Source organism: Oryx dammah, unplaced genomic scaffold (assembly GCF_014754425.2).
Source record: "Oryx dammah isolate SB20612 unplaced genomic scaffold, SCBI_Odam_1.1 HiC_scaffold_4, whole genome shotgun sequence".
NCBI lineage: Eukaryota > Metazoa > Chordata > Mammalia > Artiodactyla > Bovidae > Oryx > Oryx dammah.
Genome location: NW_024070188.1, coordinates 62,083,677 through 62,155,765, shown reverse-complemented (window position 1 = coordinate 62,155,765; position 72,089 = coordinate 62,083,677). Strand labels below are relative to the sequence as shown.

The 72,089-nt window shown below is 40.4% G+C and overlaps 1 protein-coding gene across 1 annotated transcript; it reads left to right on the top strand.

Moving 5' to 3' along the window:
• Positions 1-32,000: 32,000 nt before the first annotated feature.
• On the top strand, positions 32,001-66,692 carry IL20RA (interleukin 20 receptor subunit alpha). Its single transcript, XM_040239316.1, has 7 exons — positions 32,001-32,189; positions 51,559-51,694; positions 56,900-57,078; positions 58,424-58,599; positions 59,171-59,315; positions 63,484-63,623; positions 65,802-66,692. The coding sequence occupies exons 1-7, from the start codon at positions 32,081-32,083 to the stop codon at positions 66,591-66,593; spliced, it is 1,677 nt and encodes a 558-aa protein (XP_040095250.1). The 5' UTR covers positions 32,001-32,080; the 3' UTR covers positions 66,594-66,692.
• The last annotated feature ends 5,397 nt before the right edge of the window (positions 66,693-72,089 follow it).

The window sequence follows — 72,089 nt, the reverse complement described above, 5'->3', positions numbered from 1 at the left end:
AGATGGCTGGATGGCATCACTGACTTGATAGACATGAGTCTGAGTGAACTCCGGGAGTTAGTGATGAACAGGGAGGCCTGGCATGCTGCAATTCATGGGGCTGCAAAGAGTCAGACACAACTGAGCGACTGAACTGAACTGAACTGAACATTTGTTGTAAAGCTGGTTTGGTGTACTGAATTTGCTTAACTTTTGCTTGTCGGAAAAGCTTTTCATTTATCCATCAATTTTGAATGAGATCCTTGCCAGGTATAGTAATCTTGGTTGTAGATTTTTCCCTTTCAGTACTTTAAATATATCCTGCCATTCCCTTCTGGCCTGCAGAGTCTCTGCTGAAAGATCAGCTATTAAGTGTATGGGGTTTCCCTTATATGTTACTTGTTGCTTCTCCCTTGCTTTTGTTAATATTCTCTCTTTGTGTTTAGTCTTTGTTAGTTTGATTAGCATGTGTCTTGGTGTGTTTCTCCTTGGGTTTATCCTGTATGGGCTCTTTGTGCCTCTTGGACTTGATTGACTATTTCTTTTTCCGTGTTGGGGGAATTTTCAACTATAATCTCTTCAAAATTTTTCTCATACCCTTTCTTTTTCTCTTCTTCTTCTGGTACCCCTATAATCCAAATGATGGTGCATGTGATATTGTCCCAGAGGTCTCTAAGACTGTCCTTAGTTCTTTTCATTCTTTTCACTTTATTCTGCTCTTCAGAAGTTATTTCCACCATTTTATCTTTCAGCTCACTGATTTGTTCTTCTGCTTCATATAATCTGATATTGATTCCTTCTAGAGTATTTTTAATTTCAGTAATTGTGTTGTTTGTCTCTGTATGTTTATTCTTTAATTCTTCTAGGTCTTTGTTGATTGATTCTTGCATTTTCTCCATTTTGTTTTCAAGGTTTTTGATCATCTTTACTATCATTATTCTGAATTCTTTTTCAGGTAGTTTGCCTATTTCCTCTTCACTTATTTGAGTTTCTGTGTTTCTAGTTTGTTCCTTCATTTGTGTAGTATTTCTCTGCCTTTTCATTAATTTTTTAATGTATTGTGTTTGAGGTCTCGTTTTCCCAGGCTTCAAGAAAAGTTGAATTCTTTCCTTGAATAAGGTTGAATTCTTTCTTCCTTTTGGTTTCTGCTCTCCTAAGGTTGGTCCAGTGGTTTGTGTCAGCTTCATATAGGGTGAAATTTGTGCTGAGTTTTTATTTTGTTTGCTTGCTTGTTTGCACAGGGTGCTACTGATGGTTGGATGATGCCAGGTCTTGTATTCAAGTGGCTTCCTTTGTGTGAGTTCTCACTATTTGATACTCCCTAGGGTTAGTTCTGTGGTAGTCTAGGGTCTTGGAGTCAGAGATCCCACTCCAAAGGCTCAGGGCTTGATCTCTGGTCAGGAATGAAGATTCCACAAGTGATTTGTTATGGCATTAAGTGAGACTAAAACAAATATCCAAAAACGAGAAACCAAAGATGAACCCCAAACAAATGGCTGTTACAAAATCAGGCAAATAATAATTAAAATAATGGCATACACACACACACATATATATATGTACACTCATGAGCAAAGTCAAAACAGTCCAACAAAAATAAAGTACAGTAGACTGACGTGGAAGTCACACAAAGGAAGTCAAAAATTATATCTACCAGTTAAGAACAAAGCTAACTAAAGCACACACACACACAAAAAAACAAAACTAAAGCAAGGTGCAAAGTGGGGAATAAAGCAATGAAAACAAAACTAACAAATATATTGACAGGAAAGGAAAAAAGAAAGAACAGATATGCAAAGTTAAATATAGATAGATGAAGTTAAATATTGGTAGATGAAGAAGATGTATATACATTTAAGATTAACTGCAAGGGGAAAAGAACAGTAGGAAAGGCAAACAAAGGAACAAATATAGAAAAAATATAATAGGTTTTAAAAAATTAAAATTATAAAAAAGAGAAAAGAAAAAAACAGAATTAAAAAAAAAAAAGGAAAACTCCACAGAACTGCAAAAGCCCAATGTAGAGGCAGAGGTTTATAACAACAATAAAAAATGTGACTGAGAGAAAAGCTCACTTAATTGAATTTCTTGGTGTCAATAAAATTGACAACTACAACAGGGTGGTGGGAGGAGGAAAGAAAAAAATAAAATCCAAAAGAATCTACAGAACAAGTCAAAAACTAAGAATAATAAATATTTTTCTTGAGTCACTGCTCTCAGAGTCCTTTCCCTCGCTGGGAGTCACAGTCCACCTCACCTCCCTAGGATGCCCTCAAGCACTGTGCTAACCTCTGGACCTGCTGTGGAGGCAGCTCAGATTCTTATCTGGTCCTACTCCTGTGTGTTCTTGCCTCCAATCTCCACAGCTATCAGAATTAGTACGTTTTCTTTTGTGGGAGCTCTCAGTGGCCTTTTATATATTCCATAGACACAGAGTCTGCCTAGTTGATTGTGTGGATTTAATCTGCAGCTTGTACAGCTGGTGGGAAAGTTTTGGGTCTTCTTCCTTAGCCACACTGCCCCTGGGTTTCAATTGTGGTTTTATTTCCACCTCTGCATGTGGGTCGTCCACTGGGGTTTGCTCCTGAGGCTGCCCTGGAGGACTTGGGTTTGCCCCTGTGAGGGCCAGGTGTGGAGGTGGTGCAGCTGCTTGGGTCACAGGGGTTCTGGCAGCACCAGGTACTCAGGGGGTTGTCGGCTAGGGCAGCAGGAAATAAAGTGCTCTAGAAGGGTATGGCAACCAGTATTGGCCAATACACTCCAGTATTCTTGCCTGGAGAACCCCCCCTCCCTGACAGAGAAGCCTGGCAGGCCACAAGTCTACAGGGTCGCAAAGAGTTGGACACGACCAAAGTGACCCTGCATGCATGAGGCAAGAATTTTTTTGCCTGTGGCAGCTCTGCCCCACTGAGAGTTGAGCATGAACGTGGCACGGCTGCTTGGCTTGCAGGGACCATGGTGGTGCCAAGTGTGCCGGGACACAGACTGCCCCCTGCAGGAGTTATGGCCTTATCAGTGTCTTTTCTCAGGCCTCTTGTAGCTGGTGATCAGAAGGCCTCTTCGGCCAGTCTTTCTCTGTAGCTCTGCCCGTTCAGGCACTTAGAGGCTCCCTGGCCTGGGGTCCTTCTCTGTTGTTCAGTGCATCAGGCACATAGAGGGGCCCCCCTGGCTGGGGTCCTACTCTTAGTTCGGCACATCAGTCACTTAAAGGAGCCCCCTGGTTGGGGTCCTACTCTGTAGTTCATTGCATCAGGCATTTGATGGGCCAGCCTCTCTATTGTTCAGCTGCTGATGCTGGCATGTGGGGAGAGAGAGACTAAGGTGATGATTCCATCCCCTACATGTGGCTCAGCAATATTGCCTTGCTTCCATAGCTGCCTGGCTTTCCTCCACCAGCATTTCCCAGCATGATCTCCTCCTTCACATCCTCTCAATCTGTCTCTCTGCAGTCAACAGCAACCCTCACCCTCGGATTGCTCCCTAAACTCCAGCTTCCAACCATTGTGCCTTCCAGGGGACCAGCGTTCCTGTCCGGGGTATGTATGGCTGTGGCAAGGACTGTATGAGTCTCATTCCATTTAGGCTGCCACAGATCAGCTGTTTTGCTCTCAACCTTAAAGGTTTCAACTCTGATTCAGACACTTGTCCCGATGTGGGGATCGGACCCCTGCTTCAGTTCCCCCACCCACCGAGGGCAGGTCCAGTCCTACTAACACTCCTGTTTTTCCCCCTACTTCCTTCATCACACAGAGTTTTGCATGGTTCTATACTTTCTTTTCCACTGATCAGGTACTCCTGTCCACTGTCAGCTGGTGTTCTGCATGCACTTCTGTGTCTGAAGGTGTATTTCTGATATATCTGTGGAGAGAGATGTACTTCATGTCCACCTACTCCTCTGCCATCTTGTTCTTGACCTCCCCCCCTTTTTTTTTAATTTCAAATAAACACAGTTCCACCCATCTGAAATATGTTTCTACTTTATCTGTTAAGTAAAGTGTTTTACTCTATGGCCAATAACTTAAAGGATGATTTTTCAATAAAAAAGATAGATTAAACAATCTAATTCCAGACAAGAGCAAATTTCTTTTTCAGATGCTGCAGGAACAAAAAGCACAACTGTACTTTTTACTTCTATCAAGTAATCAGGAAATGGAATTGGGCATTGAGTTCTATAGCATGTGTTAGAATCCCAAAGAGACACCACAAGGTCCCACTGAACGCAGGAGCTAGAGTAATTGAGAAAACTGATATTGAAACAAACAGGAAGAGATCCTCATAGACCAATTCAGAGCGGTCGATATGTTTTTACAGAGTTATGAAATCATGCAGCATTCAGTTAGATTTCACTTTTATTCATCTCCAGTGAAGCCATATCCTAAACCAGAAAACTCATTTCTAGCAAAAGAAGGATGGAAATGCTACAAACTATTGATGTTTACATCAAATGGGTGAAACTTGAAAATCGGCTCTGGTAGACTGAAAAAATGAAATAAAAATTATTCTAACTCTACATGGATGTGTGCCCTTGGTTGCTTCAGTCATTTCCAACTCTTTGTGACCCCATGGACTGTAGACCTCCAGACTCCTCTGTCCAAGGGATTCTCCATGCTCTCTTCCAGGGGATCTTCCCAACCCAGGGATCAAACCTGCATCTCCTGCATTGCAGGCAGATTCTTTACACACTGAACCACCTGGGAAGCTCTACATAATTGACTCTAAAGTACCTAGGAACAGATTGGTATTGTCAAATTTCACATATATATGTAAAGTACACTGGTGTTCATTTTCACCATTCTGTTGTGAAATTAAATAATATTGTAGTAACTGTCAATTCTCAATTATTTTGCCCATGTGAATTAGCCATTTTGTGAATTGTCATAGGAATACTTTAATCCCAGAGTCATTTTATTCTCTAATTTTTTATATGTGATGAAACAGTTTCCTCACCATTCATTGTTATCCTTAAGAGAATAAATTAATTTAGAAAGTAATTCTGAGCCTGTTTCCCAAACTTCATTCCAAGCAATAGTTACAAGATGTTCTATAAAAAAAGAGGTTCCTAATCAAATAAAGTTGAATATATATTGCTTATGATCCCTATCTTGGTGATTCATAATGTGCTTTAGATTTTAAAATTTCTGAGAAGTCTGGCAGTAAAGAACCTTTTCTGACCATGGATAATTTTGTGTATTGTGTGGCTTTTTTCCATGTAACATTTGTTAACAGTCCATGGAATAAGTATTCACAGACACATTTTGGGAAAAGTTCTATAAATAAAACAAGCGGGAGATAAACTAACTGATAATAAATTCTATAGCTATACTTCAAAGCCAAACTTTATAGAGTAACAGAATTACACATAACTCTGGGCCCTGAGGTTTGTTCAACTCATTCTCTACTTTTTCAGACCCTTTCTGAGCACCACGATTCTCTTCTCCAGTTCTCCCTGCAGCCCACCCTGGTCACCTGTCACCATTGTTTTAAGGACAAAACTTTTCGAAGTTCTTTGGGCTTCCATAAAAATCAGTCCTCTGTCTTTAGTTGGAAGTTAGCTGCACTTGAAAAATTACATGCACCTAAGCAGGCAATATAGGAATATGTCTAAGATAACTAGAATAAAAATCTAAAAAGTGATTTTTTAAATGTCATTTTGGGTAGCAGGGGATATAATGGTTTTTGACTAAGCAAAAGCATTAGAACTATAACTATTCTCCTGTAAAACTGAATTCACTCAAGATACCAAAAGGCCATTGTTGAAACTGGTCAAGAAGCAGAAAGGAGAGTAGAAAAGATTTGACCTGTTGAGTTGCCAAATGCTTCTTGCTGATAGCAAAACAGCAATGGAGATAATCTCACTTCAGAAAACACTGTGAATGGTATGATTCTTATCTAGACTTATTGTGGTCCTTTTGCAATATATACAAATATCGAATCATTTACATTACTCACCTGAAACTACAATGTTCTGTGTCAGTTGTATTTCAATTGAAAAAAGAAAGAAAAATACTAATAAAAAGTTGTACTTCTATATTTTCCCCCACAGCATCCAGGAATTTTTAGACATAGGACTTACGAAGAGAGCAATCCCCAGGTTCATGGAGAAATTATGTTTAATATTTATCTCATTCACCAGAATGGGCTCTTCCTGAGGGAAAGTGCAATGTCTATCGCTCATCTGTGTGTCCTCAGACCAGGGCAGTGCCAGCACTTAGAATGAAGCAATAAAATACGTGTGAAGTTGGGAGAGGAGGCAAGGAGGGAGGGAGGGGAGAAGAGGAGGGAGGAGGAAAGAGAGAAAGGAAGGAGGGATCTTTCTGAGGCTCAGCTATTTTCCCAGAGTGACTATGGATGCCTTGTCTTCTAGTGGCCCCATAGGTTTATTTAGGATGTAATGTGGTCATGAAATAGAAGATAATTAGGAGATCATTAACCCACATAGGCATTATATAGTGACACTATTTCTGTGTGTACTGTATTCTAATCAGTCTTTATAACTGTACACTCATATTTTCAGAGAAGGAAAAATATACACTTCTTATATGCAACGGACTCCTTCTGGATTTTATACCTGGATAGAGTCACATGGTCATATGAGGTTATATGAAGAGAGAAATGAGATGAGCAATGTTGAAATTTGGTATTTTTGTGTTGTTCATAGGCAACTAAGAAATTAATAGTTGACATATGATTATTACAGAAACCTCATTATGGTCTTAATAATCACGATATTCTTAAGGTCATACAAGCTCTTTACTGGACCACCCTGGGTGTTTCCTGTCAGTTAGCATTCAGCTAACAAGGTGATTTAAAAATTAATATTTGATGATCAGGGAAGAAGGAAAAATAAAGGGAATCTGGTCACTTTCCCTCTCTTTCATTCAAACCGTAACTAGGTGACCCAACAGAGCTACAGTGTATTTTTCCTGTGATTTAGGTAAATCTACAAACTGAAATTGAGGAGACTACCTGACAGGATACCAGGCAGCAAGCATTTAAGTACCATTAACTTACAGGCTTGCTGCGCGAGATCACTGATTTACTCTCACAGAACCACAGAGCACGGAAACTATAACTGTTTTCCTGCTCCGATCAATTTGAAGCAAGAAAAATCACAAATTAACATACTTTTATTATTATGCTGGGCAGAGTATAAAAAAATAGTGCTGCTTCAACAAAACAGAAAAGGACTCAGGTATTGTCATATTTCTTTCCTGAGCTAGATTTGAACAGGGCCATTCCATCTGATTGTAATTCCTGTAGGTAAGCAGATGGTCAGGCAACACACCAAGAATTATAATAATCTATGTGGGATGTTCCTAAGACATGAGTTAATGCTTTCAAACCCATAAAGCTTGGAATTTTATGGAGATGAACCACATTATCGACCCACATGCAAGCATGTGCTCATCAAAACTGCCTCAACTGAATCAACAGCTCAGCTCATTTGCACCTCCTGACCTTCTGGAATTGACCTGTGAGATGCATCCTCAGAGCAATTTCTTCCTTTTAAGGACTGACATTAGATATATAAAACTATGCATAAGTTGCTGTGATAGCATGCATTTTTACGATGTTTAGATTTGTGTTACATCTGTAAGTTGCCATGATAGCATGTATTTTCGTGATGTTCAGATTTCTTAATCTAAAACAAACATGGGAAATAAGGTAAACTGAACTGCCAAAACCAAGAAGTTTTGATTATAATCCATTGCCTCCTTAAGGGAGCTTCCCTGATGGCTCAGCCGGTAAAGTATTTGCCTGCAATTGATGAAACACAGCAGGTGCAGGTTCCATCCCTGGGTTGGGAAGATCCCCTGGAGGGGGAAAATGTCAACCCACTCCAGTATTCTTGCCCGAAAAATCCCATGGACAGAGGAGCCTGGCAGGCTATAGTCCAAAGGGTCACAAAGAGTCAGACTGAGCAATTAAGCACGCATGCCTCCCTGAGATGCTAGGGGACACTACCAGAGATGACTAGGAAAGAGATAGCATGGGGAGTAAATGGGAAAATTCACAATACGATTGCCCTTCATTAGCCACAGTTTCTGAATCCACAGAATTCAACCAACTGCTGATTAAAAATATTTGGGAAAAAATTCCAGAAATTCCAAAAAGCAATACTTGAATTTGCCAGACTGGCAACACTTTGCATAGCATGTATATTGTATTAGGTATCATAGTAATCTAGAAATGACTTAAAGTATTCAGAAGGTGTGCATAGCTCACATGTAAATACTGTGCCATTTTATATAAGGGAATTGAGCATCATGACCTGTTTGTTTATTTTTGGCCACACCTTGAGGCATGCAGGATCTTAGTTCCCTGACCAAAGATCAGACTCGAGCCGCTGCAGTGGAAGCCCAGATTCTTAACCAATGGACTGCCAGGGAAGTCCCTTGAGCATCATGGTTTTGATGTCCAGGAGGGTCCTGACCAATCCCCTCATGGATACTGAGGTTGACTGTAGTAAACTGATCCCTATGGATTATACAAAATTAATTGAGAGTCAGCTTTGGAGCAGTGAAAACAAGGCCTAGTCTGGAATCCAAAATGCTCGGTGTGAGTCATGACTCAGACACTTACAAGTCAACAGCATTAAACAGTTATTTAACCTCTCTCTGCCTCAGTTTCCTTATCACTAAAACAGGGATAACAATACCTACCACACAGCACAGTTGTGAAATAACCTGTGTTAAGTGCCTGGAACACAGCGCACAGCCAATGAATGTCTTCCGTGTTTCTTTCTTCTTATATTTTTCTCTTTTTAGTAATAATATTTTTATTTTTAAATTATTTATGGCTTTCAGTGCACTTCTACACAGCTTTTCTTAATCCATCTCACAGCAATGTATGATATAAGCATTAATTTTGTTTCACATATGAGAAAACAAGCTCATTCTAGAATGCAGGTTATTTTACTTCCAGTCCTAGGCTAATCACTCTAGAATGAATATTGGGATAGCTGAAATCATATGAGGAAAAAGGTCAAAACAGTGAGCAGATTCTAAGACCAAAATATAATAATCTAAGGATTTTAGAGATTATTCGACAAATAGACAAAAAAATATCATCGCTACCTAGGTGACATTTATTTCATGTTTTATTAATATGGTTTGGTCTACAGGAGGCTAGAAATAAATAATACCTAATTAAGAATTATAAAGACTTCCTGGTGGCCCAGTGGTTAAAATTTTGCCTGTCCACACAGGGGACACAGGTTCGATTCCTGGTCCAGGAAGATTCCACATGCCTTGGAGCAACTAAGCCTGTGCATCACAACTATTGAAACTTACACACTCTAGAGCCAGCAAGTCATGACTCCTGAGCCTGTGTCCTGAAACTACTGAAGCCAAGCACCTAGTGCTGGGAGTCTGCAACCAGAGAGGCCACCACAGCAAGAAGTCTGTGCACCGCAATGAAGAGTAGCCCCCACTTGCTGCTACCAGGGAAAGACCACATGCAGTGACAAAGACCCAGCACAGCCAAAAATAAACAAATACATTTTTTTTTAAATTATAGAACACATAATATAGGATTAAGGAGGTTTTTGGAGAGCTATGAAATGATTCATTTAAAAAATCTATTCTTGTTTGCAGAAACCTACAGATAGTATACACATATAAACTTATAAGACAGTTATTAAGTTCTTGTTTTTCAAAGTTAATGTAAAATAGTTTAGCAACTTAAAAAATAGTAAAGTAATTCATAGTAGGAACACTACCTTGGAAATATTTTGGGGGAGGCTTGTCTAGTTTTCATTTTATTACTGCAATTAATACACACATGATCACATGTTTTTCAGTCACTAAGTCGTGTGCAATTCTTCGTGACCCCATGGACTATAGCACACCAGGCTTCTCTGTCCTCCACTGTCTCCTGGAGTTTGCTCAAATTCTTGTTCATTTAGTTGGTAATGTTATTCAACCATGCCATCCTCTGTCATCCCCCTCTCCTCCTGTCTCCAATCTTTCCCAGTATCAGGGTCTTTTCTAATGAGTTGGCTCTTTGCATCAGGTGGCCAAAGTATTGAGCTTCAGCTTAAGTCCTTCCAATGAATATTCAGGGTTAATTTCCTTTTGGATTGACTGCTTTAATCTCTTTGATGTCAAGGGACGCTTAAGAGCCTTCTTCAAACCACAGTTCGAAGGCATCGATTCTTTAGCACTCAGCCTTCTTCATGGTCCAACTCTCACATCTGTACATGACTACTGGAAAAACCATAGCTTTGACTATATGGACCTTTGTTGGCAAAGTGATGTTTCTGCTTTTTAATACACTGTCTAGGTTTGTCATAGCTTTCCTTCCAAAGAGCAAGAGTCTTTTAATTTCATAACTGCAGTTACTGTTCACAGTGATTTACTTACAAGACCCAGCAGTCTCTTCCTTCGATTAGGACACTCCTCTCAGTTCCAAGGCCCCTCACCAGATTGGCTGAAGCCCCTGTTGTAACTACTACATCACAGTTTAACCTCACTGCACCAACAGTGTTTCCCTAGCTCCCTGACCAGTATTGATCCCTGAAGCTCTTACCAATTAAACACTGCCCATAAATCTCTATTTCAGAGCTGTTTCCAGGGGACCCAACCAAAGACAGTTGGTTACAGAAATGATCCTAGGAATCAGACCCTAACTTGGGATTTGGGAGATAAGTTGTCTGCTGGCCAGCTGTTAATGAGGACCCCACAAAGGGTGGTACATGGAGCACTGATACTGAAAAGTAGCACATCGTGGAAGTCAACTGGGGTGAACTGAACGGGATAACGTGAAAGACAGTACACAGGCTTAGGCAGCTGAGAGGTTCCATGGACAGCATCGCTATTGTGTGCACATGCTAAGTTATTTCAGTCGTGTTCAACTCTTTGCAACGCTATGGACTGTAACAGGCCAAGTTCCTCTGTCCATGGGATTCTCCAGGCAAAAATACTGGAATGGGTTGCCATGCCCTCCTTTAGGGGATCTTTCCAACCCAGGGATCGAACTCACATCTCCTGAAGCTCCTGCACTGCAGGCAATTTTTTTTTTTTTTTTTTTAATCACTGAGCCTTCTGGGGAAGCCCATTATCAGGACTATGGAACAGGGAAAACCTGATTAATCCAGGGAGGGGACTGACTTCACTGCAGAAGTGACTGAGTTCAAGTAGGCTTTCAAAGGCTGTTGGATGATCCATGGGGATGTAGGGGCTTTCACTAGAACCTTGTTTACTCAGTGAGCTATCAAACCACCTTCTCAGTGATGAGAAGGAAGATGCACCTCCACTCGTTTGGTTGATGTCTGTAGAAACAGGTGATTTCCTTTCGGATGAAGATTTTAATCTCCGTTTGAACACTAGAATGTGGGCTCCACTATAACAGGGACTTTCCTTGTGTCACTGCTGTGCCTCCAGCTCCTAAAACAGTGCTCAGTACTTAGAAGGTGGCACTCAATAAATATGGGTTGAATAGTTGAATACATGCTTCAGAGGAAATACTCCTAATTGGAGTTCCTATATTCATACCATGACATGAATGATAAATGTGAGCATAGGCTCAAAGGGAGTGGGAGAGAAGCAATGAGTAAAGAGCCCATAGCAACTCACCTACTTTATTCTACTTGTATGGGTCAGTAAGTATGGGAGGCAAACAAGTAATGCCTGTGGAATGAAAATCTGATTGGGACTGACTAAAGATGTACTTCTGAATCAAACCATAACCTTGTGCTGTTAAGTATTTTCAGAGTGAGAGCAATTGTCTTGTTTTGACATAAACTGGTTGTGTGTGCATGCTCAGTTGCTTCAATCGTGTCCAACTCTTTGGGACCCCCTGAACCATAGGCCACCAGGCTCCTCTGTCCATGGGAGCTTCCCCACCCGGGGATAAAACCTGCATCTCCTGCATTGCAAAGAGATTCTTTACTGCTGAGCCACCAGGGAAGCACCAAACTAGTCACTAAGCCTTGTTTTTAATTTCTCAATTTTTTCAAATGGAACAATATTGGTGCTATCTTTGACTGGAATGTAAACCAGCTATGAAACCCAAATGCCTTCCAGTCCTTGCTTTCAGACCTGGGCCCCTAGAGGAGTCCTGACTCTTGACTGAAACATAAATGGCAGATGTGGTCCTTCTCCCAAGCACTGTATTGAGGCTGAGACTACAGCTGAGAGGAGCACTTGAGATCACTCATCTCTTCTAAACCTTTCTGTGCTGCTCAGAACCGAAAATCAATTTTATGTAGGAGCAGTAAGTGATCCCATATTGAGGAGGCCTGTACAGGTGAGTCCGCGCCCTCGGCGGCTGCTGCTGCTAAGTCGCTTCAGTCGTGTCCGACTCTGTGCGATCCCATACACGGCAGCCCACCAAGCTCCCCCGTCCCTGGGATTCTCCAGGCAAGAACACTGGAGTGGGTTGCCATTTCCTTCTCCAATGCATGAAAGTGAAAAGTGAAAGTGAAGTCGCTCAGTCGTGCTCGACTCTTCGCGACCCCATGGACTGCAGCCCACCAGGCTCCTCCGTCCATGGGATTTTCCAGGCAAGGGTACTGGAGTGGGGTACCATTGCGCCCTCTGTCAGGGTCATAAACCAGGACACTGCATGTTCATACACAAAGACCAGCGGGACACCCAGACTCAAGCGCGTGGGAAACAGCGACATCCAGTGGCTGGCCGGCTGCATATCCGATGGGCGGTGCACACTGAGTGCGAAAGATGGGTTCTCCAGAGGCTGACTCTGCTTTTGTCTTTCCAAGCCTCCCAACCCTCTGAGATTCCAAGAAGGTTATGATTTCAGACCAATCAGGTTCTAACCAATAATATTTATCCTCCCACATATTCTAGGGTTTTTTACTTTCAGAATCAGCACTCATCTCTCCCTAGAGTTGCAATGTCTTAAACTGCATCATAAAAATGAATAAATGCAGAACCCTTGAGAAAATGTAAAATTCTAAGATTACATTTTCTTCTTTGTTTTGAACATAAATAAGCTTTGTCATTCATTCAACAAATTTTTTTTATGAACCTACTAGGTGCCGAGCCATGAGTACAAGAGGAATCCTTTCCCTCTTGGGGAAGACAGACAGTAATGTACACAAACATATACACACACACGTATGGAGATCCCATAATGTCTGGTCGTGGTAAATGCTAAAAAGAAAAATGAAACAAGATAAGCACATAGATTTTGACAGGAGAATTGCTTCTATTTTTGCACTGTGGTCATACAAGATCTCTCTGAGGACATTTTAGCTGAAACATGAATTAAAGGGTCAGATTATGTATATACCAATGGAACTACAGTCCAAACAGAGAAAAAGGCAAATAATAACAAGGAGCCATTGTGTGAAACCTATACACAGAGAAAATTTAAAATGGTGTCAGTGTTGATAAAAATAATTATATATGAAAGCAATTTTAATTCTATTTTTAAAGATGAAAACCCTCTGAGCCTAAGCTCAACTTTTGTATTTTACACAGGAGAGTACAACAGTTAATTACAGTAATCCTAATTCAAAGCCAATTCAGACCCAAAGTAAAACACTGTCATATAATAACAAATGCCACTATTGAAAATCATTATTTCAAGGTAGAGGCAAAGAGTCAGGAAAGTGGAGAGTCACATGCCTCATTCTCCTACTGAAAGTGAGTTTAACAGGCACAATATAACTCAGACCTCCCAGGGCTCCCAGCGCCAGCTAAGGGTGTTTTACACACGCACACACATACACACACACACACATAGAGTGGAGCAAGCTTTTTATGTTCATTATAGTATTTCACAAAGTATGATAAAAATACTTTGGGAAAGATACTTTTTTCTTTTTATTTCCTCTTTTTGAGGTATAATTTACACTTACCTGGACTTCCCTGGTGGCTCAGCTGGTAAAGAATCCTCCTGCAAGGCAGGAGACCTGGGTTTGATCCCTGGGTTGGGAAGATCCCCTGGAGAAGGGAACGGCTACCCACTCCGGTATTTTGGCCTGGAGAATTCCATGGACTGTATATTTCATGGGTTGCAAAGAGTCAGATACAACTGAGAGAATTTCACTTCACTTACACTTATCTTAAAGGGTACAGCTTGCTTAATTTTTACACATTTGAGTTTTTTTTTACATTTGTAAAACTTTAACCACCACTGAGATCAAGATATAAAACATTCTCAGCTCCTCAGATGTCTTTGTCCCCTTCTAGCTTACCCCCAAAAGGTAACCAGGATTTTTATTCCTCTCATTATATACTTATTTAGTCAGTTGTTTTAACTTCTTAAATCACATAGCATGTGCTCTTTTTGCATCCAGATTCTTCTGTTCAACAATCACCTGTGAGGTTCATTAATGGGGCTGCATGTAGCTGTAATCCATTTTTAAAATCACCGTTGTCTAATATTCCATTGTATGGATATGGTACAGTTTATATGTTCTATTGTTAACAAACTTTTGGATTATTTCTTGTTTTGTGGGGTTAGTATGAACAAATCTAACGTTATTGTACATGTATTTGGGTGAAAACAAGCATTCAGTTTTGCTGAGTTTCTATCTACGATTAAAATCACTGATTCAGAAACTGGGCCAGCTACCTAATTTGCAAGGCTCAATGCAAAATGAAAACGCAAAGCCTCTTATTCAAAAAGTAGAGAAACATGCTATTAAAGATACTACAATGTAAAGTTTTTTCCTTTTTCCCAAGTCTCTCTCAACTTGTCATGGTGTTCTTTTGTTTGCTACTTAGTAAGTAAAAAAATTAAAATGCTTACATTTTGACATATATTTTACTATTTACCTTTATATTAGGCAGTGGCTCTTTTAAGTGCAAATATTAAAGCATTTAAGCTGCAGACAGGATCACCAAAATGGCACAATTCATTTTTCATAGCTTGTACATGCAGACACATCTCATTCTTAACAGAACAGTGAATGTGCTTCCTGGAACTAAGGTAAATATTTTTGCTTTGCTTCTTGGTACATGCCCAACACTTTCTACCCTTGGTTTACTGTTGAGAAAGCAGGATCAAAAGGAAAAAGAACTATAGGTTGCCCTATCTTTCCTTTCCTTCCATGTAATCATTGCATCATTGCTAGCATATGCATTTGTCTAATGCAAGGAAATAACATGAGTAGGTAAGACTATGATCGAATTCTTTGTTTTTGTGTTTCTTAAAATAGCATTGTGTTCTTTCTTTTCAATGCAAGATCTGGTTCTAGCAGACCTGGGGCTTCTCGGGGCTGTCAGCATCCCCCACTTATCTTGTATTCCTTTGAGCTTCATTAAACTCCCAGGCACTGGGGTTCCACAAGAATACTGTGGTCATAGGTGATTGCTCTCCACAACAGGGGTACCAAGGAACAGCACAGACGCACAAACTATACTTCCCTCCCTGCTCAGGGCTGTACCCAGCACCAGAGGTCCCCAACCTTCTTGGCATCAGGGATTGATTCCTGAAAGACAATTTTTCTACACACTGGGGGTGGGGGATGATTTGAGGATGATCCGCAGAAGGAGCTCGCAACCAAGATCCCTCGCAAGCTCAGTTCACAATGGGGTTCGAGCTCCTAGCAGAATCTAATGCCTTTCCCTGATGGCCTGTGCTGTTGAGAAGTCTATTATTTATTTTGATATCTTCTTTTGGCTTCTCTGATAGCTCAGTTGGTAAAGAATCTGTCTGCAGTGCGGGAGACACCAGTTGGATTCCTGGATCGGGAAGATCTGCTGGAGACGGGATAGGTTCCCCACCCCAGTATTCTTGGGCTTCCCTTGTGGCTCAGGTGGTAAAGAACCTGCCTGCAATACGGGAGACCTGGGTTTGATCCCTGGGTTTGGAAGATCCCCTGGAGAAGGGAAAGGCTACACACTCTAGTTTTCTGGCCTAGAAAATTCCATGGACAGTCCATGGGGTCACAAAGAGTCCGACATGACTGAGACTTTCACTTTCACTCTTGTGAAGAAGCTGTTAAAACTTTTGCCCACTTTACAGTGGATTGTCTGTCTTTTTCACAGCCATATGCAGGTGCTCTTCATGTTTTCTGCATTCTTTTGATGTATGTATTTACTGCTAGTATCTTCTGCCCTGTACTTACCGTTTCATTCTCTTAACGGTGTTGTTTTTTTTTTCATAAGTCACAATATCTTTGTGTAAGTTGTTCAGTTTTGTTCTTCTTCAAGATTATCTTGACAATTCTAGGCCCTTTGAAATAAAAACTCTGAAATGACCTCTGTGCTAATCTGCTGCTGCTGCTGCTAAGTCACTTCAGTCGTGTCCGACTGTGTGACCCCATAGACGGCAGCCCACTAGGCTCCTCTGTCCATGGGATTCTCCAGGCAAGAACACTGAAGTGGGTTGCCATTTTCTTCTCCAATGCATGAAAGTGAAAAGTGAAAGTGAAGTCGCTCAGTTGTGCTGACTCTAGCATTTTCAAAAGTCTTCAGATTTAAATTCCTTAAATTACCCAGCAGAGGGTACTATACTACAACCAAGAAAAGCCAGTCTAAATCTGGATTTGGAGGAAAGAGGTTTATTAATGTTGTGCTTTTGTCTTTCCATATCAGAAAAGAAGAATCTTTAGTTTCGTTTTGCATAGTCTGGCTAATTAGTATGCCTAGCAGATGCAACTACCAGCTGAATTATTATACCAACAGTTGTTGCATTGAGAACGTTTTTGATGATCATGAATGAAAGGTCATTCAACATTTGCAAGGATTTTCATCTTCCTTATTACCACCATTCTTTATGACTGAAGTAACTTTTGCGGCTTTTTATAAACTCTTCCAGAAGTCATTGTTTCTGTTAAGAGTATGGTTTCCATTTTTCAACCTCAAAATAGAAAAGGACCAAAAAAATTATTATAAATCCTTTAGTTAAAAGTGTTCTTTGAGACAAATATATGGTATCACAATAAGTAGAGTCTAAAATATGACACAAATGAATTTATTTACAAAATGAAAACAGACTCACAGACATAGAAAACAAACTTACGGTTACAAAAGGAGAAAGAGGATGGGGGAGGGATAAATTAGGAGATTGGGATTAGTAGATACAAACTATTATATATAAAATAGATAAATAAGCTCCTACTATCTATATAGCACAGGAAACTGTCTTGTAATAAACTATGATGGAAAAGAATATGAAAAAGAATATATATCCCCTTTGTCATTTATCAAATGTCTATAAATGCTGGACTCTATACCTTGTTTTACTAAGCTTCACTTTATTGTTCTTTGAAAATATTGCATTTTTACAGATTGAAGCTGTGTGGCAACCTTGTTTTGAGCAAGCCATTTTTTTCAACACCATTTGCTCACTTCTTGTCTCTGTGTCAAATTTTGGTAATTCTAGCAATATCAGACTGATTCATCATTATTATATTTGTTATGGTGATCTGTGATCAGTGATATTTGATATTATCACTGTAATTGTTTTGGGGAGCCATGAGTTGCACCCATATAAAATTTAATCAATAAACATCTGTATTCTGACTGCTCCACCAATCACTGTTCTACTGAGGGTAAAATACGACCAAACAGGATTGTATGCAACAGAGAAATCATTCGTGAAAGGAAAAGTCAATCAATGCAGCAAACTTTACTGTAGTCTTGTTTTAAGAAATTGTCACAGCCACCTTCAACAACCACCACCCTAATCAGTCATCAGCCATCAAGACTGAGAAAAGACCCTCCACCAGCAAAATGATTATGACTCACTGAAGACTCAGATGATGGTTAGCATTTTTCAGCAATTAAGTATTTTTTTAAAGGTTTGTACATAGCTTCCCTCATGGCCAGATGGTAAAGAATTTGCCTGTAACATAGGAGGTTACAGTCCCTGGGTTGGGACGATCCCCTGGAAAAGGGCATGGTTACCTAATCCAGTATTCTTACCTGGAAAATTCCATGGACAAGGGAGCCTGGTGGGCTCTAGAGAGCTCAGGCTTCAGTAGCTGTGCCACTTGCCCGCTTAGTTGCTTCCCATCATGTGGGATCTTGCCAGATAAGGGATCAAATTTGTACCTCCTACATTAGCAGGTGGATTCTTTACCATTGCGCCACCAGAGAAGCCCCTAAACAGGTTAATTATTTTGCTTTTTTAATGTGGTATTGGTGAAAAAATTGACAAATATCAGTGAGAAGAATAGAGATTCAGAAATAGTCCGATACATATATGATCAATAGACTTCCAGGAAAATGGCTAAAGCAGTTCAGTGTGCACCAAAAATCTTTTTAGCAAATCTGTTTTTAGCAAAACAGAACATCTTATGGGGAAAAGAATTAATCTCTACTTTTTCCTCATATTAAGCACAAAAAAATAACTTACAATGTATTTAATTACAAAATCTTTGTTCAAATACACAAAATTTTCTTAGGTAGAACATCAAAACACAATGATAAAGAGAAAGAAAATGAAAAACTAAGCTAACAAAATTTGAAACTTTTGCTCTTGCAGACATCATTTTAAAAATTAAAAAGTTTCATGAACTGGAAGAAAATATTTGCCATAAATATGCCTGACAAAAAGCTTATATCCAGAATACATAAAAAACTCCTACAATTTCATAATAAGATATAACCCAAATGTCCATCAACAGGAGGATGGATAAGTCAGATAAAGTATTCATACTATGGAATGTCAGGGAAACAATGCTCCATGAATATTTTTACATTTCTGGACATTTTGTCTTCAAACAAAATTGGTACACCATAGAACATTTCTTCTCCAGACTCACAGTGCTCCTCACATTACAAGGGTGTTAGACCTGGAGCCATATGTTCCCATTCAAAGGATAATAAAACTTATCTCCCCCAGAGCCAAATGATTGCAGGCCAGGGTAGGGACTTTCCCCTTTTACCTTCCTGAGACAATTTGTTTGCTTTCCCAAGTGTTTGTTCACATTGGGAAGGTAAGGGTTTTTTCCCCTTTTTCAGAAAGGTAGGCAGCAGTTAGTGAAAGTGAAGTCATTAAGCCATGTATAATCTATTTGAACTTCCAGACTAATAATCTAGGACTTCCTATCCTCTTTCTCATGCATAGGATATCTACCTGGCTCTCATCACACCACCTCAGAAGAGAGTGAAGAATAGAGCATGGAAAACGGATGCAGTTATGCCATCTGTGGTCCTTCCCTGGTGGCTCAGTAGTAAAAAATTCTGCCTGCCAATGTAGGAGATGCACAGGGTTTGATCCCTGTGTCGGGAAGATCCCCTGGAGAAGGAAACGGCAATCCACTCTAGTATTCTTGCCTGAGAAATCACAAGGACAGAGGAGCCTGGCGGGCTACAGTCCATGGGGTCGACAGAGTTGGACAGGACTTAGCAACTAAATGACAAACAACAGTAATAGTAATTCCGATCTCTGCCCTAGAAACTCTTTGCTTTTGGCACAGAAATGAACAAATGCAGATATTAAAAGCTTATCATGGAACACTTCCTAGCAATGAAAAAAGGATTAAAATTACTGATATATGTTATAACATGAATGAACCTCAAAGACATTATGTGGAACAACATAAGTTACTTAAGTTACAGAAGTTGAAAATTAGGTCTGTCTTATCCAGCAATTACACTTCTGGGTATGTATTTGGCAGAAATATGTGCACCCAAGCAAGAGACACATACAAGAATGTTCAAAACAGTACTATTGCTAATAGTCCTAAACCAGAAACAATGTAAATGCCATCAAAAATAGAATGAATAAATCAATCATAACATCAGTTCAGCTCAGTTCAGTCACTCAGTCATGTCCAACTCTTTGTGACCCCATGAATGCAAAAATAAAAAGTACATACTATCTGGTTCCATTAATAGGAAGGGCAAGAAGAGTAGAAACTAGTCAAATGTTGGGACTTCCCTGGCAGTCCAGTGGTTAAGAATCTGCCTGTCAATGTAAGGGACAAGGGTTCAATCCCTGGTCAGGGAATTAAGATCCCATGTACATCAAGGCAACTAAGCCCATGCACCTCTCTCCAGAGCCTGTACTCCACAATGAAGATCTTGCGTGCCACAACCAAGACCCAACGCATCCAACCAAATAATTTTTTTAAACCTAATAAAATAGTAATGGAAGTCACAATAGTGACTATATTAGAGAGATGTGAAAGGAGCATGTGGGAATTTTCTTTGTACTTGGTAACATAGTTGTGTATCCATGAAAAATTTAAGTGAATTTTTTGTACCTTATTTTACATATACTGCTGCTAAGTCACATCAGTCGTGTCCGACTCTGTGCGACCCCATAGACGGTGGCACACCAAGCTCCCATCCCTGAGATTCTCCAGGCAAGAATAATGGAGTGGGTTGCCATTTCCTTCTCCAGTGCACAAAAGTGAAAAGTGAAAGTGAAGTCGCTCAGTCGTGTCCGACTCTTCGCAACCCCATGGACTGTAGCCTACCAGGCTCTTCCGTCCATGGGATTTCCCAGGCAAGAGTATTGGAGTGGGTTGTCATTGCCTTCTATATTATGACTTAATTTAAAAAGGTTTTTTTTTTTTTTTTTTAAGTCTCCACCAGTTGTTTTTTGGGAGTTGGGAAGTGATTCTAAAATTTATTTAGAAATCCAAACGGGATAAAGAATAGCCAGGGTACTTGAATAAGAACAAAGTAGAAGGACTTGCTTTACTAGCAAAAAGATAATAAAACTAGTGTGGAATTAGCACAGTAATAGACAAATAGACTAACAGAACAAGAGTATGGTCTATAAACAAACCCATTCGTGGACGACAGTTTATGAAGAATTCTAAGAAAAGGATGATTTTTTAGTAAATAGTGCTGGGTCAGCTTGACTTTTAAACAATTAAACTTGAATCCTTACTTCACATCATATATAAAAATTCCAGGTGGATCATAATTTGAAATGTGAAAAATTAAACAAAAAATGATATCAGGAGATAACTTAGAAGAATATTGTCATGACCTTGGATAACAGGTTTTAAAGAGAACAGAACAAAAACAAACCATAAAAGAACGAACTGGTAAATTAGATTTGATTACATTTAAGAATTTATTTTGTTACTTTCAAGAGTGAAAAGGCAAGCCACAAGAGGGAACATATTTGCAACATATATAACAGAAAGAGGTGTCATACTTAGAAGATGTAACAAATTCCTTCAAAACAATTAAAAATGAAAATAAAAGACACAATTTAACAGAAAAAAAAAATTGAAAAGAACTTAAGCAGATCCGTGACACAAAAACTAGTATGTATTATCCAAGTGGCTAATAAACTTGCCAAAAAGTTCTTAACATCATTAATCATCAGAAAAATGGAAATGAAAACCATAATCACATAACTCTACATATGTTATAAAATGCCAAAAATTATGAAGCCTGAAAATATCAAATATTAGAAAGAATGTGGAAAAGGAACTCTCATTATCCTGATAGGGGTGTGAATTGTGTACATTCTTCAACTACTTCAGAAATCAATTTTGGTAGTAAGTTACTTAAGTTACAGAAGTTGAAATTAGGTCTGTCTTATCCAGGAATTACACTTCTGGGTATGTATTTGGCAGAAATATGTGCACCCAAGCAAGAGACACATACAAGAATGTTCAAAACAGTACTATTGCTAATAGTCCTGAGCCAGAAACAATGTAAATGACATCAAAAATAGAATGAATAAATCAATCATGACATCAGTTCAGCTCAGTTCAGTCACTCAGTCGTGTCCAACTCTTTGCGACCCCATGAATCGCAGCATGCCGGGCCTCCCCTGTCCATCACCAACTCCCAGAGTTCACTCAAACTCAGGTCCATCGAGTCAGTGATGCCATCCAGCTATCTCATTCTCTGTCGTCCCTTTCTCCTCCTGCCCCCAATCCCTCCCAGCATCAGGGTCTTTTCCAATGAGTCAACTCTTCACATGAGGTGGCTAAAGTATTGGAGTTTCAGCTTCAGCATCAGTCCCAGGACTGATCTCCTTTAGAATGGACTGGTTGGATCTCCTTGAAGTCCAAAGGGCTCTCAAGAGTCTTCTCCAACACCACAGTTCAAAAGCATCAATTCTTCGGCGCTCAGCTTTCTTCACAGTCCAACTCTCACATCCATACATGACCACTGGAAAAACCATAGCCTTGACTACACGGACCTTTGTTGGCAAAGAAATATCTCTACTTTTCAATATACTATCATGGTATAGGCATCCAATAAAAAACTTCTCAGCATGACAGTACAGCTAAGGCAGTAACACAGATAACTCTCATAGCCTAGTGTTGAGTGAGAGAAGACACAATACACCCTGTGTGATTTGGGGAAGAAAAGAAAGGTTAGGAGAGGGGTTTCTATCAGGTTAGAACTGTTCCATTTCCTGAATTGAATGATGCTTACCAATGCTTTTACTTTGCAATTCACTGAGCTATAACATAGGACTGGCAAAGATCAGTTTTCATTCCCAATCCCAAAGAATGCCAATGCCAAAGAATGTTCAAACTACTGCACAACTGCACTCATCTCACACACTAGAGAAGTAATGCTCAAAATTTTCCAAGCAAGGCTTCAAGAACATGAACCATGAAATTCCAGATGTTCAAGCTGGTTTTAGATAAGGCAGAGGAATAAGAGATCAAATTGCCAATATCTGTTGGATCATAGAAAAAGCAGGAGAGTTCCAGAAAAACATCTGCTTTATTGACTATGCCAGGGCCTTTGACTGTGTGGATCACAACAAACTGTAGAAAACTCTTAAAGAGAAGAGAATACCAGATCACCTTACCTGCCTCCTGAGAAATCTGTATGCAGATCAAGAAGCAACAATTAGAACTGGACATGGAACAACAGTCTTGTTCCAAATTGGGAAAGGGGTATGTCTAGGCTGTATATTGTCACCCTACTTATTTAACTTTTATGCAGAATACATCATGTGAAATGCTGGGCTGGATGAAGCACAAGCCGGAATCAAGATTTCAAGGAGAAATATCAATAACCTCAGATATGCAGATGACACCACCCTTATGGCAGAAAGTGAAGAAGAACTACAGAGCCTGCTGATGAAGGTGAAAGAGGAGAGTGAAAAGTTGGCTTAAGAAAATGGCAATAGGAACATATATATCAATAACTACTTTAAGTGTAAATGGACTAAATGTTCCAACCAAAAGACACAGACTCGCTGAATGGATACAAAACCAAGACACATATACACGCTGTCTACAACAAACCCACTTCAGACCTAAAGACACATATAGACTGAAAGGGAGAGGATGGAAAAATATATTCCATGCAAATGGGAAGCAAAAGAAAGCTGGAGTAGCGATCCTCATATCAGACAAAATAGACCTTAAAATAAAGAAGATTACAAGCGATAAGGAAGGACACTACATAATGATCAAGGGATCATCCAAGAGGAAGACATAACAATTGTAACTATCTATGCACCCAATATAGAAGCACCTCAATACATAAGACAAACACTAACACACATAAAAGGAAAGATTGACAGTAACACAATAATAGTAGAAGACTTTAACGTCCCACTCACACCAATGAACAGATCACCAAAACAGAAAATTAATAAGGAAACACAAGTCTTACATGATACATTAGATGAGATGGATCTCATTGATATCTTCAGGGCATTCCATCCAAATGCAGAAGAACACACCTTCTTCTCAAGTGCACATGGAACATTCTCCAGGATAGACCACATCTGGGGTCACTAATTAAACCTCAGTAAATTTAAGAAAATTGAAATCATATCAAGCATCTTCTCCAACCACAATTCTATGAGACTAGATATCAATTACAAGAAAAAAAAACTGTAAAAAACACAAGCACCTGGAGATTAAAAAACACACTTCTAGATAATCAACAGGTTACTAAAGAAATCAAAAGGGAAATCAAAAAATTTCTAGAAACAAATGACAATGAAAACATGACATATAAAGATTAATAAAACTGAAAGCTGGTTCTTTGAGAAGATAAACAAAATTGACAAACTTTTAGCCAGACTCATCAAGAAAAAAAGAGAGAAGAATCAACTCAACAAAGTTAGAAATGAAAAAAAAGAGGTTACAACAGACAATGCAGAAGTACAAAGGATTATAAGAGACTATTACAAACAACTACATGGCAATAAAATGGATAACCTGGAAGAAGTGGACAGATTCTTAGAAAAGTTCAATCTTCCAAGACTGAATGAGGAAGAAATAGAAATTATGAACAACCCAATTACAAGCACTGAAGTTGAAGCTGTGCTCAAAAAATCTCCCAAAAAACAAAAGCCCAGGACCATGTGGCTTCACAGGAGAATTCTATAAAACATTCAGAGAACTAATGCCTATCCTTCTAAAACTCTTTCAAAAAATTGCAGAGGAAGGAACATTGCCAAACTCATTCTATGAGGCCACCATCACCCTGATACCAAAACAAGACAAAGACAACACACAAAAAAAGAAAACTACAGGCCAAAATCACCAATGAACATAGATGCAAAAACTCTCATCAAAATTTTAGCAAACAGAATTCAGCAACACATCAGAAAGCTCATACACCATGATTAAGTTGGGTTTATTCCAGAGTTGCAAGGATTCTTCAATATACAAAAACCAATCAATGTGGTACGCCATATTAACAAATTGAAAGATAAAAAACAAACAATAATCTCAATAAATACAGAAAAATCCTTTGACAAAATTCAGCACCCATTTATGATTAAAACTCTTCAAAAAATGGGCATAGAAGGAACCTACCTCAACATAGTAAAGGCCATATATGATCAGCCCACAGCAAACATTATTCTCAATAGTGAAAAACTGAAAGCACTCCCCCTAAGTTCAAGAACAAGACAAGGGTGTCCACTTTCACCACTATTATTCAACTTAGTTCTGGAAGTCCTAGCTACAGCAACCAGAGAAGAAAGTGAAATAAAAGGAATCCACATTGGAAAAGAAGAAGTAAAGCTCTCACTGCTTGCAGATGACATGATAGTGTACATGGAAAATCCTAAAGATAGTATCAGAAAATTACTAGAGCTAATTAGTGAATTTAGCAAAGTTTCAGGATACAAAATCAATACACAGAAATCACTTGCACATCTATCTACTAGCAATGAAAAATCAGAAAGAGAAATTAAGGAATCAATCCCATTCACCACTGCAACAAAAAGCATTAAATATCCAGGAATAAACTTACCTAAGGAGACAAAAGAACTGTATACCAAAAATTATAAGACATTGATGAAAGAAATCAAAGATGACATAAACAGATGGGAGATATATTCCATGTTCCTGAGTAGGAAGAATCAATATTGTGAAAATGACTGTACTGCCAAATGCAATCTACAGATTCAATGTGATCCCTATCAAATTACCAATGGCATTTTTCACAGAACTAGAACAAAAAATTTCACAATTCATATGGAAACACAAAAGACCCCAAATAGCCAAAGCAGTCTTGAGAAAGAAGAATGGAACTGGAGGAATCAACCTTCCTGACTTCAGATTATCCTACAAAGCTCCAGTCATCAAGACAGTATGGTGCTGGCACAAAAACAGAAATATAGACCAATGGAACAAGATAGAAAGCCCAGAAATAAACCCATACACCTATGGATACCTTATTTTTGACAAATGAGGCAAGAATATACACTGGGGTAAAGACAGCCTCTTCAATAAATTGTGCTGGGAAAACTGGACAGCAACACATAAAAGAATGAAATTAGAACACTTCCTAATACCATACACAAAGATAAACTCAAAATGGATTAAAGGCCTAAATGTAAGACCAGAAACTATAAAACTGTTAGAGGAAAACAGAGGCAGAAAATTCAATGACATAAATCAAAGCAAGATCCTCTATGACCCACCTCCTGGAGTAATGGAATAAAAAACAAAAGTGGAGCCTGATTAAACTTAAAAGCTTTTGCACAGCAAAGGAAACTATAAGCAAGGTGAAAAGACAACCCTCTGAATGGGAGAAAATAATGGCCAATGAAACAACTGACAAAGGATTCATTTCTGAAATATATAGGCAGCTCATACAACTCAAGACCAGAAAAACAAACAACTCAATCAAAAAGTGGGAAATAGACCTAAACAGACATTTCTCCAAAGAAGACATACAGATGGCTAACAAACACATGAAAAGATACCCAACATTGCTCATTATTAGAGAAATGCAAATCAAAACTACAATGGAATATCACCTCACACTGGTCAGAATAAGGTGAAGGTGAAGTCGCTCAGTCGTGTCTGACTCTTTGGGACCCCATGGACTGTAACCTACTAGGCTTCTCCATCCATGGGATTCTCCAGGCAAGAATACTGGAGTGGATTGCCATTTCCTTCTCCAGGGGATCTTCCTGACCCAGGGATCGGACCCAGGGATCGAACCCGGGTTTCCTGCATTGGGGACAGACGCTTTAACCTCTGAGCCACCAGGGAATTCTTGGTCAGAATAGCCACCATCAAAAAATCTATGAACAATAAATGCTGGAGAGGATGTGGAGAAAAGGGAATGCTCTTGCGCTGTTGGTGGGAATGTAAACTGATACAGCCACTGTGGAAGACAGTATGGAGATTCCTTAGAAAACTAGGAATAAAACCACCATATGGCCCAGCGAGCCCACTCCTAGGCAACCCTGAGGAAACCAAAGTTGAAAGAGACACATGTATCCCATTGTTCATTGCAGCATTATTTACAATAGCTAGAACATGGAAGTAACCTTGATGTCCATTGACAGATGAATGGATAAAGAAGTTGTGGTACATATACACAATGGAATATTACTTAGCCATAAAAAGGAATGCATCTGAGTCAGTTCTAATGAGGTGGATGAACCTAGAGCCTATTATACAGAGTAAAGTAAGTCAGAAAGAGAAAGATAAATATTATGTTCTAATGCATATATACAGAATCTAGAAAAATGGTGCTGAAGAGTTTATTTGCAGGACAGCAATGGAGAAACAGAAATAGAGAACAGACTTATGAACATGCAGAGAGAGGAGGAGAGGGTAAGATGCATGGAGAGAGTGACATGGAAACTTACATTACCATGTGTAGAAAAGAAAGCCAATGGGAATTTTCTGTGTGTCTCAGGAAACTCAAACAAGGGCTCTGTATCAACCTAGAATGGTGGGAGGGAGATGGGAGGGAGGTTTAAAAGGGACAGTATATATGTATACCTATGGGTGATTCATGTTGGTGTTTGACAGAAAACAACAAAATTCTGTAAAGTAATTATCCTTCAATTAAAAAATAAATAAATTCACAATATATATATATAAAGGAAAAAAAAGTTGGCTTAAAACTCAATATTGAAAAAACCATGATCATGGCATCCGGTCCCACCCCTTCAAGGCAAATAGATGGAGAAACAATGGAAACACTGACAGGCTTTATTTTGGGGGGCTCCAAAATTACTGCAGATGGTGACTGCAGTCATGAAATTAAAAGACACTTGCTCCTTGGAAGAAAAGTTGTGACCAACCTAGACAGTATATTAAAAGGCAGAGACATTACATTACCGACAGAGGTCCGTCTAGTCAAAGCTATGGTTTTTCCAGTAGTCATGCATGGATATGAGAGTTGGACTATAAAAAAAGCTGAGCGCTGAAGAATTGATGTTTTGAACTGTGGTGCCGGAGAAGACTCTTGAGAGTCCCTTAGACTGCCAGGAGATCAAACCAGTCAATCCTAAAGGAAACCAGTCCTGAATATTCATTGGAAGGACTGATGCTGAAGCTGAAACTCCAATACTCTGGCCATCTGATGCAAAGAACTGACTCCTTGGAAAAGGCCCTGATACTGGGAAAGATTGAAGGCAAGAGGAGAAAGGGATGACAGAGGATAAGATGGTTGGATGACATCACCGACTCAATGGACACGAGTTTGAGTAAGCTCCAGGAGTTGGTGATGGATAAGGAAACATGGCATGCTGCAGTCCATGGGGTCGCAAAGAGTCAGACATGACTGAGCAACTGAATTGAACTGAACTGAGCTGTAACAACTACATTTGTGCATTTTTCTGTATGCATATTAGACTTCACAATTGCAAAACATTTTTAAAAGCATGTACCACTTCTCAAAGGGGCTTCCCCAGTGGCTCAGCAGTAAAGAACCCACAAGGAACACAGGAGACACAGGAGACATGGGTTCAATCCCTGGGTCGGGAAGATCCCCTGGAGGTGGAAATGGCAACCCACTTCAGTATTCTTGCCTGGAGAATCCCATGGACAGAGAGGCCTGGAAGGCTACAGTCTATGGGGTTACAAGAGTCAGACATGACTTAGCGAATGAACACACAGGACACAATACCACTTCCCAAAATAAAAACTGAAGAGTTGAGGGAAGATTTGATAAGATTCCATAGGATTTGAAATATTAGATATAACTTGGATTTAAGCAAACAGCATATCAAAAATTACTAGTGGCCCCATATTGCCACAGAGTAGTTCATTCAATGAAGAGAGCATGGCAGAGTAGCCTAAAAGGACTGTAGAAATCCTCTAAATACTGGATGCTTATTATTTCCCCAGAACTCTCCTTTTCTGCCACCACTCCCAACCCTTTTCAGAGAACTTTATCTTGTCACCCCTCATGTTCTAATTGCCACCTGTCCCCCTAATATTCAGGTGTACTCCTGGAGCAGTAACCTTATTACATCCTGATCCTGCCCTGTTCATGCTTGGGTGTCCAGGAATGGCATCTCTTCCCACTCACAGGGTAGTTTATGCTAAGGAAATCAACTCACGATGCATTTTCAAAAATTAATAAGAATACGTCTTACTATGTGCATTATTTCACAGTTCACCCCTCATATGTATGTGATTCATTTTGTTACGTATTAATATAAGAGGCATACAAGGAAGTCATTAAAATACAGCCTTTGGAATTGCATTAACCAGGATTCAGATCCTTGTCCTGTCTCTTTAAGTAAACCATCTGTACAAGCCTGTTTGCTCCTTTTGTAACTTGGGATAACATAACTGACTCATAGAATTGTTTTAAGGACTAAAGAAAGCAGCAAATATAGAAATTTTAGTTGGTACCTGGCTGACAATAAGAACACAGTAACTTCAGGTGATGATGATGATATTATCCCTGGAAACTGTTTAGGAGTTAAACGGGAATAGGGAAAATTTATACTACCTGTTTGTGGTATTAATGTCTGGGCTGGGATGGGAAGGATTGGTTTATGACCTTTCTGAACAGAAAGCCCCGAAACTCATACATCAGGTTTCACAGAACTAAGATCTCAGTGTGATAAGTCATGGCAAAAAGAATTGTAATGTTTGAGGAGAAGAAAAATGTTGATCTGAATGTGTTGAGTCATTTCAAAAATCTGTGGAAGGATATACTAGAATTTATTTCAACCTGAGAGGCTTAGACTGGGAGGGACTCAGACTGTTACTGAAGTTCACAATAGTGAGAAGATGGTAGAATTTAAAGGTACTAAGGAAACGCCCTAAGGTGAATTCCAGGTCACAGCTAAAAGCAAAAGTCATGTCTGTCCTCTTTAATGCATGGGCAACAACTGAAGGCCTAGCAGTTTCTCAGGTCACACTCATCCTGCAAAAGCCATAGGCAACCTGAGGACAGAAATGTGAGTGTGTTCACAGGTATGAGACCATCAAATTCTGGCTTACTGTCTGATCAGTGCACGGGAGAAGCTGAGGAGGAAGGGAGAGAGGGAGGAAGGCAAGGGCACAGAGATGGTTGGCTCCCAAACAAGGGGCACCCACTTATGAGTGGAAAGGACTACAGGTCTCAGGTACGTTCCCCATTCCTGCTTCCTAGAAGGAGGAAACAATAAACTGTTCCTGCTCAAGTTAAGAAGTGTTAGGGGACTATAGATCACAGGGAACTATACTCTATATTCTGTGATAAACCATAACGGGAAAGAATATGAAAAACAATATATATGTATAACTGAATCACTTTGCTGACAGCAGAAATTAACACAACATTGTAAATCAGCTATATATCAATTTTTTTAAAAAGGGAGGGGTTGCGAGACAGGGAGGGAAGGTTATGTATATTTGCCTCAGCCCTTTTAGGGACATGAACAATTCACATTGGAACCAAAACACACACGAGTCTTAAGGTTTAGATACCAAAAACGATCAACTCAAAATACTTCTGTGGCAAATATACATCATGTTTAACCCACCAGAATTAAAGTAATAATGTTGGTGCAAGACTAATTTTTAATGGAAATATAGTTGATTTACAATATTGTGTTAATTTCAGATAGAGAAAAAAATGGCTCAGTTATATGTACACATAGTTTTAGATTATTTTCCATATAGGTTACTACAAGATATTGAATATAGTTCCCTGTGCTCTACAATAAGTCTTTGCTGTTTATCTGTTTTATGTACAGTAGTTTGTATTTGTCAATCTCATTCTCATTTATCCATCCCTCATTCCCTTTCCCCTTTGGTAACCATGTTAGTTTTTATGTCTGTAAGTCTGTTTCTGTTTTGTATATATATTCATTTGTATTATATTTTAACTCTACATATAAGTGATAGCACATATTTGTCTTTGTCTCACTTACTTAGTAAATATTCTCTAAGCTCATCCATGTTGTTGCAAATGGCAATATTTCATTCTTTGCTATGGCTGAGTGACCCTTTAGAATGTGTGTGTGTGTTTTTTTAATTAATTAATTAATTTATTTTTTATTTTACTTTACAATTCTGTATTGGTTTTGCCATACATTGACATGAATCCACCACGGGTGTACATGTGTTGTATTTAAAATCCAGAAAGGGACTTAACTGCTTTAGTGAAAGAAGTGAAAGTCATTCACTTGTGTCTGACTCTATATACAGTCCATGGAATTCTCCAGGCCAGAATACTGGAGTGGGCAGCCTTTCCCTTCTTCAGGGTATTTTCCCAACCCAGGGATCGAACCCAGGTCTCCCGCACTGCCGGCAGATTCTTTACCAGCTGAGCCACAAGGGAAGCCCTTTAAAATCCTATGGAATCTTGTCTCATCAAATCTTCCTCCAACTCTTCAGTTTTTGTTTTGAGAAGTGGTATTGTGTGCACTCCACTCCAGTACTCTTGCCTGGAGAATCCTATGGACGGAGGAGCCTGGTGGGCTGCAGTCCATGGGGTAGCGAAGAGGCGGGCACGACTGAGCGACTTCACTTTCACTTTCCACTTTCTTGCACTGGTGAAGGAAATGGCAACCCACTCCAGTGTTCTTGCCTGGAGAATCCCAGGGACGGCGGAGCCTGGTGGGCTGCCGTCTATGGGGTCGCACCGAGTCGGACACGACTGAAGCGACTTAGCAGCAGCAGCACTGTGCGTTACGTGTTTAGTCCTTAAGTCATGTGGGTCTCTTTTGAAACCGACTGTAGCCCACCAGGCTCCTCTGTCCATGGGGATCTCTAGGCAAGAATACTGGAGTGGGTTGCCATGCCTCCTTCCAGGGGACCTTCTGACCCAGGGATCAAACCCGCGTTTCTAGTTTCCTGCATTGGCAGGTGGGTTCTTTTATCACTAATGCTACCTGGGAAGCCCACTGATAACATAAAGCCCTTTTAAAAATGTTGTCCTTCCTAAACTCTTACCAAATCAGTGAGTCCAGTCAGGAAAACAGAAAACACACTGTTTACTTTAACAGAAAGAATTCGATACGAGGAACTGTTTAAACAATAGGGAGGGAATTTTTCCCTGCTGTAGTGACCTCCTTGGACTTTCCCAGTGGCACAGCGGTAACGAACCTGCCTGCAGGGCGAGAGGTGGGTTCCATCCCTCGGTGGGGAAGATCCCGTGGAGAAGGAAATCGCAACCCCGCCAGTATTCTTGACTGGAAAATTCCACGGACAGAGGAGCCTGGTGGGCTACAGTCCATGGAGTTGCAAAAGAGAACGACACGACTTAGAGACGAAACAGTAACAAGTGACCTATTATTTGGGGAGGCGGAAAGTCACGGATTCTCGGAGCGGCGAGCCCGTCGGGCTTGGAGGAGAAGTCGGACACTCCCCCTGGCGCTGGCACCCAGCCCCGGCTCCGGCGGGACGCGGGTGGGGCTCCGCCGCAGCTCCGCCTCCCCGGGCACCCAGCCGATTGGAGCGCTGCGCGCAGCCTGAGCCCAGGCCCAGGGTGCGGAGGGGAGACGGCGCTCCCAGCGCCCGCGGCCCGAGGGGGCGTCCCACGCTGACGGCTACCTGCAAAGATGTGAGCCAGCCCCGGCGCCCATGTGCGCCCCCGGACCCTCAGCGAGGGTGGCGGCCAGAGGAGCCCCGGCACCCGGCCTCCTGGCCCTGCTGTTCCTGCTGCTGGTGGCCGCGCCGACGGGATGGGCAGGTAGGAGTATCGCACCCGGGGCCGGCCGACCGGCCAGCTCCGACTGATTTCGTCCAGCCCGCCTCGGATTTTGCTTTCAGGCGCACGGAGCAGGAGGAGCGCCGGTCCGCGCGGGGAGCCAGGGAGCCCGGGGAAGAAACGCCGCTGCCTCGCGCGCGCTGAGAACTTACTCACACTTGTTGCGAGGGTGGCGGCTGACGGTGGAGGCAGGTTGACGGTAGTCGCTCCGAGTGGACCCGCAGGTGGTAACTTGCGGTCGGCGAGAGTGCCCTTGCACATTGCACTTGCCACCACCTCTCTACCCCACCTCCCCCCCGCCGCAGGCTGTCGCCACCCCCGCCGCGGCCCCACGGACCAGCTGCCCTTCTACAGGGAGCATCCCAGGGAAGGAGGCGATGCCTGAGCCTTAAAAATCCAAACGGGGAAGAGTTGGGCTCGCAGGGGACGGGAGCTAGAAAGGGGCAACGTTTCTAAAGTAAGATCCCTTTCCTGGGCAAGTCATTTTTTCCCCCACTTTGCAGTTTTGACCACGTACATCTAAGTGCCCTTTGATTTTTCGGAGGTAACAAAACTTTGAACTGATCTGTGATACAGGTTTTTTTGGGTTTGTTTTTAAGCTTTAACTCTACCAGCTGCAAGCCAGTAAATCGGAATGATTCATTAACTGATTTCTGTTTTCCTTCTGCATTTCTGGTGTACGAGAAAAAGAATGTTTTTAAAGCAAGGTACCTAGGATCCTCTCTTTTTAAAAAATTTCAAGCAACAGAGCTTGAAATGCTGTGTTTTGTGCAGATTTGGTCCAGGCCTCTATGTTTTTAACCCAGAACTGAATAATGACTATGAATGCAGGAAGTTGTCCATGAAACTGTGGTGTCCTTAGTAATCAAAGAACAAGTTGCAAAAGTTCAATATAATTACAAAGGTAAGAAAAGTGTGCATATAGATCTTGGAGAGATTTTTGGACAACAGACATTATGCACAAAAAAGCTTCTCTTTCTCTTCTAAATCCTGAAGTTACCAGAAATGGTCATTCTTTTCTCTTGTGATAAATATTCCTAGGTAAGCTGAATGGGAAGAGACTGCTCCTGACTTAGCCAGATACTGAGCTTCAGCTAACTGACAGGAATTTAGTTGTTTCTATTTCTAATCAAAGAAATAAAGCTTGCTCCTTGATTGGATTGGGAGGCTGACATTAGAAAGTAATAATATTCTTGGCTTCGAAGCAAAATTAGGGGAAAAAACAAAGAAACTCTCTCCTGACCCAGGTACTTTCTTGGCTCATCTTAAAACATTTCTGTCTTCTTCTGGGCCTCCAGGCACACTGAGAGCTGATGGGAGAATCAGGTGAGAAGGTACATGTGTTTATGTGGATAGAGAGCTATCCTGTCTTGTTGGTTCCAGCACCATATCTGTTGAGCCCTGTGAACTTTCTAAGAATTATATGACATTGCCACATTCCAGTAGTAAATGCTTTAATATTTCAAAAATTTTGGCACAAAAATTTGAAGTCATGCAACTCTGAGATTGGATCGGGCTGTACTACAATACCAAACCTCCAAAGAGAAAGAAAAAAAATTTCAATGTGGCATCAGCATTTTAGGAAAGTTCTTGGTATCTCATTTCAGGTAAACTTTTAAAGGAATTCGGAATATCTGTACCATACCCACAAGGCAGGAGGGACGCAAACTTGACTCTATCAACTCTCCAGGGACAGAAGTTTCACTAGGAAGTTCATCATTAGGTTTGGCAGTCTGGTTCTGTTGGCCTAATCCCATGTCTTATTCGTCACTGCAGATAAAGAATCCTGGTCAGCATAATATTAATGAGCATTTAAAGCCAGTAACAAAGAGTGGGAGGAGATGACTTGCCAAAGTCAGGTATCTCCTCTCCTCAAATCCTTCAGAAACTTCCACTGCTGATAGAATCATTCTAAATTCTCCTGTGTGGTCTTATGTGACCCCCTCCTGGCAGTCTCTTCAGCCTCACTCACACCACTTAATTCCTACTATTGTGGAATTTTTCCAGTTCCTAGAGCAAACCAAACTGTTTTGCGTCACAGGGACTTCATACTTGCAGTTCCTTGTGCTGGAATGTTCCAGCCTACTCTGTCTCTGGCTAACTCCTGTTCAGACTTGACATCTCACCTCCGGTGTGCTTCCTTCAAGAAGGCTTCCCAAAATCCCCAAAGAGGGGGAAAAAAATAGAGTTTATTGTGTCTCTGAACAAAGGAGCCAGCTCTAGGTTTGGAGCTTTCGAATATGGTCTAAATATTAAAGTATCTCTGCTTGTTAGAACAAATATGCTATATTTAACACAGCAAGGGTATTTGTTGAAGTGTTTCTTCTTTGATATAAACACAGCAGTATCAGGTATTTTATTTCATGGAGAAGTTATTTTAAGATATTTTTCACACACACAAATGATTCCAGTGAACTAATTAAATTTTTTTCATTGCTTTCTTCTTTTTAGCTTTTAATTTTGAGCTAATATGAGACTTACAGAAAAGCTCTAGAAATAGTTGAGCTCTCATTAACCCCCTCACCCTGTTTTTCTTAATTTTAAGATCTTATATAACCATACAGTGTTCAAAACCGTGAAATTAACATTGATATAACACTGTTCAGGCTTCCGAGGTGGCTCAGTGGTAGAGAATCCGCCTGCCAATGCAAGAGACTTGGGTTCGATCCCTGGGCTAGGAAGATCCCCTGTTGAAGGAAATGGCAACCCACTCCAGTATTCTTGTCTAGGAAATCCCATGAACAGAGGGAGCCTTATGGGCTACAGGTCATAGCATCCCAAAGAGTTAGAAACAATTTAGCAACTAAACAACAACAATGTAACACTATTCACTAAACTACAGACTTTGTTTCAGTTTCACCCTTTTTTTCCAGATAGCGCTGCTTTTGTGTTCCAGGATCCCTATTATTTAGTTGCTGTGTCTCCTTCCTCTCCTCCAAACTGTGACAGTTCCTCCACCTCTGTTTGCTTTCATGTCCTTGACACTTTAGGAGTCCTGTCACCTTTCCCTCAGACTTGTCCCTCAGTATGGGTTCATTTGAGATGCTGGATCATGGAAAAAGCAAGAGAGTTCCAGAAAAACATCTATTTCTGCTTTATTGACTATGCCAAAGCCTTTGACTGTGTGGATCACAATAAACTGTGGAAAATTCTGAAAGAGATGGGAATACCAGATCCCCTGACCTGCCTCTTGAGAAATCTGTATGCAGGTCAGGAGGCAACAGTTAGAACTGGACATGGAACAACAGACTGGTTCCAAATAGGAAAAGGAGTACGTCAAGGCTGTATGTTGTCACCCTGCTTATTTAACTTCTATGCAGAGTACATCATGAGAAACACTGGACTGGAAGAAACACAAGCTGGAATCAAGATTGCCGGGAGAAATATCAATAACCTCAGATATGTACATGACACCACCCTTACGGCAGAAAGTGAAGAGGAACTAAAAAGCCTCTTGATGAAAGTGAAAGAGGAGAGTGAAAAAGTTGGTTTAAAGCTCAACATTCAGAAAACAAACATCATGGCATCTGGTCCCATCACTTCATGGGAAATAGATGGGGAAACAGTAGAAACAGTGTCAGACTTTATTTTGGGGGGCTCCAAAATCACTGCAGATGGTGACTGCAGCCATAAAATTAAAAGGCGCTTACTCCTTGGAAGAAAAGTCACGACCAACCTAGATAGTATGTTCAAAAGCAGAGACATTACTTTGCCAACTAAGGTCCGTCTAGTCAAGGCTATGGTTTTTCCTGTGGTCATGTATGGATGTGAGAGTTGGACTGTGAAGAAGGCTGAGTGCCGAAGAATTGATGCTTTTGAACTGTGGTGTTGGAGAAGACTCTTGCAAGTCCCTTGGACTGCAAGGAGATCCAGCCAGTCCATTCTGAAGGAGATCAACCCTGGGATTTCTTTGGAAGGAATGATGCTAAAGCTGAAGCTCCAGTACTTTGGCCACCTCATGCAAAGAGTTGACTCATTGGAAAAGACTCTGATGCTGGGAGAGATTGGGGGCAGGAGGAGAAGGGGACGACAGAGGATGAGATGGCTGGATGGCATCACTGACTCGATGGCCGTGAGTCTGAGTGAACTCCAGGAGTTGGTGATGGACAGGGAGGCCTGGCGTGCTGCAATTCATGGGGTTGCAAAGAGTCGGACACGACTGAGCGACTGAACTGAACTGAACTGAATTAGAGTGAGATTATTCCTTTTGGGCAATAATACCACAGAAATGACATTATCTTTACCAGCCCATCCTATCAAAGGGTTTATGATATCAATACGTCTTCTTCCTGATGATGTTAACCTTAATTATTTGGTTTAGGTGGTGTCTGTAGGGTTTTTTACTGTAGAGTTCCTATTTTCACTTTCTGATTAATAAATATCTAGTGGGAAGATATTCTGAGATGGAGCAAGTATCTTGTTTCTCCTCAAATTTACACCCACTAATTTTAATATTCGTCAGTGGATACTGGATGCAATAACTGTTATGCGTAATGGTGATTTTTAAATTTCACTCTTTCCTTCTCAATTTATTGAGTTGGAATTCTAATGCAGGGAAGAGCCTTTGCTTCTACTTCATGTATTTCTTTATTTAGTTTCTTACATATATTAATATGGATTCATAAAGGTTTACTTTATTGAGTTATAATCAAATACTATTATTATTTAGTATTAATTTTATTGCTCAAATTTTTCCAGCTTTGGCCATCAAAAGCTCTTTTAGTTTGGTTCCTGCATGCTTTCAACAGGCCCCGTTCTTTCCTGAGCATTTCATTACTTTGTAGCATCACAGAATATTTCAAATTCATCCTGTATTTTCCCTTCCCCGGGTCTGAATGGGCTTCCCACGTGGTGCTAGTGGTAAAGAACCCACCTGCCAGTGCAGAAGACATAAGAGACACTGGTTTGGTCCCTGGGTCGGGAAGATTCTCCTGATGGAGGGCATAGCAATCCACTCCAGTATTCTTGCCTGGAGAAGCCCATGGACAGAGAAGCCTGGTGGGCTACCTTCCCTAGCGTCACACAGAGTCAGACACGACTGAAGTGACTTAGCACGCAGGCATGAAAGGCTGAATCAGCCACTTCCCTAAGGAGCTCTAGTTCCTTCTCCCGGAGAATAAGATCTAGAAACCAAAATCTCGTTGGCAGGTGTGCTCATTGCTACTAGAATGTTGTTTCTAGGCCCTCTTTAAAAAAAAAAAAAAAGCTGACTGGCGATATTAAAATTAAATATTTCTTCTGCTTTATTTTCAGAATTCTTTTTGATACAGAAAACTAGGCTTGAAAAGACCTTAAAATCCCATCCAACTGCTTCTCTTGTGAATCTCTTCTGCAGCATAACTTCCAAGGCATTACCTCTCTGCTGTTGAAGCACCTCCCATCGTAGGAAACTCACTGCCTGACACCCAAGTCACTATGTCCTGTCGTTGCAGACTTCCAGCTACTGGGATGTTCTTCTGTGTAATGAGCTGAGATTGTGGTCTCTTTCCTCTTTTCCCATTGTCTCTCTCAGAGTTGGTCCTCACTCTGAGTGGATCAAGTTGTACAGAACAAGCTGCTCAGCTTATTGACTGCAACCATCACATTCCCTCTGTCTTCTTTCATCTCAGCTAACCACCTCCCCAGTTACATCATGCCAAGTCCCTCTCTCTTCTGGTCTTTTCTGTAGGTGTGTGTTCCGGATTGTCCATAAGCTCTCAGGTTGATCGTGATGAGATGGCTCATCTGCCACATTTTCAATACTACCCCTGGCATGTTGGTCCTTAAGTGATTTAGCATCAGGTTCTTGGTGAACACAGGTCTCTAATGCCTAAAAGTTACCCTCCCTTTTTATCTTCATTGTCTTCTCCTATGAGACACAGACCTTGACCCCTCATTTAAACTCAGAATTTCATACAAACATAATTTCATTTTGCAGAGGCAGTTTTCTTTCTCTTCACTTCTTAGATTATAGAGAATGGAAATATGGCATAATGTTTTGGCTAGAGCTGGTGAAATCTGTGATGATGGACTTGATGATGGAATGCAATTAATGAGACTTTTCTGGAAAGGAAATTTTTACTGATTACAAATATTATCTATTCAAAATCAGTTCTATTTTTCAATGCAGTGCTCACTGCATTGCATGTGGAGATGCCAAAATGACTTCCACTCAACTTTTCCAATCACTTTATGTGTGGCTTCATCAAATGCCAGCTCTACCTCCAGGCACAGAGAATGGCATACCTCTCTTCTACAGGTTTGTCAGGAAGTTTTCCTTATACTTCTTGAGTCTGAGCATGTATGCCTTTTATCCAGCCTCCTGAAATTTCCATTTTATACAATTACACTTGTATTTTGGTAGTATGAGATATTTTGGCAAGTGTATCCTCTTAGTTAAAGCTTCTATTTACATTCCTTCCCCCATTTAAATTTCCTCCTTTTCAATGTTGCAGATTTTTTTTTTCTCCTACATCAATCCCTTCCTCTGAACTTTCAGGTAACTTGGCAGCCCTTAAAGCATTCATTGTTCTCATAAATAAACATTATGTTCATTTTTGAGGACAGATGTGAGCAACAGACGCCGACTATATTACTTTTCTAGGGCTGCCATAACACAATACCTCAGACTGGGTGGCTTAGATCAGTATAAATTCACTATCTCACAGCTCTGGAAGCTAGAACTGAAAACGGTAGAAGAGCGTCGGTTCCACGCCTGTCTCCTAGCATCTGGTGGTTGCTGGCAATCCTTGGCACTCCTTAGCTGTTGACCACCACTCCAGTCCTCTGCCTTCCCACAGTGCTCCTTTTGTCTCTTCACATAATCTTCCCTCTGTGCATGTCTCTCTTTGCATCCAAATTTTCCATTTTTATAAGGATACCAGTCATGTTGGATTGAAGCCCACCCTAATGAGGTACTGGAGGTTGGGATTGCAACATACTCCTTTCAACATACATTTATAACACCAACCATACCCTCAAGGGGCTTCCCAGGTGGCTCAGTGGTAAAGAATTCGCCTGCAATGCAGGAGACCCGGGTTCAATCTCTGGGTGAGGAAGATCCCCTGGAGGAGGAAATGCCAACCCACTCCAGTATTCATGCCTGGAAAATTCCATGGGCAGAGTAGCCTGGCAGGCTACAGTCCATGGGGTTTGCAAAGAGTTGGACATGACTGAGCAACTGAGCAGGTACACACCATACCCTCAAAGACTTGGAGGTTAGTGAGCAGGACCCATGAGCTTGGCTCCTGAAGTGAAGAAAAGCTGCTTTTTCAATCCTATGTAGTTCTCCTCAACATATTTATTAATCTATGTCCACTGCCAAAGGGAAACTTTTGCAGAGGTCTCACACCTGAAAGCCTCCCTTGAGAATGTAAAGGGCATAGATGAGTCTTCTCTTATGCTTTTTGTAGCATGAACATAAGAGAGAGCCACCGTTTTGTAATATATGCAAACACGGAATCATAATGATATATGACTGAAACTAATATGTTTATGTCAATTATATCTTAATTTTTAAAAAAGAGAAATGTCAGTGGATGTGTATTAAGATGATTGAGTTAAAATTTCTTCAGCAGAGGGGTTCACTCTCTTCCAACCCCTACCTCCTGCCTCCATTTCTCTGTGGGGGCACTTTCCTGCAAAATCTTGCTCCAACATGGACCATTTTCATGCTTAAGGCTACTCATATGATTCCAAGTCAGCCTCCCTCTTCCATTTTACATTAAAACGTATATGTTTAAAAGGTTCTCTAAATTATCTACTAAATGCTTTATGTTGTTATTTTTTAAGTTGGCTAATGGTTGGTTTAGTACAAAATAGAACAGCATATGTACCTTGGGAGTAAATAACTTAGGGGAATGAGGTATTTGAGCTGATCAGATGTAATGAAAAAGAATCAGCTTCTTACCCCCACACATTCATTTTGAGTTTTCATAAGTTAAAATATAACTTGATGCAATGTGATTTTTAAATAACCTTCTTTTGAGTACTTTTCATTTATTCATGCACTTACTCAGAGTCATTCATTCATACATTTCAGGAACTGTTCTAAGTATTGAATTGAGCAAGAAAGCAAGAAGGTTTTCTTTGAAGAGCTTTTAATCTCAGATGATTACAGTATAAATGCCAAAACTGAAGAAACAAAGCTTCTTTAGAAGCACAGAATAAGGGAACTGCTCTAATTTAGGAGTCAAGCAGAGCTTTCTATGAAAAGGGAAACTGAAACTTATGAAAATTGCCAATATACTCGTATTTTTCATTTAAAATACTAGCAAGAAAATAAAGTTAAATCCTGCTCTGAGCATATTCTATCTGTAAATGACCACGTAGTTAATATTCCTTTTCCACACTTATATTTCTTTCTTATAAAGCTACTAATCAACAAACAAAACCCAACAACAAATAGCAAAATCCTACGAAAAGGAGGGATTTTTTTTTTTTTTTTTTGAGGGTGGTATTGCCAAATGGATAGAGTAAGGAGCTTTGCAGCTTACGGACAGCCTGACCTCAAGGTCCTTGACAGCCTCACCAGGTCATTGTGGACTGCGGCTCTACTCAGTGCTGAGTCCATCTGCAAACAGTTATCAAAAGGCACTCATTTTCTAAGAAGGCTGGTATCCTAGGTGCTATTTCCTACTTCCTGAATCAACACAGTCCTTTGAAGGCTCTGTTATCTTTAATAGCAAGAGCCAGGGAATGTCTGCAATGATCCATTCTCTGCACTGATCCTGGAGAAAGTCCAGTGTTGCCAGTACCTTATCCTGACCAGTGTTTTTTTTAACATCTTTGTGGCAGGATAACTACCCCTAAGAGGTGATCTTCAGAGGGACCTGTGTTGCACATGGACCCCCTGTCCATTGTGTTACATTTAGTTACACAACTTCATCAAGGCATAATCCAACCTGAAGAGGTGTAAATCGAGTCCAGGTCACTGTCAAAAACATCAAAGCATTGACTTGTCATTACAGAGAAGAGTTAGCCCACTGAAAAAGAATGCATCTTTCTGACTGTATTTATAATGGCTGCTATACACTTCTGTCTTCATCTTATTTGATTAGACACCTTGAGATCACACTCTCAACCTCATTTGCCTCAAAATCCCAATCAACAATGAGCAGAAGTAAATACTATTAATTACTTCCAAATCTCCACTAAGTAATTATTTTTAAGGCTTATTTTTGTTTGTTTGTTTTTCTTACTTTTTTCTATTTTTCTCTGTCTTCTCACATTTTTATCTTGTTCATTTTCTCTCTGAATATGTGAAGTGATAGGGATATCAGTGGAAAATCTGTATTACCTATGTGAGGATAAAAAGAACTACTGGATTTGGAAATGATGTGAAAGATAAAGTGGATGATATATGTTGATATTTAATAAAAATCTGTTGATTGAACTTGGAGCTCCCAATAGTTGTTCTTTCCAATACCTTAGTGGCTCCAAATGGTTTCTCTCTGTTCTTTCTTGTCATGTATTTATTTTTAATTTTTTGCTTGCGCTGGGTCTCTGTTGTTTCATGCGGGCTTTCTCTAGTTGCAAAGAGTGGGGACTACTCTTTGTTGTGGTGAGTAGGCCTCTCACTGCGGTGGCTTCTCTTACTGGGGAGCGGAGGCTCTAGGCATACAGGCTTCAGGAGTTGCAGCACTCAGGCTCAGTAGTTACGTTGGGCAGCTTAGTTGCTCTGCCTTATGTGGAATCTTCCTGGACCAGGGATTGAACCCATATCCCCTGCATTGGCAGATGGATTCTTATCCACTGTTCCACTAGGGAAGTCTGTCTCTGTTCTTTCTTCTGTCTTTTCCTTTCTGAGGCAAGTTATTAAGTTGTAGAGACTACAACACACATGTGAATATTCTTTCCCACAGTTACTGTGATAGTCACTTTGGATAGACACTTTGGCAATCACAAAATGTGGAGAAAATCAAACCCTTGCCCTCAAAAAGCCAGTTTCTGAAAGGGAAGGGAAAGCATTCACACAAGAAATGACATAAGCCAGTGGGACTGATTCTCTAACAATGGGACCAACATATGCAAATTGATAATGCCATCTTCAAAACAGGCATTTTAGGAAGCTATGCACAAAAATCTGACAGTATTTTTCCTAAACTCCTTTTTTCAGAGTTCTGGATGGAACCTGCACACGTTGGTCAGAATAACCCATTAAGTGGCAAACCTCATCTTGAAGGTGTGGTTTAATTTTCAAAATCTTTCAGAGCCACTTCCAAGCAACTTGTATAACCAAGCTAAGAAATGCTATGTTGGGCAAAAACAAGGTGTGCCTATTTTTTTTTAAATGAGATGGAATTTTTGCATATTTATAACCTCCCTCTGAAGACAGTTGTAGGTAAAAAGATCTGTGTTCCAAATGCCAGAGCTGAGCAATGCCAGGAATAATTATAAACTGTCCCAAGGAAACTGCTTGGAAGATGTGCACTCTTTTTGATGGATAAACGCCAATATATTATTTTTAGAAGTAGTCTCAATCTTAAAGTCCTATTTACTCTCATGTACCAACAGCAATATTCCAGAACATGTTTAAGCACATAGATTTACTTATTGAGGTGTGGCTGTAAAGAAATAACATGTTTTTCATGTATGACTTATGTATCACTCATCCATATAAACATTCACATACTTGGCAGGGAAAGCGTGTATTGATGGATTATGTCCAGATGCAGAAAATACTTGCTCTGTAAGAGCAGGGCCTTCTGTGTGTTTCTGTCTTCCAGTGCACCTTAGTAACTGGTAGTTTCTATTTCTAGTAGGTGCCTGGTAATGAGGTTGAATGAATGATATGACTAAGTATACTTCCATGAGAAAAAGATTCAGGGAAGCAGAAATACTCAGGTTTTCCTCATTGAATTTCTTATATATCTCCTTAGAAGCAATTTTCAGTTCAGTTCAGTTCAGTTGCTCAGTCATGTCCGACTCTTTGCGACCCCATGAATTGCAGCAATCCAGGCCTCCCTGTCCATCACCAACTCCTGGAGTTCACTCAGATTCACATCCATTGAGTCAGTGATGCCATCCAGCCATCTCATCCTCTGTTGTCCCCTTCTCCTCCTGCCCCTAGTCCCTCCCAGCATCAAAGTCTTTTCCAGTGAGTCAACTCTTTGCATGAGGTGGCCAAAGTACTGGAGCTTCAGCTTTAGCATCGTTCCTTCCAAAGAAATCCCAGGTTTGATCTCCTTCAGGATGGACTGGTTGGATCTCCTTGCAGTCCAAGGGACTCTCAAGAGTCTTCTCCAACACCACAGTTCAAAAGCATCAATTCTTCGGCGCTCAGCCTTCTTCACAGTCCAACTCTCACATCCATACATGACCACAGGAAAAACCATAGCCTTGACTAGACGGACCTTAGTCAGCAAAGTAATGTCTCTGCTTTTGAATATGCTATCTAGGTTGGTCATAACTTAACTTCCAAGGAGTAAGTGTCTTTTAATTTCATGGTTGCAGTCACCATCTACAGTGATTTTGGAGCCCCCCAAAATAAAGTCTGACACTGTTTCCACTGTTTCCTCATCTACTTTCTATGAAGTGATGGGACCAGATGCCATGATCTTCATTTTCTGAATGTTGAGCTTTAAGCCAACTTTTTCACTCTCCTCTTCCACTTTCATCAAGAGGCTTTTGAGTTCCTCTTCACTTGCCATAAGGGTGGTGTCATCTGCATATCTGAGGTTATTGATATTTCTCCCGGCAATCTTGATTCCAGCTTGTGATTCTTCCAGTCCAGCGTTTCTCATGATGTACTCTGCATAGAAGTTAAACAAGCAGGGTGACAATATACAGCCTTGACGTACTCCTTTTCCTATTTGGAACCAGTCTGTTGTTCCATGTCCATTTCTAGCTGTTGCTTCCTGACCTGCATACAGAATTCTCAAGAGGCAGGTCAGGTGGTCTGGTATTCCCATCTCTTGAAGAATTTTCCTTCAGTAACATGGAAACTTTGTAATGGTTGTGCAATCTCTTCTTTCCACAACACTGTTCTTTGGAGCATTCCCTAAAGGCAGCAAGTGAGTATCCTAGCAGAGAGATCTCTGTTGTCCTAAGAACACTTGGACTCAAGCACCCTCCGAATGGTTGAATAACCACAGGCAAGTTGGTCAGCCTCTCTGGGCCTTTATTCAGCTGTGAAACGGGAATAGTAACCATGGAGGACAACGTTGTTGTTGTTTAGTCACTAAGTCGTGTCCAGCTCTTTGCGACCCCATGGACTGTAGCCCACCAGGCTCCTCTGTCCATGGAATTCTCCAGGCAAGAATACTGGAGTGGATTGCCATTTCCTCCTTCCATGGATCTTCCTGACTCAGGGATAGAACCTGTGTCTCCTGCATTGGCAGGTGGGTTCTTTACCATGGCGCCACCAGGGAAGCCCATGAAGGACAAGGCTGAGCTAATAATTACTGAGTTCTTTCTTTGTACCAGGCACTATTTTAGGAACCTTACTCAATTAAACAAGCCTATGAGGCAGATAATAATATTGTTTCATTTTACAAATGAGGAAATTGAGTGCAGAGGCTAAGTAACTTACTTCAGGGCACATAGCTTAGGTAAGCAGAGAGCAGGGAGCAGGTGTCAGTGTGGCTCTAGAACTCTTGTTTTCATGACTTCTCTCCGACCTACTCACATAAACAATTATTAGAAGCCAATGAGATAGAGCAGGTGGCTGTGCCCCATGTAACAACGAGCAGTCCTATTATAGATAAAGCAGAGGCCGTACTCAAGTAGAACAGCAAATGCGCTAAGCAGTAATAGGGAAATAGTAGCAGAATTGGTAGAGAAAGATAATCAAGTTCAGAAGAACTAATGTTAACTCCAAACTGTACTCTCTCCTTCATAGAAGACAGTTAAGTATATTTTCTCAGGTAAATAGTTCCTGCATCACGCTTGAAATGTTGGTTGGATGATTCACTTCTTTTTATCTTTTATTTTACTTTACAATACTGTATTGGTTTTGCCATACAATGACATGAATCCACCATGGTGTACATGAGTTCCCAGTCCTGAACCCTCCTCCCACCTCCCACCCCATACCACCTCTCTGGGTCATCCCAGTGCACCAGCCCCAAGCATCCTGTATCCTGTATCAAACCTAGACTGGCGATTCGTTTCTTACATGATAGTATACATGTTTCAATGTCATTCTCCCAAATCATCCCACCCTCTCCCTCTCCCACAGAGTCCAAAAGTCCATTTTATACATCTGTGTCTCTTTTGCTGTCTTGCATACAGGGTTATCATTACCATCTTTCTAAATTCCATATATATGTGTTAGTATCCTGTATTGGTGTTTTTCTTTCTGGCTTACTTCACTCTGTATAATCGGCTCCAGTTTCATCCACCTCATTAGAACGGATTCAAATGTATTCTTTTTAATGGCTGAGTAATACTCCATTGTGTATATGTACCACAGCTTTCTTATCCATTCGTCCTTCCCCAGCCACTGCAATTATATTTCAAGCGCTCTTAAAAAGTGAATTGTGTCAGCACTGTTTATAATAGATGATTCACTTTTTAAGAGCACTTGAAATATAATTAGAGTGGCTGGGGAAGGAGGAAAGAAGAGTTAATATTTTTCAGGAGAAATAATTTAAAACTTATGACCAAAGAAAATATGCCTTTCCTTTTAGCATGATGAAGTTAGAAGAATACTTCATCTGCTGGAAGGCAGAGACACTGCTTAGCTCTCCTTTGGTGGAGGTTGGGATGAGATATTTACAGCTTTGCTTCCTGAAATTGATTAATCGCCCTCTGATGCCCTTTTGTACATCAACTCTTCTTAACCCCATTTCCCACAACAGAAAACTCAGTCAGGTGATTTTTTTTCTCTTCTTTTGGTCTTACAAGGTAGTAAAGTATTTTCCTGTTTTGAAAGACGTTTATAATATGTGGCAACCACTTGCCATGAGCTGCTCTTCCTTCATTAAAAATATGTTGAGTATCCCTTGTGTACAGTGCAAGTTTCCCAGGGTTATTTCAAGCTTTAATGGTTTGGTAGTTCAGACTGTATCACCCTCATTCAGATGCTCATGTGAGGGTCCTGCTCTGTCTTCATGACGTATGTGAGCCAAGAAGTCCCTGGTTCATTCAGTTCAAAACTATTTGCCAGGCACTGGGAATACAAAGGCTCTTGTAAGACATGGTGCCCTGTGTCAAACAGCTCAGAGCCTGGTGATTGCTTCACTGCTTCAGCTGCAGAAAGACAGATGGGGCTGGAGACTTTCTCAGGGCAGAGCTGGGCAGGGCTTCCTCAATGCTGAGGTTCCCAAGTTAATGAGCCTGCAAAATTTGAATGGCCCCAAGGGGAAGTCCCCAGAAGCGGTCACATTTGACTGTTCAGCCTCTTACAGTCTGGTAGTTTTCCTCAGGAGTGCATGAACATATTGTCCATAAAGGGTAAGTCAGAAAGTCTCAGCCCCAGAAGACAGAGGTTTGGGTAACCATGAGACCAGTTACCCTCAATGAGTTCACACTGAAAACTTCACCATTTTTTACTGGTGTTCATTGAGTACTAATTTATGTATTGATTTTTCCCACAGTGTAATGAAATAGAAATACCTTTTACTGTCAGGCATATGATTAAAACTGCAACATATTTAGACAGTGACCTTAGTATTATCTTTGAGGCCATTAGGAAAATGTCATTCTATTTCATTACACTTACAGAAAGGTAACTATAAGATAACTCTTGAAACTAATGCAGCAGCCACACTTTGTAAAACTCCACTGATGAACTTGTCAAAGACTTACCCATTTCAAATGCCATTTATCTATTCTGTTTCTACTAAAGGACCCAAGAGGAGACAAAGGACCTTTTCTTTATGGTGCTATAACATAGATGAAGCTGGGCTAGAAGGCTTTCCCAAAGGCCAAGATATAATGAGAGGAAAATAAACACAAAGAGGGAACACAAGTCTAAATGACATGACTTACAAGCTAGAGCTAACTCATCATTACTCGGAACTTCGTTACTCCTTGCTGACCTCTCACAGCTTTGTTAGGGTAGAAGCCATCTTTTCTGTTGCTGTTGTTCATTGATCCATTCACACTCCATTTATAGTCTGTATTCCCTGTGTTGTACAGTATATCCTTGTAGCTTATCTTATACATAATAGTTTGTGCTTCTTAATTCTCTTCCCCTGAATTGCCCTTCCTCCCTCCCCACTGATAACCTCTAGTTTGCAGAAGCCACCTTAATTACCCATAATCCAAGGGGACCCCTCCTCAAGTCTCCCTCCCATTGCCCAATATTCACACCCCCATCAGGAAAGCTCAAAGGGAGCCCAAAATTCTGGTCCCTTTCTGAGGTCTCCTGAATTTCACTTTCTCTTGAAAGAAATGCCTCCTACCCAGTGACTGTCATCAGAAATGCCCAATCCCTTTTAGGGTATACTATGCATACTTTCCACAATATCACAACACAATCATGTCACTAAAATAGCACAGGCCAATATTCGTTGAATGGAGGAGGCACACAAGGGAAAATAAGGCGTCTTCTAGTTCCAAAAGATATTTAGGGAGAGAGTACCAAAATTATAAAGGGTATAAAACAGCTAAGCAAGTTAGGGGTTTGCAGGTAATTTGGTGTGACCAGTGAACATAGTGCATTTGGCTGAATACCATAAGGAGAGGCCAGACCAGACTGTGGAGACACCAAACCAAAGTTGTGGTGGTACAGCACTCGCAGAAATAAAATTATGTGTGCCAATCCAAAAACTTTGTGATTTGGGATATTAAATAAAAGGACTCTCAGAAGATCAGATCTGTACTCACAGGCCATAAATCTATGTGAACAAAAGTGCTTTTGTAACTCACAGATCAGCACATGACTCCTGATATCAATGTAGGTATGACATATTTTCACTTGGATGTTGATTAAATTATCTTATCAGTACTGGCAGGTTAAGGAAATGACTTATCTCAGTTGGAACATTTATTCAGGAGTGTTTTCTTTATGTTTTTCCAAACTGGAAACAAATAGTACCTACGACTTTGTAAAGATGAAAACACCACAAGGTAGTACTAGTTATCGATTGTGCTTTTTTTTTAATGTGCTATTTCTCCCCCTCAGAAACATGTACTAATTCTATTTTCTATCATTCTTTAGCATCATCAAAAAAGGCAAATATTCCTTAATAAATCCTCATCTGTTGATGTAGCTTACACAACAGGCATTGAAAATAGAGCTCCCAGCTGGTGCCACCCCACTTTCTATATCCACAGCCAGCATCTTGGTGCCAGCTCAGCCATCCTCACTGGGGTTGCTGCAGTTGTGGTCTCACCCGTCTCTCCAGGTCTATTCTTGCCCTCATTCAGTCTTTTCTCCTCTCAATAGTGAAGTAATCCATTTGAGATACGAATAGACTCTTGACTTCCACTGCCTAAAAGGCATCAGTGCTTTTCTGCTCTATTTCAATTATATCCCAACTTCCTTCCCAGGGTTTACAAAGATGGGGGTGACGGTGGGGGGAATCTAGCCCCTTTGAATTTCTTCAATCACAATGTGGCCAGTAGCCTTCACTTTTTCCAGCCACACTGACATTTTGACTGTTCCAAGACCATGGTCTTTTTGGATTGGCATTTCCCCACCTCTGGAGTCTGCCTGGAACACTGCCCTCCTACCTTTCAGCTGACTCGTAAGCCCCTATCTAAGTAGGTTCTGTGACCCACAACTCCAACCTTATTCTCTTCCATAGCTGGGTCACCACGTGCTTGTTTGATTTTTGACTTGTCAATGGTGTCTCTCTTCCCACTAGTCTGGGATCTCCACAAGGGCAGGAACATACTTGCTTATTCATCATTATGTATCCACATGGTGGCAGCTGTATTAGTTTCCTGGAGCTGCCATAACAAACTACCATAAACTGAATGGCTTAAAATAACAGAAATGTATTCTCTCACAGTTCTGAAAGCTAGAGGTATGAAACCAAGGGGCTGGCAGTGCCATGACCCCTCTAAAGCTTCTGACGGAAGCTCCTTCTTTACTTTGGCTAGCTTCTGGTAGTAGCCAGGCTTCTTGACTTACAGATGTATCACTCCAATCTTCCATCTTCAAGTGGTTTATCCCTATGTCTTCAGATTTTTTTTTTGTTGTTGTTGTTATTTTAGGGCTGTCCCTGAGGTAATGCTTTGATTTATTGACTAGAGGATATCCAAAACTGATATATTTTTTGCCTAGGAAATCTATAAGATAATGTCAATACAAATGAATCTAAAGGACAAAAGCTAAGGATATTCTTCCCCCAGAAATAATGTACCAAACAGCAACATCCATTTTAAAATATATTTCTGTTAAAGATGTTTACTGCTCTGAATCCTTATTAGTACATTTAATGGATTGGCTAAAAAGTTCATGATAAGATGTTGTGGAAGACACCAAATGAACTAAAGGCTAACTCAATATAATGTGTTTAACAGAGCATTTATCTTTTTTAAAAAATTCAAAAAATTGTTGCTGTAACCCTCACTTGTAATTAAAAGTCTAAGAAGTTTTCATTCTTCTCATTGGTTTTTAAAATTTTTTCATAAAGATGAAATGAAACTACTAAATAGAACATTTTTCAAGATTTTGACCGCAGTAGTCCTTTATGACATCACTGGATATGAAGGGAGCCATTTTTTTCCTTCCTCCATTTAACTTGTGTGTTTTTTTTAAGTGATTGATTTCTCTTCATTTCTCTAAGTTTTAGACTCTTTGTTGTATTAGATACTAGTGCTGGGTAACAAGCTACCTCAAAACTTAGCAGCTTAAAGCAACAAATATTAACTCTCAGTTTCTGTGGGTCAGGAGTCCAGTAATGGCTTATCTGGTGGTTCTGTCTGAGGGTCTTTCACAAGAGTATAGTCAAGAGTATATATGAGAGTATAGATGACTGAAGCTGCAGTCATCTGAAAGTTTTACTGGGACTGGAGGATCCACTTCTAAGCTCACTAATGTGCCTTTTGGCAAGAAACTTCATTCAATTCTTCAGCATATCTCGGAGGCCTGTTACTTGCCACAAGGTCCTCTGTGGAGAACTGTTCACAAAAAGACAACTGACCTTTCCTAGAGTAAATAATCCAAAAGAGAGAAAGCAAGGTGGCAGCCACAGTATCTTTTATAGTCTAATAAGAAGTGATGTACTCTCACTTCTGTCATACTCTTTTGGTCACATAGACCAACCCAGCTGCAGTGTGAGAGGGGAGTATGCAGGCTGTGAATGCCAGGAGGAGGGGATTACTGAAGGTCATCTTGGAGACTGGCCACCAAAATTGTGGCAATACATACAATTTATCCTAATGTAAACTTGCAAAGAGGTTCACAACATTTATAATGAAATATGTTTTATTTTCAAAAAATAGAATGGTATGATGAGACAATTGTTTAATGTTTTGATATTGTGGTCACATTATTAATTCTCTTTATTTAACCTATTATTCCTTTTATTTAAACTATTAAAATATTTATTTTTTAATCATTTCTCTACAGAGGATTTCTAGAAATTAATCCTTTAGGATACAGAGTTTGTAACATTTTGATAATTGATATAGCATTTTAAGCTTCCCTGCTGGCTCAGTCAGTAAAGAATCTGCCTGCTATGCAGGAGACCTGGGTTTGATCCTTGGTTCAGGAAGTTCCCCCTGGAAAAGGAAACGGTAACACACTCCAGTATTCTTGCCTGGGAAATCCCTTGGACAGAGGAGCCTGGCAGGCTACAGTCCATGAGGTCACAAAGAGACACAACCAAGCAACTAAATCACCACATAGCATTTCTAGAGGATCACTTAAACAGTTACAAAACACTAATCAAAATTTCTGTTGAATCATTGAGCATTAATGATTGACAACACATTTCAGGGGGTAATTTATTTCAGAAAAGCCAGGTGGTTTAAAACAAGCATTTTATTATTTCTCACAGTTCTGATGATTAACTAGGGCTCAGCTGGATGGTTCTTCTGCTGGCCTCTCTCAAAGCCTCTCATGCAGCTTTAGTCTGAGGCGAATGGGGCTACAGTGTCCACAGTGGCTTCATTCTGGCCCCTTGGCTGGAAAGCTGGGCTCAGCTGGGACGCTAGGACAGCTGGACATCTCCCTTGTCATATGGCCTCGCGACATGGTTTGTCCAGCGGAGTAGCCCACTTTTTACATGGCAGTTCAGGGCTTTCAAATGAGCAAAAGTGAAAGCTCCCAGGCCTTGTTAAGGCTCAGCCTCAGAATCACTTCTGTTGGTTAAAGAGGGTCATGAAGTCAGGTCGAGCTGGAAGGAAGTTCACACAGCATGAGTCCTAGAAGGCACTGCTTCTTGGGGGCTATATCTAGAGACCAGCCACCACAGGTTCGGTCTTCCTTTCTCTCCACTAAACCCTCAATTCCCTTCTACTCCTTTTTCAGTTCCCTGTGTCTCTGGTGATCTGCATAAACCTACAAATGTCACCTTCATATCCATAAACATGAAGAATATCCTGCAGTGGAACCCCCCAGAAGGCTTACAAGGCATGGAAGTTAGTTATACTGTGCAATATTTCATGTAAGTTGATTCTTTTCCTTTGTTTTATTTATAAAAGCAACACTTAGACCCCTATGCAAAGATTAACAAACCATCTATTACATTAAATGAGTGTTTGAAGAAAAAGAGAGATTTTAGATATTTCCTGTTAAATTATCTTATTATGTTTTGTTGATTAAATTAGACAATAATGTCTTCATGTAAACAGAATGTTGGGTGCTTAGGCAAGAGGAAATATTTAAATGGAGAAAAGAAGTTGATCAAAATGTTATTTTGTGGCTGAGCAAACAAGGAGATCCATCACCTCTGAAACATGTAAACTTATTAGAATTACAGGATATTTTTAAGTGAAACTGAGTACAGAATTCTATACAACTCATGGTTTTTATTAAAGATAGTAATGAATGGACATTTCCACTTTTCACCTCTCCCTCAAAACTCATGACAAACAAGAAAAAATGCAAAATGATGAGCGAATGTGGGGTAGATTGTCACTCCCATACCCATTCACCTAGTATTTAAAGAACTGCTCCCTTCAAAGAGTAATTGTCCCAGAGAATCCAGCAACCTATCCCTAATTACTGAAAGGGAGAAAGAAAAAAAAATGAACATAAGTTAAAAGTTCCTGAAAGGTTTCTTGTGGAAATAGAAAGAAAATTCAGACAAGTAATTGTCTGTAGTCTGAGTTCATAAACAACGTGATCTCTAATGGTAAATGTCAAAGAAGAGATTAACAGTCAAAGAGAAGATTCTAAGACTCCAAGAGGAAAAACTTTTTTTAAAAAGCAAGATGGCAGAACTTAGGAAGAAGATAGAAAATAAAAATGTTTTATGGAGATGAAAAATCTATTATAGCTGATAGCAATAATTGAACAGGTAATAATGACTGTCTGGAATTGCATATTGTAAATGCATGCTCTGCCTAGGAAAATTTAATAAAAATAATAGGAAGACATCCTGGTGAAGTTACTGAACTTTGAAAAAATGACATGATTTATAACCATCATAGTAAAAGCAATGATTTCTATCTGCAACACTCAGCTGATGGCAGTGATACATCTTCTGAGGGAAATATAGTTGTGACCTAAGACTCCCACCAAGTTCAACAAATGTATTTTCAAGCAGATGGAACTTGGGATATCACTCCGCTGAGACTTTCTTGCAGAGGGTTGGGAGGGGAAACACTAACTAAATAGGATCTCCAACTGAAGGAGATAAAAAAGAACCTAAAGAACCTTAATAATGACAAGATTATGGCAAAAAAGATGAGTAGCATGCACTGAAACCATCTAAATGTAGAACTAAGACTAAATAGCAATGAGAAATGTGGTTACAGAACTTTCTTTGAATGTTTAAACTTAATAATATAGCAAATCATAAGGTGGGGAAAGACTGTATTTGTACTGACTTTTATAGCACCAAGGTTTTATATGTGATCCAAAATGAAAATGTTATCATTTGAATAACTAAACTCTCAATATCTTTCATATATGATTTTCTTAATCATATATCTTATTAAAAGATATTAAGAACTTTTGAACTGCAGTGATTTATTTCAGTTTAATTTCTTTCTCATTAAAGTTCAAATCAAATTAAATTTACTATTTTTATTAAAATCATAAGTATGGCATAATCGAGTTTTTGTCTATGTATTCTTCTGGGTACATATAAGCACAGTGAGATGTACAGAATCACATGTACCAAATGTTTCAGGGTAATGGGCTTCAGGGTAATTTATTTATTCTCCATTATACTATTTTGATTGTGTGAGTTTAAAAAATGTACCATATTTACAAAAAAAAAAAAACCATTTAATGTCATTTTTGTCTTTGAAAAAAAATATTCTGACCATTAAAGGCAGTAGAAGACTTTGGCTGCTATTCACAGTGACCTCATTTATCTATCTAGAACCTCATGCTCATTGCCAGTGTTTCTCAGGAACCAGTATTTTAGGGAAGAGGCATCGCTGTCAAGAGAAATGGCTCATGAGCGTGCCCTTGCCTCCTCTTCCAATAGGTGGAGCAGGGAGCTTGCTCTGTTCTTCATGTGTCTGTGTGATTCAGAGAAGGATTTTTTAAAAAAGAGAGTCATCATTGCTCTGAGAGCAGAAAATTTAGATTATTTGCATTTCAAAAAAGAATATTTGAAAATAAACTTTCCATTTTGGAGTTCTTACAACCCCTGTGCCTGTGAATGGTGGGCAGGAATACAGGGCACTGTATGTCACCAACAGACTCCACACTCGGTTCCGAAGGCAAACAATCTTGGGTTCACAGCCAGGCTGTGGACCTGGCTGGTTATAGATTATACATTTTTACTTTTGAGTGAAGCTTGTTTCCAAGTAAAAAATGAAATTTTAGCAAAAGTTTAAATTATATCTATGTGAGGAATTTAAGGCAGAAAATACAGTATAGCATTAAAAGCACAAGTTTTAGCATCAGAGAAAGCGGTTCAAATCCCAGCTATGCCTGTTCCTAGTCAGACTAACTTGAGCAGCTCCATTAACATCACCGAGCCTCAATTTCCTCATCTGTAAAATGGGATGAATATAATGATACCCACCTCCAAGGGTCATTATGACAATTAAATGAGATAAAGCTTTCAAATCCTAAGCATGCATCCATGCTTAACGGCACTTGATACATGTTTCCTGCTGTTACCAGAAAGCAGTCAGAGACCACCTAGAGCCCCACATGACTTTTGGGCATGGATAAACATCATTGCTGTAGCATTTATTGTGGGATTCATGTCTATCAGCTTGTCAGACTTACAAAGCATTTTATCCAGAACTTGGTCAAGAGTATTTCTCCTTCATCAACATCTACCATGGGATGCTGCACCAGCCTTGGCAGAGTCAGGAAGTTTGAGGAGAAAGGGTCAAATAGGCGATGGCAGTATTTTTCTAGCCACTAGTCAAGACCTGTTGGTGAGCCATGAAATCAATTTCGAGGGACATAACTAGCACTGCAAGGTTTAGGATGGTGTGGAGGGGATTAGAGTAAGAAAACACCTGAGTGCCTGGCATGCAGGAAAGTTGTATTTAGTATACGAGATATATGTATGAACTGTATCGCAGTGTGAGATGTGTTTCTTTCTGTGGCTCACCATCACAGAAGGTGACAAAAGTGTGAAAGCCCCTTGGCATGGTGATTACTTGAATTGTAGAAATTGGTCAACAAACTCTATTTCTTTTTTTTTTAAGATTGTTTTTATGTGAACCGTTTTTGAAGTCTTTATTGAATTTTTTACAATATTGTTTCTGTCTTCTGTTTTGGCTTTTTGGCCAAAGCATGTGGGATCTTAGTTCCCCAACCAGGGATCAAACCCACACCCTTTGCACTGGAAAGCAGTCTTAACCACTGGACCGCCAGGGATGTCCCCAGATCTAACTACACTTCTAGTGTTTTCTGGTAACTATGCTGCTGCTGCTGCTGCTAAGTCACTTCAGTCATGTCTGACTCTGTGCGACCCCATAGACGGCAGCCCACCAGGCTCCCCCATCCCTTGGATTCTCCAGGCAAGAACACTGGAGTGGGTTGCCATTTCCTTCTCCAATGCACGAAAGTGAAAAGTGAAAGTGAAGTTGCTCAGTCGTGTCTGACTCTTAGTGACCCCATGGACTGCAGCCTACCAGGCTCCTCCGCCCATGGGATTTTCCAGGCAAGAGTGCTGGAGTGGGGTGCCATTGCCTTCTCCTCTGGTAACTGTGGTGCTTAGGAAGCAGGAGATGTTTACTTTCAGGACTCTGTTGCCATATTCTGAAAAGGGAAGATACCCTTAAGCTTTGGCAACACTTGATAAAGTTGGCAATTCCTCCTCCTCAACACGTAGTCTTCCCTTGACTTTTGTGATGTCTGTTTTTCTTTCTCCTTCTCCCTCTTTAGCTGCTATTTCTGAGGGTACTTTGTATCTCACCTTTAAATGCTGATGCTCTTGAAACTTTATCCTAGGCTTTGCTTTGTCTCCATGGATAATTTCATTCATGCCTGTGCCTTCAATGAGCAGCTTTATGTCACTGATTTCAAAATCACGCACACCTTTCTGCTGAGCTCCAGTTCCTTCCGGGCACCTGCATTCAGATACCTTTTACACATATCTGAAGCTCAACATGTCAAAAACTGAACTCATCTTTCCTTCCTCCCCATCCCCCACTCCCTATTTCTCAAACCCACTCTTCTTCCGCATTCTTGATCTGGATAAATGTTACCACCATTCTACCCACCTATCCTGGACAGAAAGAGCTGTAATGCTTTACACCTTCTTTTCCATCATCTCTTATGTGCACTCAATCACCAAGTCTTGTCTCCTAATATTTCTTACTTTGGTCCTGTCATTCATTCCACTGTCTCCACCTACATCTTCCACCTGGACCACTGCAGCATTCTCTTCAACTGTTCCCCAGTCTGACATTCATGACCCACTACGTTCTGTCTGCTACCACCAGAGTTAATAGCCCGACACACCTAATAGCCCAACATGCCTGCTTTAATCCTTTCAGTAGCCTCACATGCAACCCTGTCTCTTACACTTGGCTCATCCCATGTCTCTTAAACTCTCAATACCTCAGCCTCTCCCACATGAAAAATGCTAGAAATACCCCCCTCCCTACTTGCTGTGAGTGTTATATTTTTAATAAAGGAGAGGAAAAATGTGTATAAACAACCTAGTCTGTATCATCATTATCACTATGATCATCGAAAATGCAGATTTGGAGATGAACTCCAACCTAGTGAATTTTCCCTAGAACCCTTGAAGGCAAGTATATTTTTAAATTTTATGAAAATGTCAAGAAGAATTTCTAAGACAAAAACAGTAATTTTTCTTAAAACACCCTATCCAAAACAAACAAATAAAAAATATCCATCAGACTGACCTTGGTATGCCTGTGGGCTATAAACGTACATAGAAAAATTGATCACACATCTGTACTATTTATACTGTATCCCAAGAATAATAATAAAATACATGCTTTCAAATGTACTATCCACATTATAATTCACAGAAAGGAAAGATGATTACAGAAACTCTGACTCATGCTCCTGACAGCTAATGAAAAAAATTGCTAGCAGCAAAAGTCGATTCTTTTTTATCTCAATGACAGGCACTTTTGTTGTTTTGAAGAGAAGGTCTTAAGTTCCATTCAGTTTTATATAATGACTGTTTTTCTTTCCTATTGTAAAGCATGGAGAGCACCTTATTGTTGATTCACAGTTTTCTTCTCAGCAGATATGGGCAAAAGAAATGGCTGAATAAATCTGAATGCAGAAATATCAGTAGGACCTACTGTGACCTCTCTGCTGAAACTTCTGACTATGAACATCAATATTATGCTAAAGTTAAGGCCATGTGGGGAACAAATTGTTCCAAATGGGCAGAAACTGGACGATTCTATCCTTTCTTAGAAAGTAAGTAGCTCAGTTGTGTATTAAATAAGTACCAAGTTCATCTGACCTCATGTAACAATGTCTGCCTCATAGATAGCCTTGTCCAAATCCCAGTGCTCTGCTTGGCTCTCTTCTGCACTCTGTCCATTAGGTGGTGTGACCAGCCCAGTACTGGGTACTTCACCTTACTGTATCTCAGAGCCTCATCTTTAGAAAAAAAGGTTTGACCAAGTGTCTCTCACATTGCTCCCCGATCCAGAATTGACACTAGAGGCCAAACTGTCAAATTTTGATTTTGTTTTATTGCTCAGTTGGGACTGTATAATTTCAGGAACAACTGACAGATTTATCTTAATGCTGTGGTTTTATAAACTATTTGACATATGCCCACAGGTTGACTAAAGATTGTTTCCAGGAGGGAGGCTCAAGAGGGAGGGATGTATGTGTACCTATGGCTGATTCACGCTGTTGTACAGCAGAAACTAACACAACATTGTAAAGCAATTATCCTCCAGTTAAAAATAAGTTAAAAAAAGGACTGTTCTGATCCCCAAACTAAGTCTCTGCTTGTTATAAACTCGGTAGCGCGATGACATAATATCTAGGTGTAACTCGAATGAGGGCAACATCTTCCTAGTATTTGCTTTTTAAATTTTTCCATCCTCAATCTAAGACTGATTCAGCCATAGAGGACCCACTCAGAGCTGCCAGGATGACATTTACAAGCACTCCCTGAGTTCTGGAGCTGGCACCTTTCCCTTGCTGCCCTTCTAGATCAGAAGTCAGCAAACCAGAGCCTCAGACTAAATACAGCACCCCACTCCTTTCTATTTTTCTACAGGACAAGAATGGTGTTTACATTTATATAAATAATAGTTGCAACAGAGATCACGTGGCCTGCAAAGCCTAAAATACAGCCTGTACCTTTGTGATAAAAGCTTCCTAATCTCTGTTCTAGATCATTCTCCCAAGGTTACATCCCCAAAGGTCTTTAGCAGTGCTTCATTTCTCTACTGCTGATTTTTACAAACACATCAAATCTGATTACTGTTATTTATCACCAACTTGTCAGGTCATAGTAGTATTGCAAACACTTTTAATTGTATTTACTATCCTCTAGTACTGTTTATCCAAGTAACTAGGAACTACATGTGACTAAGTAAATCAGCTGTTTTAACATTGTATCAGAGTCTGTGACTTGATTATTTCAAAATTTGGTATAACTTGAGTCTAGGTGAGCATTCTGAGGCACTTCAAAGAAGAAGATGGGGTTTAGAGCTTTGATCCCAGTAGAATTATACTGTAGCTTCATTCAAGGTGTTTTCTACATCTGAACATGATAATTCCCTCTCCCTTCCCCTTTAAGCACAAATTGGCCCACCAGAGGTTGCTCTGACTACTGATGAGAAATCCATTTCTATTGTTCTGACGGCTCCAAAGAAGTGGAAGAAAAATCCAGAAGAAAGCTCTATTTCCATGCAACAAATATACTCTAATCTGAAGTATAATGTGTCCATATATAATACTAAATCCAATAGAACGGTAAGCCTGAAATGGAATGGGGGCCTATAATCTGTGTCACTCTCTGAAGCTAAGGCTGGAACATGCAGCCCTGATTCTAAAATTGGCAGCGTGTGAATCTGGAAAGGAGTGTTACTCAAAAGTGATGCCTTGCAGGATACAGTTGAAGGTGGTGCATAGAAATTTAAAGAGCTACCTTCAGATTTTCCTTACAGAAAGTATCTGCTATGATGTTGTTGCTATCATGTAGAGCAATTGTCCACCTCACTTTGATGGAGAGTTTCTGCTTGCTTAACATCTGCCAGTCACTCTCCGAGAAAGAAAAAAATATTAGCAAGAACACAGGACAAAGTTGAATAAGAAATCCCTCCTATGTCATTATTTAGAATTGTTCCCACAATTTGTTCAGTTCCTGACCATGCCCTGCTGAGCTGAAGGGAAAAGTTACGTTAAAGCTGTTGCTAAAAAGAAAACTCATAGTGATAGCGAAGGACTTAATGGTACCTCCATCTTCTATTTCTTTCTGTCGTTATTTGTCTACGGGTTGCTGGAAATCTTTGGCTCTAACTGTGTTTGTAATTCCCTATCCTAGTGGTCCCAGTGTGTGACAAACCACACCCTGGTGTTCAGCTGGCTGGAGCCGGACACTCTGTACTGTGTACTTGTGGAGTCCTTTGTCCCAGGCCCTCCTCGCATCACTCACCCTTCTGAGAGGCAGTGTGTCAGTACTCTAGAAGGTAAGCTTTGAAAATCTCATCTGATCTGAGGAAGGAAATCTGGTAAAACTAGGAGGAAGTATGGCAGTGTAGACAAGGTTTTGACAAATCCGTGTCTACCAGAAACAGGCTGAAGTGAAGGCAGAAACAACCATCCCCAGACAGCCTGGGACTCTGCCTCTGAACTTGACTCACAGTGTTTTTATATCCTGGGGAATTCTCAGTACAGGTCCTGGTATCCACTGCCAATATCACTCTGCCTTGCAGAAATAGCATTATAGGAATTTTTACTCTCATGGTCTTTCTTCTTTAAATCTATAATCACTCTGATCAGTAGAAGTCCTTTGGGTTTTAAAGAACATCAGATGATGTTATTCCTAGAAACAGACAGTACCCTAAAAACACTTTAAGATAGTGTTTGGCAGCTCCTCCAGAATATAAATTAGAGACTGTATGGGTTGTGTTCAAATAATATTCACTGGCTGTGGGAGGGCCTGGGGTCAGCAAATCAGTTACTTCTCTCTCTGTCCTATGGTTGCTTCTCTCTCTTTCCATTTATTTGTCTCCTTCTCATGTTATCTGAACTTGGCTGACAAGGAAGGATGATTGAAGATTCTTGTTCCTGTTAGGAGACTAGAGTTAGGAGCTTGACATTTGTTTAATTGTTCTTTCCTGAGGAAGGGTCCTCCTGATGGCTTAGACAGTAAAGAATCTGCCTGCAATGCAAGAGACCTAGGTTTGATCCCTGAGTCGGGAAGATCCCCTGGAGAAGGGAATGGCAACCCACTCCAGTATTCTTGCCTGGAGAATTCCATAGACAGAGGAGCCTGGTGGACTCCTCTGTCCACCAGAGGAGTCCATGGGGTCGCAAAAGAGTCCTACACGACAGAGTGACTAACAGTGGTAAGACCTTGAACTCAAAACATAAAAGTTGAAAATAAATCCTAAAGTTTACCTTCACAGAACAGCTCTTCATCATTCTTCTTCTGTTTCTCTCTTCCAAATGTGCTGGCCTTCCACATGAAACAATCATTTTCCTCCAAGCCTTTTTTCATCACAGCTATGGGACAGAAATGGTGACAGAATCCCTGTTTTCTTCTCTCCTCATGCCTTCCACATTTTGAGATGAAACTGTCCCAGGGATTAAAAAGGGAATTTTGTGAATACGTATCAAAAGTGAAAAGCCTTATGTTTGAATCTCCACCCTTATCATACCTTCCCCTTGTATGGCAAAACCAATACAGAATTGTAAAGTAAAATAAAAAATAAATAAATAAATAATAAACAGAGGATTCTCTACCATATGTCCAATAAAATTAAAATGCAAAACAAGCAAAAGGCAAAACAAAGCAGATTGAGGAAATCATTTTTGTATTTGGAAGAGTGTTCTGTTTACTAACAGCTTGATCAGTGGCCAAATGGTAGGAATGAATTCCCAGTGGAAATCATTCAAGCTATCAGCGAAGCTAAAGCAACTAAAATACAGATTAAATTAAATACTTCCCAGTAAGCAGATGGTGGAGAAGGCAATGGCAACCCGCTCCAGTATTCTTGCCTGGAAAATCCCATGGACAGAGGAGCCTGGTGGGCTGCAGTCCATGGGGTCATGAAGAGTCAGACACGACTGAGCACATTCACTTTCATTTTTCACTTTCATGCACTGGAAAAGGAAATGGTAACCTACTCCAGTGTTTTTGCCTGGAGAATCCCAGGGACGGGGGAGCCTGGTAGGCTGCCGTCTATGGTGTCACACAGAGTCGGACACGACTGAATTGACTTAGCAGCAGCAGCAGCAGCAACAAGCAGGTGGAACTGCCTTTCTCACTAGTCCTGGAACAGTAACAAAACAACAAGATTCCATTTTAGGTTCTGACCTTTTCTGTGATCTCCTAGCTGTTGATCAACCCAGGTATCTTTCTAAGACACCACTATGAGGGTCTACTTTTTCAAAAACTTGCTGTTACCTCTTTGGGGACCATTCTTGGAAATACTTCTATTCTCCAAAATCCCCCAATTCCTAAAATACAGATACAGGTTATTAGTTGATTGTTGCAAACGTGTGCTGGTGCCATCAGTCATTGTTTAAGCAGCCCTGTTTAAGCAGGGTGAGTTTGGTCCAGAGACCAGAGATTGTATTAAGAGGACTGGACTGACTGGGGTTGACATATACACACTAGAATAAATAGATAACTAAGAAGGACCTAGTATATAGCATAGGGAACTCTACTCAGTACTCTGTAATTGCATGTATTGGAAAAGAATCTAAAAGAGTGGATATATGTTTATGTATAACTGATTCACTTTGCAGTATACCTGAAACTAACACAACATTGTAAATCAGCTAAACTCCAATACAAAAAAATTTTTTTTTAAAGAGGACTGGGCTGAGTTGTAGCCTGAAGTAGGAGCAGGTGACAGTCACCTGCCATACCTGCATTATCAGCGTCTTTCTATGTGGAATGTGTAGACAGATGCACTCTTCAGGGAGGAAGAACCTGCAGTTAGACTCATGTACCTGGACCTTTCCTGCTGGCATTTGTTGACCAGAAGTCCATGATGCTTCTCTTTCCATTTTTTAACTGGACAGTAACTTGGCAGCTTTCTCCCAGGACTAGGCATCCAGAACATCCAATGTCTGCATGGATTAGAATGCTCTCAGGACACTCCTGCTGATTGTATTAGTATGTAACGAATGGCCTTCCAGGTGGCTCAGTGGTAACGAATCCACCTGCCAGTGCAGGAGCCACAGGAGATGGTGGGTTTGATCCCTGGGTCAGGAACTTCCCCTGGAAGAGGAAATGGCAACCCATTGCAGTGTTCATGCTGAGATAATCCCCTGGACAGAGGAGCCTGGTGGGCTGCTGGGGTCCCTGGGGTTACAAAGAGTCAATAGGGGTCACAAAGACACAGCTAAGCAACTGAGCACACATGTGCAATGCCCTAGAACTTTCATCATTTGTACTAAAGCTGCCCTTTTTCTACAGCTGTATTGGTCACAATTCTCTGGAGAACACAATATACATAATCTTTATATGTATATATGCAAAGAGGGAGAGAAAAAGACTTGTTTTAAGGAGTTGAATCACATGATTTTGAAGGCACAGGGTAAATTCAAAATCCATAGGGCAGGCCAGCAGGCTGGAGAACCAAAGAAGAGTTGATGTTACAGTTCGTGTCTGAAAGTGATCAGCTAACAGAATTCTCTCCTCCAGAGGAGGGGGGAGTAATCAAGTCTTTTTTCTATCAAAGCCTTCAACTGATTGGATGAGGCTCACCCACATTATAGAGAGTAATCTGCTTTACTCAAATCTGCTCATATAAATGCTAATCTCATCTAAAAAAAGTTTTCACAGAAGCATCTGAAATCATGTTGGACCAAATAACTGGGTACCTTGGCCTACATAGATTGACATGTAAAATTAACCCTTTCAGTTTTCAAGTATCCCATAGAAGCTTAGCAAATATAAATTAGTCACAATAAGTCCTGTCCATCAACCATACAGTCTGATCAGTGGTGATCCAAGATTACTTTTATTAAAACTATTCAGCAGATCTTTTCATTCCTCTATGGACTTTTAAATTCACCGTGCACCTACAGGACAGCAGGACCTGGAAGAGAATTACTGCCATTCTCATCGCATACTACCTCAGCCACCTCCCACACGCATCCCCACACTCCAGACCTACCAGAAGGCCTGGCCAACTGTGTGGGATGGTTCTATTTGTTACACAGAAGATGACACCATTTGTTCTTCTCCTCTCCTGAATGTATGGAAAAGATTGAGTCGAATGAGTGATGTGGAAACCTGGAGCAGCTTAATGGGACCCTCACAAGAGGGTTTTGTTTGGTTTGCAGTAATCTGTTTAACTTAATCACACTTAACTTCAAATATAAGGACCAGTATGAGTCTCATAGACAAATATAAACTGTTGGAATATCTGCTGACTTGGGTTGTTAAGGCATCCTTGCCATAAAGGTTTGAGACAAATCCAGATGATTCCTTAAGGCCATTTATTGTCAGACAGCGTAAGAATTCTGAGATCCCTTATTTAGCTCAAGCTTCTCAGTTTATAAATGATAAAACTTAATTTTTAAACTGATCTCTGCAAAGTTGCTTGACATTAGCAATGTTTTCCCACCCCACCAAATCACAACTATCTACCCCACCTCGCTTTTCTATTTTTACAGATCAAACAACAGCATTGGAGGTTAAAATCATCCTCTGGTATGTTTTGCCCATATCTGTTACTGTGTTTATTTTCTCTGTGATGGGTTACTCCATGTACAGATATATCCATGTCGGCAAAGAGAAACACCCAGCAAATCTGGTGAGTACTTACTGTGGTAAAGGCATTATAACACCCCTCCAGAAAGATAGAAAAGGACGTTCTAGAACAGATACCATTCCTTTTATGGGCAGAGTGAGTTTCAAGTTAGAGTTGATGAGTTAAAAACACTTTCTGTACTAGGTTAGCTCATTAACATAACTAAAGAGAAAGATTCCTTTACTTTGACAAAGCCTTTATATTTACTGAACAGATTAGACTAGGTCTTGAGGTACACAGATAAATTGTTATGATCCATGCCCCTCCAGAGGCTTAAGTCTCGTTTGGAACTAGAATTTTTAAATAATATGTGAAGACTAAGATGAAAGTGGGTTCTCGGGACTCGAGGGTACAGGAAGGGCAGTGGCACCCTACCTGGAAGATCAGAAGGAATTTCATGCCAGGGCTTGGTCATGAATGTTGAGAGAGTTAGGGCACCTACCACAGGCAGAAAAAATAGCAGAGTCAAAAATGTGGGTGGATATTTGGAAAACCACATAATATTTCTAAACCATAAGATTCCTGATAACGAGCTATGAAAGAAGAGACTGAGGGAGTAATGCCAAGTAATGGGAGAATTGGGGTGCTATTCTAAGGAAGTATCTAGCCCAAGGTGCTATTCTTGGTCTTCATTGTGTTTGCAAAACTCTGTCGGGTTTTGGATTGGAATCATCAGGGTCAATATTGAGTTTTAGATACACCTGGATAGTGTTAAGGACAACTTTAAGAGGAGGAAGCCTAGAAACAAAAAAGCAGCTAGGAGACTGTGAGAGTTGTCCAGGAGAGAGAAGATGAGAGTCTAAAAGAGGAGAGTGGGAGGTAGGGCTGGAGACAGACAGAGTGGAGACACGTTTAGGAGGAAATTGGCCAGGACTTCATCACTCACAGCAAGGAGAAGCAAGAAGGTAGAAGAAGGAACAAACCTCATGCTTCTACACCATGTACTAGAGGGTTTCCAAGGGCTGAGTGTATTTTAACAAACAAAAATTATTTCTTTGGGAATTATCAAAATACATGTTCATATGTACATGATACATACGTGCATTTCTGTTCTATTTTAAAACATTTCTACTGTTCTGCCTTCATTTAGGTTTCAGAGTTAGCTTTTTAATGAGACAGGGAGACCTTTCCTAGAAGGAAAAGGCACAGGAGAACTGACCATGTGTGGCTTTTGAAACCAAAGTTTTCATAACAGAATGATGTTGGAGTTCCTATTTTCTAGTTAAATGAAATCACATCATAGCATGAACAATGAGAAATGGAACGTAATTCATGGTCAACAGTCTAAATTGGTACTGTCCACGTATCTCCAGCAAAATGTTAATCTTAAACAAGTTTCCTCCCGTGATCTAGAGTTTCTCCATCTGCTATGAACTGGCAGGTGAATCTCCGATTTTAGCCCTATTATAGCATAGTGTAGGGGGACAGTTAGTTAAACCATCTCTAGTCACGTGCTTACTTCCCTTTTTACACCTAGTTTTCATACCCTTCCACATTTCCTGTCCAGAGTATATGCAGAAAAGAGCTGGTGGCCCAGAGGATGGTTTATTGATAAATACGTTTAAACTGTAATTAGAGCTTCCCTGGTGGTTCAGGTGGTAAAGAACCTGCCTGCAATGCAGGAGACCTGGGTTTGATCTCTGGCCCAGGAAGATCCCCTGGAGAAGGGAATGGCTACCCACTCTAATATTCTTGCCTGGAGAATCCCGGAGGAGTTTGGCAGGCTACAGTCCATAAGGTCACAAAGAGTGGGATACAACTGAGTGACTTTCAAACTGTCATTAACAAAGGAATTTCAAAACCTCTATTTGTTTTCACCTCTCCGGACACAGCAGGAATTCTGATTTTTACAGAATTTTAAAATGAGGCTCTAGAATTGAAATAACCCCCTTGAGTGCCTTGAGCCAATTAGAGGAAGGGGCAATCACACCCTGACCTTTGGATTAGATCGGGACCGCCCAGGGAACCACTTTTCACTGCCGTGTGCATCTTATGCAACTTGGGTCCCTTGGGTCCAAGTGAGGGAGGTTTCCTGTGTATTCCAAGCATAACTTTCACTTTCATGAGTTGATAAGTATAGGCCTTTAAAACTACGTGGGGACAGTATAAATTCTAACTAACAGCTGCTTTTAATGTCTCTGTAAAGTGACATTAAAAAGACTAAAAAGTCTCTCTTTTTAGGTTTTGATTTATGGAAATGAATTTGACAAAAGATTTTTTGTACCTACTGAAAAAATTGTGATTAACTTCATCACCCTCAATATTTTGGAGGATTCTAAAACTTCTCCCAAGGATATAAGTGTAATGGAAAAAAGCAGTGATGCATCAGACCTGAATGAGCCCTTCGAGGACCAGGAACCCCACTGGGAGGATGTGGAGGCGGAACACCTGGGCTACGTGTCACATGTGGTGGACATTGTGAATGACTTTGAGAAAAGCTCCAAAGGGACTTCCTTAACCCAGCAAGAGCCACCCGGCAGAACAACGCCCATGGATAAAACAGTCATTGACTATGAATATGATGTAAGAAGTAGTGACGTTTCTGTGGCGCCTAGAGGACAGGAGTTCAATATGCAAGAGGAGGTGTCCTTACAAGGAAAGATATTTGAGCAACCGGCAACTTTAGCAGACTTGGGTCCAAAAACACTGCTGTATTCATATACCCCTCAGCTCAGAGACTTGGACCACCTGAGGCAGGGACATGTGGACACAGAGGAGGCCCCAGAGGAGGAGCCATCCACCACGCTGGTTGATTGGGACCCTCAGACTGGCAAGCTGTGTATACCGTCATTACCCAGCTTTCAACATGACCCAGAGGGATGTGGGCATCCTGAATCTGAGGGGCTCGGGGAGGAGGGCCTCTTATCTAGACTCTATCATGATCGGGCTCCAGACAAGGCACCGGAAGAAAATGGAGCCTATCTCATGCAATTTATGGAAGAATGGGGATTATATGTACAGATGGAAGACTAACCCTCAAATGTCCCTTTGCCAGACTTCTACTGTTACAAAACATGTCAGTGCAGAGAAGTGACCCAAAAATAAAATACCTGAGATAGAAGTTTACTCAGATTTCTGTGTCAGTGAGAATCACTTATTTCTTTTATTTTCATAGCACTTGTTTAGTTCTGCCTCATATGGGGGATTTAGTCATGCATGGGGGTCTCCTGCACCAATGGTAGGCACCCAGAGTGCAGGGGCTGACCCTCTTTGTACCCAGTAAACATTCAAAAATGTTGACCAAACTGGTCAGAATTTATTCAGGTGGATATACTGTAGTCTTCTTATTTATGGTTTTCTAACACTTGTACTGTTTTTCCTGGGCCTTTACCAACTGTGAAAGTGAGAGTGAAAGTGTTAGTCACTCAGTCATGTCCAGCTCTTTGCAACTCCATGGACTGTAGCCTGCCAGGCTCCTCTGTCCAGGGAATTCTCCAGGCAAAATATTGGAGTGGATAGCCATTCTCTTCTTCAGGGGGTCTTCCTGACCCAGGAATTGAACCCAAGTCTCCTGAATTGCAGGCAGATTCTTTATCATCAGACATCAGGGAAGCCCCTACCAAGTGTATAGCACGTAAAAAACATTCCATGAAGATCATTCATTGTACGAGTGCTACTTTTTTAGAATTTGGTTTGTTGCCCAAATGATGACATACTTAAAACTTGCAAATACCTCTAAATGGGTGGGAAGTGGTCACATTTAAAGACCCTAATCCACTCTTTAGTCATAATGATCCATGTTCAGAGTGAAGGAATCAGGCAGAGATCTTGATGTCACATGATTTGGACTACATTAAGTGGATATATTAATACTTTAGGAAAAGTTCTGGAGTATAAACCTAAATTGTTGTTATTATTTTACACTCAGAAAATATTCTCTCAATAATTTAGTGGAGGCTTTTTAGTAGGGAATTAACCTAAAAGAAAATGTCTCATTTTATAATAGTCTTACATTTATTTCTGGCAATGTGTTTTTCAAAAAGATATTTAGGTAGTCTATAAAGCAAAACACATTTAGTAGCTGAGTCAGTTACCATTCAGTTCAGTTCAGTTCAGTTCAGTCGCTCAGTTGTGTCCAACTCTTTGCAACTCCATGGACTGCAGCACGCTAGCCTTCCCTATCCCTCACCAATTCCTGGATCATGTTCTAACTCATGTCCATCAAGTCGGTGATGCCATCCAACCATCTCATCTTCTGTCGTCCCTTCTCCTCCTCCTTCAATCTTTCCCATCATTAGGGTCTTTTCCAATGAGTCAGTTCTTTGCATCAGGTGGTCAAAGTATTGTAGTTTCAGCTTCTGCATCAGTCCTTCCAGTTACTATTACAATATTAAATATTATATTTGAATGGACAGTGCCCCAGAGACTTATTGGAATTTATGTGAATGAATATCCCATAACTACATAATCTTAAAATCAGTAAATAAAGACATACAAAAGAAATGTTGAGTTAATATGTAAGGGAGAGTGTATTAAAATTTTAACATAGTTTACTGTGAGAATGAAACTATATCATAAAACAATACCAACCTTGTTAAATTTCAGTAACCATTCCCACCTCCTTCACTAGAAAATAAAATTCAGTAGTAACACTGTGTTAAAATATGACAGAGTCTTGTTAAGTTGAGCCATATAAAATTATTTATATTTGAACTGCCGAGACAATTTCTTATAATTTACCTTAATGTATGTTTGTTTTAATCATGACTCATGATCCACTGATGCTCTTTCAGGAAAACAGATAATATCCATATTTTCTTATTTATGTTCTTGGCACAGACAGAAAACCCTGGATTCTGAAGTCATGGTCTTTTGAGATTGTCCACAAATCCAAACAGCTTCTGATCTAGCGATTTAATTTAGAGCATAATTCTATTAACCAGAGTGTCCTGTTCTTCTCAATCTTTGTAAAAATGATGCTGCTAGTTTTGAAGAACAAATGTATTATTAAGTAAATATGTAAGAGAGAGTTTGTGAAAGATTTGACATAATATACTGTGGAAACGAATGTATATCATAAAACAATACTATCCTAGTTAAATTCCATTAGCTATTCCCTTCTCCTTCCAGAGAAGGCAATGGCACCCCACTCCAGTACTCTTGCCTGGAAAATCCCATGGACGGAGAAGCCTGGTGGGCTGCAGTCCATGAGGTCGCTAAGAGTTGGACACAACTAAGCCACTTCACTTTCACTTTTCACTTTCATGCATTGGAGAAGGAATTGGCAACCCACTCCAGTGTTCTTGCCTGGAGAATCCCAGGAACAGGGGAGCCTGGTGGGCTGCCGTCTATGGGTTCGCACAGAGTCAGACACGACTGAAGTGACTTAGCAGCAGCAGCAGCATTCCCTTCTCCTTCACCATTTGCTTCAAAACAGACAGCAAGTTTTGAAGAACAAATTTATTACTATTATAAAGGAAGTTCAGGAGTGGGAAAGAATGAGTTGTTATTAAGAGCAAAAAGAAAATAAAGTGATTGATGATTGTTTGCTTTATTAATTTCATTCACAAAATATTGAGCATCTACTGTGTCCTACAACGTGCTCATTGTAGGGAGGATAACAACAACCTTAGGGTTATTTTAAGGATGAAAAAGCCTTAGAACATTTAAAGCACTTCGAACAGTGCCCAGCACATAGTGAGTGCAATGTATTTGTTATCATCAGTGAAAGTGTTAATCGCTCAGTCGTGTCTGACTCTGCAACCCCCTGGACTGGGGCCCACCAGGCTCCTCTGTCCATGGAATTATCCAGGCAAGAATCCTGGAGTGGGCTGTCATTTCCTTCTCCATGTTATCATTAGGAACTTCCAAAACATGTGCTTAGCATCAAGAAGACAAGCCATTTAGACGTATGACTGCTTTGATTCAAACGCAGAGCTTGCCTCCCTGTGTTTCTCTTGCCTAAAAGTACAATAGTAATTTGCTTCCTACATTGTGCCTTCAGATTGAAATCCATCTGTGGTTTTGTAAAAGGGAATCTAATTCTGAGTTGCTTTTGCAGCTTTTGTCATTCTGAGCATATCAGAAGTATTGAGGCTTCATAAAATTTTGTTTCTTCAGTACTTTGCAATATACACACACACATATACATATTCAAATGTGAGCATACGGTAGGCACGTCTTGTGGGGGAAAGGTGGCACATCCTTTGATTTAGTGCACCTGTGTGGGTGGCAGCCATCCTGCTTCCTGTTACCTCTGTGACCACAGCCTCAGCAACTCGGAGAAGCCATCCTCTGGGGCCTCAGCAGATTCCATCGCTAGGCCTGAGGTCCCAAGGGAGCTGGGAAGTTGAGGTTTCAGAATCTTGGACCAGCGCTTTCATCTTTTCCCCAGCTGTTCATCACTTTTAGGATTTCACACACCTCTTCTACATCAGATGGTCTTTCCTCATGAAAACTTCTGCTGATGGCTCTGTGTCCACACCCCATAAATTCTAAATAACTGGGTGAATAAAAACATGCTCACTACAAAGTGAGTGAGATCTAGTGCCAATACCACACAGGGGAAGGAAGTAGGTGAAGAGGGCATTTCCCCCTCAGCCTATGATGTGGACAAGATCAGATGCCCCCAGGCTGAACTCATCTCAGAGGGAAATCGGTGCAGGGTAAAATTGCTTGTACAGCCCAGAGCACAAGTCTGTGCGGCACGGTAAATCTAATGAGAACATCAAACAGAGGGCTCCATCAGTGTGGATCGGTGCACCCGGTTCATAAATCAAATTCTCTCTGGCCCACACACTACCACCCCCATGTCTTGAGATGAATTTTTGCTAAATTATCTTGCAAAGAACTTTTTTTCTATTTCCTTTGTGATTCCCCACATTGTATCTTCCATAAATCTTCTATCTATGGTGTGTGTTTTTTTTTTTTCAAAGACTTTGCTCAAAAACTTAGGCCTATAATTTTTAAATAAGTAATGCAATAAATTAGGAGTTTCAGATTAACATATATACACTACTATATATAAAATAGACAACCAACAAGGACTTTGTAGCACAGGGAACTCTATTCAATATTCTCTATGGGAAAGGCATTCTGTATTCTCTATGGGAAAGGCATTCTGTATTCTATATGGGAAAGGGATTCTGTATTCTATATGGGAAAGGCATTCTGCATTCTATATGGGAAAGGCATCTGAAATGTGTATGTATAACTGAATCACTTTGCTGTACATCATGTTGTAAATCAACTATACCCCAATATAAAATAAAAGTTAAATTAAAAATAAATACATTAAAATTTTTAATTAAAAAAGAAGAGGTTGACTACACACAAATTACCAGCAAGGTACATTACTATTTAGTTTCAAGCAGCCTATTAGGTAGTTGCAGTTTTTCTTCCAAAAAGAATCCTACTGAACTCTCTCATAACTTCTTTTCACTCACTCAAAAATATGTATCTGTCTTAACTATACTTAGATTAACTTTATGAAGCACCAATCTTATTCAGACTAGAACTATTGATATGACAGATGATGAATTATTTTTTCTGAACTTAACGCTTTAAATTTTTTTCAGTCAAATAGCAATCAAAAACTGGCATTATTAAGAGCAACATGATGTGAATCCTTTAAAGATAACTGAACCTCTCCAAAATGTTTTTCCTGGAAATCACTGCCTCTGCAAAGTGGCTGGATGACTATAGGGTGGTCATTAACCTTTCCTTTGAGGTGCTGGACTCTGTTGTGCTTAATTTTGACCACTTTTCCTCTTAAAGTCTTTAGGATCTTCAGCGATAGGTCCTAGAAGGAAATCTTGGCTTTTTAGGGTTTCATTCATGTTTATCACTGATTTTCCTCCAGATTTGCTTGCCTGTAGCAGCAGCAAGATTTCTTTTCTACTTTACTAGTTTTAGACTTTAACAAATCTTCCAGTTGGTTTTCATTTCTGAAAGCCAATAAAGATGTAGGGTTAAGGTTCTGAGAACATTGCTTCATCCAAAGCTCCCTTCCTGGAGGGGTGAGGGCTGAGGGGTTGCATTGGGTTTATGCCGGTTGAAGGCTTCTTCTGTCCTCAGGCAAGGCTGCCTCTCTTGAGTTCTCCTACAACTCTATCTCTGGCACTTTGCTAAATTTAGAAGCAGATGAGGTATCTTCCCCACTTCTCAACAGATTTCTTTGGGTATCTCAATCTGTCATTCTCTGGATTAAGTGGTATTTGGAGGCTTCCCACCAATTCAGATGATGGACATATGGCTTGTGTTTGTGTTTTCACACCCAGGCCACTGAGACGATGAATGCTGCTGGGGATAAATACCATCTGCTATTCGCCTGTCCCTGAAACTGACTTCTGTGGGATGTATGAATTAGACACTGCTCTGAGAGGTCTCACAGAGTAAAGATAGTTAAGACAGTTTATTCTTCCTTCTCATGAAGTGCATTCTTCCCCAATTTGAAATTGATTTGAAATGCAGACCCTTCAGAACATTTGATGTGAGAGTGGAAAATTTTAATCCTAACTGCCCCCCGCA

Bases quoted from the DNA above. Each gene is read 5' to 3' on its own strand.
- IL20RA (XM_040239316.1), top strand. From the start codon at position 32,081: ATGTGCGCCCCCGGACCCTCAGCGAGGGTGGCGGCCAGAGGAGCCCCG. The intron at 32,190-51,558 runs GTAGGAGTATCG...CTCCTTTTTCAG, and splicing joins CGCGCCGACGGGATGGGCAG to TTCCCTGTGTCTCTGGTGAT. The intron at 57,079-58,423 runs GTAAGTAGCTCA...TTCCCCTTTAAG, and splicing joins ATTCTATCCTTTCTTAGAAA to CACAAATTGGCCCACCAGAG.